The sequence below is a fragment of the Aquarana catesbeiana genome, linkage group LG01, assembly GCF_042186555.1.
Source record: "Aquarana catesbeiana isolate 2022-GZ linkage group LG01, ASM4218655v1, whole genome shotgun sequence".
NCBI classification, from domain to species: Eukaryota; Metazoa; Chordata; class Amphibia; order Anura; family Ranidae; genus Aquarana; species Aquarana catesbeiana.
In genome coordinates this window covers 207,873,533-207,945,621 of record NC_133324.1, presented here as the reverse complement: position 1 = coordinate 207,945,621, position 72,089 = coordinate 207,873,533, and positions in this window count along the sequence as shown.

Here is a 72,089-nt window from a genome sequence, read left to right as displayed (position 1 = left end):
AGCTCAGTATCAGAATCAGAGCCTTCTAAACGCTGGGCAACCTCCTGGAGCATGTACCCAACACTGTGGTCAAACAGTTCGAGGGACTCCTCAGGAGGACCTGGTGGGGCTAGGGAAGGAGTCACTGATGCCATTGAGCCGAGGGAGGAGGCCACGTTGGCAGCTGCTTTGCCAGACAAAGTACCCTGAGCATGGGTGAGGGAGGATGAGGAGGATGAGGACGGCTTGGTCATCCACTCGACCAAGTCTTCCGCATGTTGCGGCTCAACATGGCCAGCTGCCAAAAAAAGGCCAAGCGTGTCCCACGGCCACGGCCTGATAAGGATGCACCATTGCCTCTAGACACAGAGCCTGCTTGCCCTCTTTTATTGGCTTGTGACTGTCTGCCTCTCCTTGTTTGCCTTCCAGACATACTAATGGCCTGTAGCTGCACTAAGCTGGGATATATATATATATATATATATATATATATATATATATATATATATATACTGATACTGCAGCTAGCAAAATCAACTGCCTGCCTACAGTATGAGAACACCACCAACCTTTTACAGGTAGCTTTAGCTGAACACTGTGCAGAGGTCGCACTACACTAACGTGTAAATAATTTAGCTGCCTGCGGTAGTGATAGGATCAGGAAAACACCACCAACCTTCTACAGGTAGCTTTAGCCGAACAGTGCAGAGGTCGCACTACACTAACGTGTAAATAATTTAGCTGCCTGCGGTAGTGATAGGATCAGGAAAACACCACCAACCTTCTACAGGTAGCTTTAGCTGAACACTGTGCAGAGGTCGCACTACACTAACATGTAAATACTTTAGCTGCCTGCGGTAGTGATAGGATCAGGAAAACATCACCAACCTTCTACAGGTAGCTTTAGCTGAACACTGTGCAGAGGTCGCACTACACTAACGTGTAAATACTTTAGCTGCCTGCGGTAGTGATAGGATCAGGAAAACACCACCAACCTTCTACAGGTAGCTTTAGCTGAACACTGTGCAAAGGTCGCACTACACTAACTTGTAGCTTTAGATGAACACTGTTCAGAAGACGCACTACACTAACTTGTAGCTTTAGCTGAACACTGTGCAGAGGTCGCACTACACTAACTTGTAGTTTTAGCTGAACACTGTTCAGAGCACGCACTACACTAACTTGTAGCTTTAGCTGAACACTGTGCAGAGGTCACACTAAAATAACTTGTAGCTTTAGCTGAACACTGTGCAGAGGTCGCACTACACTAACTTGTAGTTTTAGCTGAACACTGTGAGGAGGACGCACTACACTAACTTGTACCTTTGGCTGAACACTGTGAGGAGGATGCACTACACTAACTTGCAGCTTTAGCTGAACACTGTGCAGAGGTCACACTAAACTAACCTGTGGCTTTAGCTGAACACTGTGAGGAGGACGCACTACACTAACTTGTAGCTTTAGCTGAACACTGTGCAGAGGTCACACTAAACTAACTTGTAGCTTTAGCTGAACACTGTGAGGAGGACGCACTACACTAACTGTAAATAGTCTAGCTGCCTGACTGTGGTACTAATAGGATCAAAAGAACACCAGCAATTTTCTTCAGGTAGCTGTAAATACTGTAACAAGACAAGCCTGCCTGTCAGTAGGAAGATAACAGGAACGGATCTAGCTAAACTGAATACAGTGTATATATATATATATATATATATATATATATATATATATATATATATATATACACAACACCTGGGATGCATATATATACACAATACACTGTAAGTGCAGATAACTGACTGACTGTCCTGCCTAATCTATCTAACTCAAATGAAATGACACTGTCTCTTTCTCTATCTCTCAGCACGCCGATATACACTACACAGGGCCGCCGTGCAGGCAGCCTTATATAGTGTGGGGTGTGTTCTAAACCCTCTGAGCTATAATTGGCCAAAGCCACCCTGGCTTTGGCCAATTACAGCTCTCTCTACTGATGGTGCTGTGATTGGCCAAGCATGCGGGTCATAGTGCATGCTTGGCCAATCATCAGCCAGCAATGCACTGCGATGCCGCAGTGAATTATGGGTCGTGATGCGCCACACGAATTTGGCGCGAACCGCCCATATCGTTCGCAATTCGACGAACGGTCGAACAGACGATGTTCGACTCAAACACGAAGCTCATCCCTAATCACCACACTGCATATATTGGATATTTACCATGGAACTTTATTAGCTACATTTTACTACAAAACTTCTATATATGGTTTAAATAAATTGTAAAATTTTAACTGACATCTAGTGTTTGGTTTATCATACATGCACCTAAAAAATACAATTCCTATTCTAGTTATTGTTCAAGATTTATTTTATGGAGTACATTATTTTGAGAGAATGTTTTGTGACAGTCTTCATCTTTCAGATTTTTCCTCAAACTGTATGTATGATGGCATTAGCTTAGTATGTTTCCCTGATGCAAAGTACACATGATTATAATGTTCCTGGCACATACCCACAAGATACAGGACATAAAAGAGCCAGTTTCATTTTAAACCCCTTAATCTACCACTATGTTGTTGGTGAAGCAGACACTTATAATATGGAAAAAATATTTTTTTTTCTAATACTCTATCATCTCATACATGGTTAAAATTCTGTGTAACAGCATGAGTAAAATGTGAACGAAAAATGTTATGATGGGACACCATATGTCTTAATTCACAATGCGGTACAAAAGGATGTGCTTGTTGTCATTCCAAACATTTTTGTTTAAGTCCAAAATTCCATCTCGTCAATAAGTGCTGAGGAGTTAGAAATTCAAACTGTGTTTATAGTTCTGGGTGGTCTTAGGAAACAGATGTATCTGAAATGGATCTGAAAGAAAGGGAAACATAACACACTCCAAATCTGGGCAAGAAGGGTACTTCACAAATGTTGTAATTCAAAACAGTGCAAAATTAATGTTATGAAACTGTATAAGTGCTCTATGCAGTCAGCCATGACTCAGATTGAGTAATATTCATAAAAGAGCAGAACCCTAGGTAGATATAAAATACAAATAATGCTGTTCTGAAATCGTTATTATTTTGTTTAATCTGTTTAAGTACCCAATATGATGTGATATACAGTCCCTGTACAGCAGAGTTTAAAATTGGAGATGAAGAAGCAAGTCAGTTTATGTGCTAAAAAAGATATGCAGATAGGTGATAAAAGCAGAGTGACAGAGAGATGACCCCCCATCCCTTTGCTAATTTACATTCATTATCATATCACAGGCCGGGGATGAGTCCATTACAGCCTGGTCTCAGAGGAAGTGGGTTGTATGACGCTGGTCATTATTCAACCCTGAAGACTGAGGATTTCCAATGGTGGAAAGGAAGTACTTTGTGTGATAGCTCTGGAGTGAAGTTGAGTATTTTATTATTTTTTTTTTTTACTTTGAAATTGCTAATATTTTTGAATGACGTTCTGCTTTATCTATATGTAATAATAAATATTTGTTTAAAATAGTGCCCGTGATTTTGTAAACTGGGCAGGGGGAAACCTCTACGAAATGCTTGGATTGTAGGATCACATACAGTATATGTGCAGATGAACCTGAGCATACCAAACTACATCCCTGGACAAAATTACAATGTTATACCCTGTTTAATGCATGCTGTGTGGTTCTAGTTTCCAATGTATGTTAAAGGGTAACTCCACTTTCGTGGGGAACAAAATAGAAAATAAAGAAAAAATAATATAGCATATACAATTGTGTTACAAGTCATATTGTAATTGAATGTTATTAAAAATGACCTTTCCTTTTCAGCCACTGTAATCTTCTATAAATGCAAAGCAATATGACTAAATGTAGTTGTTCTGTACACAGAGTACTGACCACCCCCAGAAAAATAATTTACTGCTTGTGTGGTTGGCTCGCTGATTTTCCAAGAAGTCTGCCTAAGATGCAAGTCAGATTTCAGGCATCCCCTGCAACAAAAATGTCATTTTTGGAGAGATATTTCCAATAGGAACACGTCTAAAGGGATGCAGGCCCAGTAGCTTTCCTCAATAGTGACCTGCAGCTGCCACAGATGACTGATAATTATGAAACCACTCCCATTAGACTCACTCAGCCAAGAGACACAGACAAACACACATGGATTTCTTCAGAATAACAAAAGGTAGGAATCTGCAACAAAGGTTGTTATAATCCTTGCAATGTACATAGATCACCCGGGGGGAAAGTTTTTTTCTCAACAAAAGTGGAGTTACACTTTAAACATCTGAATAATACTACTTTAGTTCTCTGTGTCTGGTGTCCATGTCAACATTTAACATAAGCCGACCAATATATGTGTAAGTATAAGTTTTTTAAGAGCATGTATGGAGTTGCAGATCGTTTTCCTCTACAAATTATTATATACCTTTATACCATTATGACAGGTTTGGTCTTCTGGGTCAGTAGTCCACAGACACTATGGCAGAAATTTATTTGGCACTAGGGCAAACTATGACACTGTAGAATGTGCTTTCCATGAACTGCAAAAGTCTTTCAAGTTGGGTGATGGGTGAGGTGCTGGTGTAATATGTTATATTTTTAGACCATCCCAGAGCATTTCAGTGCAGTCAAGTGTTCAGGGTGTAAAGCTGCTGCATTTCAATGGCAGGGGCATTGCTAGGATTGTGAAATATCTGGGGCACCCTTGGACATCCTGAAGAGGACAATAATGGGGCACGTGTAGCTTGCTATGTAGCTTGCTATGGAGGATGAAATTGCAGTAGGAGGGCTTACAGGGGATTGCTAAGTAAAACATGAACCTACTCTGCTCTGGGTCAAGAGTGTTTAATGCACAGATTGCAGGGGTCAGGAGTGTTTAATACACAAAGTGCAGGGTCAGGAGTAAGTAACACATAGAGTGCAGGGTCAGGGGTAAGTAGCACATAGAGTGCAGGGGACAGGAGTAAGTAACATATGTAATGATGGGGCCAGTAATAAGTAAAGCACAGCACAGAGGTGAGAAGTAAATAGTGCACAGAGTGCAAAGATCAAAAGTAGTGCACAAAATGTAGTGACAAGTTTTGTTTTTGTTTTTTAAAAGCCTGTGGCATGTGAAACACACCCAAAAACTCCACCCGGTGCCAAAAAAAGTGCACACACATAAAGAGGTGATACAAAAAGTGCAACAGGTGTTACACTGATTCTCCCTAGGAAGGACCTTAATCTGATTCCCTGGGGCGTTAGGCTCCAGACAGGGACTGAGGTATTTCACTGAGTCCATCTGGCCGAAACCAGAAGGACCCCCTTTCTCTGGAAGGTCTGACTCACAGACCCACTCAAGTACTCGGTGGGACTCCCCCGAAGGACACCCCATGAGAGAGGGTGAACCAAGCCAGAAGGCCATGTCCACCCCCTCCCAAGACTTTCAGGGTAGGCCCGAGGACCCACACCCTACTCATCACACTTTGACAAACGTGCAACATCAAACAAAAATATACAAAAAAGTGTCAAACACGGGGATAAAATAAATAGGAAAGTGGGGAGAAAGAAATGGGAGAAGTGAAAGAGTGGCCATTGTGCAGTACATGACCGTAGAAGTGACAAGTAAGTAACACACAGAGTTAAAGAGTAATGCAGAAAATGCAGAGGTAATGAACAATTAACATACAGAGTGCAGCGATAAGGAGTAACATACAGGGAGAGCAAAGGTGATGAGTAAGTAACTCAAAGAGTGCAGGAAGGAAAAAAAAATAAAACACAGCACGTAGTGTTGATGAGTGGAGTGCAAAGGGTAAGAGTAGGTAGCACACAAATGTTTGGAGGAGTGCTTTTTAAGCAAAAGTTTCCCTTATCTCCAATACTACCCCCCACCCCCCCGAAAAAACAACTCCAGGCACAAATTCCCTCCTTCAGACCTTGGCATTGCACTGCATTTGATGGCGAGTGTCCTAGGTCCTGGTGCTGCATCTTCCCACTGATTTTTTTATCCTGTATGTAATTTATGCATCTGCTGGCTTCTGTCCCCACCCATGAGCCCAGCCACCCACTACCCATGAGACCTGTAGCACAAAGCTGAGGAAAGTGCTCTAAAACTCTTCTTTGGCTCTGTGCTACAGATCTGACTGGTGGCAGGCTGGCCTGAAAGGCTGTAAATTATGTATATTGCTGTACAATGAGGTTTAGAAAGTACGGGCCTTGAAAGGTGGATATGGAATGAGCATAAAAGGAGGAGGCTACTGTGATAACATTTTAATATACTGCTGAATGGATGAACATGCCACTGAATGGCAGATTTCTCATCAACAACAGGTGGTCACCTGCTGGCCTATCCCCCCACCAGCCCTATGCTGATCAGACCAGTAGCACATAGCCAGGGAGGAGTTTCGGAGTACTTCCCTCAGCTCTTTGCTACAGGTCTGACAGGTGGTGATGGTGGACAAAAAAACAGTAGGTGCATAAGTGACATACTGATTAAAAGAAACATGAATGATTGTGGTTCTGGTACCCCAAGCACTCACCAGCAGATGCAGAGCACATGTGCTTCATATGCCCAGTGCTATTGCCTTCCTATCCAATTGTATTAAACAAATTTGTCATGACAAAAGCATGTATGATGACACTACAGATCTCCCCTTTTGAAAATGTTAAAGTGATTGTAAAGGCAGAAGGTTTTTTTAATCTAAATGCATTCTATGCATTAAAATAAAAAAACCTTCGGTGTGCAGCAGCCCCCCTAATACTTACCTGAGCCCCATCTCGATCCAGCGATGTTGCATGAAAGACTCAGCTGTCTGGGACTCTCCCTCCTCAGTGGCTAAGACAGCAGTGAAGCACCATTGGCTCCCACTGCTGTCAAAGTCTGTGAGCCAATGAGGAGAGAGAGGGGATGGGGCCAATGTGCGGTTCTGTCCCTGAATGAACACATGGAGCAGTGGCTCGGCTCGGATGCCTCCATAGCAAGCTGCTTGCTGTGGAGGCACTCAACAGGATAGAGGGGCAAGGAGCGCAGAAGTGGGACCTGAGAATAGGAGGATCTGGACTGCTCTGTGCAAAACTACTGCATTGAGCCAGTGAGTATAACATGTTTCTTATTTTTAACAAAAAAAAAACAAGGCTTTAGTATCACTTTAAATTCCTGATAGTTGATTCTGCGGTTTTAAAGCTTGGAGACAAGCATGCAGCTAAGGACTTTCAGCTTTACTTTGGCTATCTTGATCTGCATACTTGTTCTAGTTCAGTGACTTAAAAAGTTTTAAGCTAAGGGGTCAGAATTTCAAGCAGGCAAGTAGCAAAAGGAAGTCAGCAATGGCATCCCACATCATGTCTGTCCAGACCTGTTCCAGACCAGTTTTGAGGATCATTATTTGTGAAATAAATGTACGTAAATAGGTGTACCCAGAATTTCTTAATGTACCATCAGGCTTTGTGTTAGAAAATCATTGTGTTTTTTTTCTCTTGTAAAAGGAAACCTGTAGTGAGAAAAATATAGGCAGCCATTGTAGACCTCTATTGGAAAACAACATTTCCTTAGCTGTTTTTAGGAAGTTTTGGTTTCTAATTTTTTTTCTAAACACCAACTCTAAATGAGCATTAAAGTCTTTGTAAAGGTACATTTTTAAAAGAAAAAAAAAAACAAATATGTCTATACTTACCTGCTCCGTGCAATGGAATTGCATAGAGCGGCTGTGATCCTCCTATTTTCGGGTCACCCACCGGCGCTCCTGGCCCCTCCCCTCTGTCCAGTGCTCTTGGGGGCACTCGTGCGTGCTCGTACAAGCCCCGCTGCTGTGTCCATTGGCACACACAGTGGGACTCAGCCCCGCCCCCCGCTCCCTTGTCACTGGCTTTCATTGACAGCACTGAGAACCAATGGCTGCCATTGCCCCAGCAAAGCCAGTGAGATCCGGAAGTGAGGGGAGAGAAGAGGTGCAGACGTGCACAGTGCTGGAACGAATGAGGGCTCAGGTGTGCAAAAGGGGGGCTGGGGGGGAATGCTGACACCTAAACATTTTTTATCTTAATACAAGGAATGCTTAGGTTTTGCAACCGCTTTAAGTCACTAAAGACTGAGAGAAGTCACTTTGGAAGATAAGTTGGTCTTTGCATGTGAATTTTCCCCAGAGCTTGGTGAATGAGATAAAGTTCTGCTAACTTCCATCATCCAATCCTGTTCAAGCGAAAATACTTTTTTTTTATTTTCGTTGCACATGATTGGGTATTCTTTGCAAGATGACTTTTTAACACATTCACTAAGCTCTATGGCTAATTCCCTTGCAAAGTGCAATTTCCCTTGCAAAGTGAGCAGCCTATTTGCCTTCAGTAAATCTACCGTAGTGACCCAGAATATGCTAAAGCCAGTAAATAGCACTTTCGGAAGGAAAGATCAGCAAGGGAAGTTTTCAATTTCTGTTCTGATTGGTTCCTTTTTGATTCTACAACAGTAGAGAAACATGTTGTAAAAGTTGATGTCTGTGAGTAATGTCTTCATGGTAGGGACACTGATTGTGAACCTTTTGTTTGGTAGCAATGGGTGGGTGTGTTCAGCAAATATCCACTTTATTGTTGACCAGGCCTTCACACTGACCCTCATAGGCTTGTATAGTGCAGTTCTGGATGTTGGAGTAACATTCAGGGAAGGTTTCATACAAGTCAAAGTGGGCTCAGGCACAGCCAGCACTAAAGGACGTTTCTGCACAGTATGCAGAACGTTGCTCTGTTGCGAAAGTAAATAAGGCGCTAGGGTGGGGATACTTGTGTAGGTTAATTGCGGCTGGACTTTGTGAATGGCACAATAGAGAGCGGAGGCAGAGGCACAACACTAGACCTGGTTTTGATGACCATTCCTTTACAGAAGAGAGCTGGAAGTATAAATCCCCGCTGTACATATATAAGAATAAGTCAGCCGGCTTTAATCCCTTTGGGATTAATACAGTATTCGGAATCTGAATTTAGAGAGCTCCTGAAGTAGTAAAAAAGTGTTTATGTGTAAATAAAAACATTTTAAAAAGAAAAAAAGCTTAGCCTGGGGTTTGCTTTAATTCTTTCTTATCTTTACATAGAGACCAACCTTTATATTACATTTACTGCCATGAGGAAATGCAATATGTTATGAATAAAGCCAAACATTACCATTTAGTCTTCCTTTTGGCGCCAACACCTTTCTGTTATTTTTAGAACATTGTTAAATGCATCACCAGAAAAATAAACTAGAATATGGGTGGAGGCATACATATTTATGATAAAGACTCAGCTTACTTTAAAAAGCATAATTTGTCATTTTCACTTTATAATCTAAATATTCTAAATAATGAGGATTTTATATCTTAGAGTTATTATATTATCCTTGTTCTGGTAAATGAATGGTGCAAATAAATCACCCTGGCCCCTATAACATAATTTCTAGATTGTAGGTCAGCGACTCCTTAGTGCAAAGAAAGCATTTCCTTCCAGTTCACAACAGTTTGACATGTTTCCCATGGGTCTACTACAGAGAAGAAATACCTCTTGGCTTTAATGAGCAGCATAATCGTACACTTCCTTCTACAGCCTTGTAAATAGATCTTCATTAATAGAGGCTTCACATTTAATTTTTTATTTGGAAGTTGTATAGTTTGTGACTTATTACTGGCAAAAAAAAATCCTGCTGAGTTTAATTTTTTTCCTCTTAGCTAATAGGCTGAATGTCTAACATTTTCCATGGGGTGAGGGGGTTAAGTAAATGATTATTTGTAATGATGTTCAGGCAATTAATGGTCTTATTAACTGACTTCACATAAAAGACCTGAAACAAAGAATAGCTCTGAAAAAAAGCAACATTGTAACAATATTTAAATAGCTGTAACATACGTGCAGCACTACTAACTCCAATTTAAATCTGCTGGGTTATTTTATCTAAAACCACAGCAATCAATCAAATATCCTCTTTCAATAGCCTGCCTAATAAAAGCTGCTAAGAGATGCATTTCTAACTGGCTGCCGCAGAATCATTATTTTTTGCACCACATTATAAGTAAAAGCCTATTTATGGTGATAATTAAAGTTAAAAACATTCATATATTTAGACACCATACGTTTTCATTTATTAAGGATTTGTGAATGCATACTGAATGTAAATACCTGAGTTCATAAATACATTTTCATATTTTGAGTTTGACTTTTAAACCAAGCAACATCGGATGAACAACAGAACTCCTAATTTCTTTCTATAATTATTCTGGGATGGAAACTTGAGTCTTGAAGGTCACAGATTATAGTTGTTTTGAGACCTTTTGCATTCACAACAGAAATGGGGAAATGCATAGCTTTTATTGCAGCGGTGTGTTATTTTTCACAGAATACCAATTATAAAATTTGACCCAGGAAGTGATTTTTACAATTTTGACATCCGCTGCTAAACAGATGAGGTCATATGGGACAGATTTGGATTTTAGCATTGAAGTACAGTTCCAAGGCTGTAGATAATAATACAAATGAGTCCCTGGTGTGCAGTTTAACTAAAATTCTATTATACTTTAAAATTAAGACTCAAAGTATATAAGAAATTTTGAGGTGCTATTAAATCAAACAAGCTAATATAAAGAAGTCATTAATACAAATTAAAGCCTTGATTTTAGCACAATACAAACATTGCTAACAAAAGATATAGATAATGCATTAATTAATACACCCCTATACTGTATATGTGCCCTATATTTCCCAATGTTTAATTAAATTTACAAATTTCAAGATTTCCAAACAGGGATTCCTCAAATATTCTGAGGATCAGTTATATGCCACTGAAGGCCACAGTCACTTTCTGAACACCCAAAAATCTGCTTCCTCTGGAGATATGTTGATGATATCTATAACATTACAATGAAATGAAAATTAATAATTCCTCAATATACAGTACATATAGATTATACAAAGACATATACATTCCCAAAATGTACATAAACCAAATGTATTGGCAGAAAGAGTGCTGTATTTATCAACTCTAAAAATATAGGGTAATTTGCAGCACCCAGAGAGAAGTGTGAGATGGCAATATTTTTAAATAGTTATAATATCTCATATAAGGCTGTGCATATTAGTGTTCAAGAATATGCAATATAAGAGATGTAGTATCCCCTCTATCTGCAGCTGCCTTGTTTTCCTTCTCCTTAGGCTTGGTATTAGGGGTTTTCCTCCACTGGGCTGGGTGATCCAAGTTTTTGAGCTGGTCTATCACATTGCACATTCAGGGTAGAAATTGTCAGCTTTCATTGCTCTTGAGAAGCAAATCGCTACTGCACATCTTCCAGGATGCACTGCAAGGTCATTACATATAACATCAGGTGGGACTGTGTGCTACTTAACACAACAGGAGATAAATGAAGCGCAGGAGTGACTGCCCCACCGCTGACTTGTGGAGTGCCCTCTACCCCACCTATCTGTGAATCCAAACACACTCCTCATTCATAGAATGAAATCAGCTATGCACTCTCCATATATATATTGTAATAGTGAGAGTCCCTGTTACCGTGAAAAGGGATGGAAAATGGACACAGAGTCTGCATGTCAGCAGAATGCAGTGCTACAGAGCATAGCTTTGAAAGGGAGAAAACTCTGTTGGCAGCTTTCTCCAGGTTTTGCTATGTTCCAATGGGGCTCTGTAGTTTGGAGATCCTGCAGAGACTTGGGTGGGATGGGATCTCTAATCCTGTGTCCAGGCCTTATGGAGAGCCAGCAGGTTGTGTGCCCAGGTGCACACGGTCCATATAACGAGGGGCTAGAGAGAGCAGAGAGAGGATGAAGGTGGAGTCTGTGCAGCTTGTTGCTACTGCTGTGTGAAGACAGACCTGTGTCTGGAGAGTGGTCTGCCCTGTGGGAGTCTGCAGCCTATGTAAAGGGGATTCTTTGCCCAGGGACTGGGAAAGGCTGGCCAGCCTTGTGAGTCGGGGAGACTGAGGAAGCCAGTGAGTCCAGGGGGCTGTAAAGGATTGCCAAATCTGTTGAGAGCAAGCAGAGGAACTGCTGACAAGAGAGCCAGGTGGCTCGGTATGTTTCCTTATTTTTGGAGTGCTTAATGAAGTTAAACCCCTGCGTGGGAATACTGAATGGACCTTTTTGCTTTTGTTTTTCTGTTTAATAAACGTGGCCTACCAGGCCCTTAACTATAACGCCTGTCTGATGTGGGCTCACTGCACTAAAAACGCATTTATCACTTGAGCTAAACACCCCAATATCACAAGTGGTGTTCGAATGCGGGCAGACAGATGGTGAAATCCGGATCTCTGCGCCAGTAGTGAGTCATTTCAGGAGCTGCTGCTAGCTATGTGTGGCAGCCAGGCGAACTGCATTGCACAGGAATTCAATTGACGGACTGTGTTGCATATAGGTGGTGCACCTGTGGAAGCGAGCTCAGAGTGGCCTGAGAAGATGTCGCCACCTAGGAGGGCCAGTCCAGAAGGCCTAGTGATGTGCGATGCAGTAAATGAATGGTTCAAATGGCCTCTGACTATGTGCAACCCATGCTACCTACAGAGGAGGTTGTGGACTTCCTGAAAAGATTTGAAAAAGTCGCTGTAAGGAGAAAATGGCCTAGGGACCAGTGGCCAAAATTGCTGCAACCCTTGTTACGGATAGAGTTCCGGTCGGTTTACCATTTGATGGATTGGGAACAGGATGACTACTGCAAGTTTAAAGAGGAAATTCTTCTTAGAGGAGTGTTCCAATGTATCATGGGCCACCAGCAATGCTCCAGGATGGGAGAGGTGTCACCGGAAGACCAAGATTTTGTAACTACAGAGAAACGCAAAGTTTCGTGTCATGGCCGCTTAAGGAAAGTGGTCAGCCCAGAAAGGAGGGTGCAACAGTCTACATCCTGCATGAGGTATAGCCAACCAGTTTTGGAGTGCAAGTCTGCTGTTACCCCTAGCAACAGGAATCTTGTGTTGCCTACAGGGGGCATCAGTGGGTCTAGAAAGGCTGCAGTGTTGCTCTGTGACCAAATGGGGGTGTCAGCCTGTGGAGACACCACAGATGAAAGACATCACACTCAAGTGAAGGCTATGACACCAGCTGCAGGAACGGGTAAGACTGTTTCAGTTTATGATGCTGAACCCAGTGAAGTGGGAGTATGCTCAGCGGGGAGATCCGCAGTACCAAAGGACATAGACTGGCTGCAGTGTGCTACCCAGAGCAGTGGGGAGGCGCAGCGTAAAGCCCAACTAGCTGCAGGGCTAGAGACTGGAAAGGACATGGCGACTCTGCAAGTGCCTGCTATAATCCAGCAGATGGCTGAGAAAATTGAGCTAGGGGTGACCAAAACAGTGCTGGTGCCATGTTCCCTAGTTACAGGTGCTGCAGGATTGCCCAGGGAAACTTCCAAGGAGCTCGCAGTGACTGAGCAGAGAGTTTCCCAGGTCAGCTATGGAGCTGCCCAAATAGGTAAGAGTGCCCCTTTACCGAGACCGGGCGCTGTGAAGAGTCGCTCAGAGGTTATGGTGGCTCATAGACAACCCCCAAAAATGGCAGTTGTATCTACATGCAATGAAAATGCTAATGATTGTGCTGACAAAAGTGTTACTATGGGTAAAAGTGATGTGGATTGTAATGACATTGAAACATGTATTTCTTGTAATGTCATATCTGAGAGTGAGGTTGGTAATGTGTTCACTACCAATGATGAGAGTAGATCTCACGTGACAGGCAGAGGCATAGGATTGTCCATGGAGGTCTCAGGGGGTCTCCGTGTGATGAAGCCAGAGTCTGTCCAGGATGGTTCTGGTCCTACTCTGGTGGAACAAGGTTGGACTGAGTCACACAGTGAGTGTGTGTGGGCACAACCTGACAACCCTAAGTGTAGCCCAGTTGGCAAGGGGTTAATTCAGCCTGTAAAAGCTGAGAGTTCAAAGCTAGATGTGTTTGTAGCGCCACCAGAGCAAGGTGGTCAAAATAAGGCATTGCACATTGCCTTGGTTGAGGATGCAATCTCTCAAGTTGATGTGAGTAAAAAAATATTGTCACAATGTGAGGTAGATAGAAGTGACAAGTGTGCTGTTTTGGCTAGTGAATCCCAGGTTCCTGTGGGGCCTTCTAGAGCAGCTGATGCAGCGCTGTGGAGCACTGGTGATGGAACCACAAGGGACTGGGATGATTGGTGCAAGGAAGCACTTGCAGCGCTAGGCCAAGTGACAAAGAATTATGAAACAATGATGTGTAACAAAGGTGTGGACAGAACACCTGCTATGCCCATTGGAGGGGTCACAGAATGGCCGATGCTCATGGGTACGCTAGCCCCCTGTAAAGACTGAGGCCCTCCAGTCTGAAGGAACGGTTCTGGGCGCAGGCATGGCAGATGGGTTGTCCACAGCCCAACAACTAAGTAATAGCAAGTGTCAAGGTGACAATGTGACTATTGTTGACCTGCAGAGGCTCACTGTTGAGTTGGAGGGGAAGAGGAGACATGTGGCTGACAGTGCTCCAGGGGAGCAACAGGCAGTGATGGTGAGTACCTCCAAAGAGGTGGAGGTCTCTTCCAAGGTCTCAACCTCTCAGACTACAGTGGATGAGCCCCTCCATGTCTCGGAGGAGGGAAAGGTCCCTAAAGAGGTCACAAATTTAGACTTGGAATGTATTGAAATGACAGAAACTTTACTTGAAATGCTGGAGTTGGCAAAAACACATTCACTGTACACTTGGGTGTCTCCATCGTGGTCGGACCAGGTGGTGCTGCGTAGTACCAATGGGTGGAGCCAGGTGATACAGGCGGTGCTGGAAAACCTTGCCCAAGAGTGGAATTGGTGGAACCAATGTTTATTAACCATTTGGCACAGGATCTCTCGATTCCCGGTGAGAGTACTTCCAGTTGTTGATTGGTATGGAGGTCGCTCAGGGGAACTGTTGGAGATATCAGAGGTCTCTCCGCCTGGTGCAGTGACTGAGAACATCTTTGCTGGTGCGGTCCGAGGTGCAGCTGAGCAGTGGTCAGTAAAGGGCGCAGACACTGTCTCACCTGCTAGACCTCATGAAAAGGAAGGGCCCAGAATAGACGCGGCAGTAGTCGAGATGCTTTCTGTCACTGGCCAAGAGGTACAGGTTAAGGTACCCGGAGACACTGTGGGAGAAAGTGCTGAAGGTTGCTGTAGCAATGTAATGTGTACACCAGTTGGCATTATCGCAAGAAGGAATGATTTGTGCTTGGGTCTGTGTTTGTTAGGACAGCCGCCCATGGAGCGTTGGACAGCAGGTGAGGTGGAGCTTGGTGATAGTTCCATGGAGCATAGTCACTCGCCTGTGTGTGGTCCCTCCTCAGGACAGGTCCTAACAAACTCTGAAAAAAGCACTGGTGGTATCGGAAGTTGGAATCTCAAAATTGGTGATCTGATGATTGGTGCTGTTAATAATGACGTGGTTGCCGTAGACAACCAGAGAAAGGTATTAGAACCTATAGTGAAGGTTAAAGCTGATGTCAGTGAGTTGAAAGAAAGGATCAGGGAAAGCAGAGTTTCCCCTAGAAAGATGAATAAGCCCAGGCACCCAAAAAGAAGAGGGAGAAGGCTGAGTGTAGGGAAATGTAGGACCCTGTTAAGATCCAGGGTGGGACGTACCTGGAAGCGCACCCGAAAAAAAGGTTGGGCCTACGTGGCTGACAGCCAGCACAGAAGTGTCCCAACCATGACTGGTGCTGGTGTTCCTCCCTCTGGATCGAAACAAAGGGGGGGATATGTAATAGTGAGAGTCCCTGTTACCGGGAAAAGGGATGGAAAATGGACACAGAGTCTGCATGTCGGCAGACTGCAGTGCTACAGAGCATAGCTTTGAAAGGGAGAAAACTCTGTTGGCAGCTTTCTCCAGGTTTTGCTATGTTCCAATGGGGCTCTGTAGTTTGGAGATCCCGCTGAGACTTGGGTGGGATGGGATCTCTATTCCTGTGTCCAGGCCTTATGGAGAGCCAGCAGGTTGTGTGCCCAGGTGCACACGGCCCATATAACGAGGGGCTAGAGAGAGCAGAGAGAGGAGGAAGGTGGAGTGTGTGCAGCTTGTTGCTACTGCTGTGTGAAGACAGACCTGTGTCTGGAGAGTGGTCTGCCCTGTGGGAGTCTGCAGCCTATGTAAAGGGGATTCTTTGCCCAGGGACTGGGAAAGGCTGGCCAGCCTTGAGAGTCGGGGAGACTGAGGAAGCCAGTGAGTCCAGGGGGCTGTAAAGAATTGCCAAATCTGTTGAGAGCAAGCAGAGGAACTGCTGACAAGAGAGCCAGGTGGCTCGGTATGTTTCCTTATTTTTGGAGTGCTTAATGAAGTTAAACCCCTGCGTGGGAATCCTGAATGGACCTTTTTGCTTTTGTTTTTCTGTTTAATAAATGTGGACTACCAGGCCCTTAACTATAACGCCTGTCTGATGTGGGCTCACTGCACTAAAAACGCATTTATCACTTGAGCTAAACACCCCAATATCACAATATATAAATTAGAAGATTTGTGGTGTCATTGATTGGGAAGGGGTGTATTTTGGAGATGTTGCATAGGTTGAGGAGGCAAGCTTTGGACGGTGTTTGGATGTGGGCCCGAAAGGATATTGACAGATAAGTTAGGGGAGGAAATAATATGAGCTCTGTTTTGGATATATTTGAGTTTGAGGAAGTGGTGTGACATCCAGATTGATATATCTGTTAGTAAATTAGTGATGCATGTGGAGACTGATGGAGTGAGCTGAGGGGTAGAGAGATAGATGTGGGTGTCATCAGCATAGAAATGGTGTTGGACCCAGTTGACCCAGGGAGGAGGTGTAGATCAAAAATAGGAGAGGTCCAAAAACAAAACCGTGGGGGACCCCGATGGATAAAAGTAAGAGGAGAGGAGGAAGTAAAATTGTAAGTGATGCTGAAAGTGTGGTGGTATAGGTAGGATGAGAACCAGCAAAGAGTACAGTCACAGAGACCAAAGGAGTGAAGCTTTTTGAGGAGGAGAAGGGTGGTCCACTGTGTCAAGGGCAGCAGAGAGGTCCAGGTGTAGGAGTACAGAATAGTGTCCATTGGTTTTAGCCGTTAGTAGCAGTTTCTGTGGAGTGTTGAGGGTAAAATCCAGACTAAAGGGGATCAAGAAGGTTGTTCTCAGTGAGATGGTCACTTAGTCGGTTGTAGACCAGACTCAGAAACCATGAACCAGACTGATACAGAAGTACAGTAAAATCACTCTTGTTTATTAATAAAAATAAAAAGGTAAATAGAGTAAGCATAGTCAAAGCATAGCCAAAGTCCAGTAAACGGATCAGGTAGTCAGCCAAGCCAGAGTTCAGTAACCAGATCAGGTAATCAGCCAAGCCAGAGTTCAGTAACCAGATTGGGTAATCAGCCAGGCCAGGGATGCAAGTAGAGGAACAGCAAGCAGGATAAGGGGCCAGAAGGGATGTCAGCAAAGCCAGTCTTTAAACAGGAATGCAGGAGATGGTTTCTTGTGATGTGACCAAGGCGAAGGCAGGAATGAAGTGAGCTGGAGATCTTTAAGTAGGCGGGACTGACGAGCAGATCCACAACAGCTGGTTAACTGTGGAGAGAGATGAGAGCTGACAATTACCCGACAGCTGAGCGGCCAGCTCAGAGAAGGAAGGGCTGAGCCAGCCTTGACACAGACATATTTAAGGAGTTTGGAGGAAAGGAGGAGCAAGGAGATGGGACATGACAGGTTATTATTTTTAACGAATGAAACCACCAAGCTCCTCATTCACTCCCTCGTTAGTTCTCACCTTGACTATTGCAACTTCCTTCTCATTGGCCCGCCTCTCCATAAACTATCCCCTCTTCAGTCTATCATGAATGCTGCTGCCAGACTTATACACCTTACCAACCACTCAGTGTCTACCAACCCTCTCCTCCAATCCCTACATTGGCTCCCAATAACCCAGCCAATTAAATTCAAAATACTAACCACAACATAGAAAGCCATTCACAAGTCTGCCCTGAGCTACATCACCAATCTTGTCTCCAAATATCACCCAAATCATCCTCTCCGCTCTTCTCAAGACCTCCTACTCTCAAGCTCTTTCGTCTCCTCCTCCCATGCTCGTCTCCAGGATTTCTCCAGAGCTTCTCCCATCCTCTGGAACTCGCTACCTCGATACCCTCTGGCTATCCCCTACAATTGCTACCTTCAGATGATCAATGAAAACTCATCTCTTCAGGAAAGCCTATCATGTCTCCAACTAATCTTTTACCACTTCCATCAGCTCATTCCCCACAGTTACAACCTTTTGTACCACCTGCCCCACCCTATTAGATTGTAAGCTCTTCTGAGCAGGGCCCTCATAATCCTCTTGTATTTTATTGTATTATAACTGTATTGTATCCCTTTTATATTGTAAAGCGCTGCGTAAACTGTTGGCGCTATATAAATCCTGTATTATAATAATAATAATAATAATTAAGATAGGCGGGGTCTAATGAGAGATTTTTAAGTATGGGGGTGACTGGTGCGTGTTTTAGAGAATTGGGGAAGATCCCAGAAGAGAGATGGAAGATGTGAGTTAGAGAGTGTAGGATAGAGCCAGAGGGTGACTGTAGCAATTGCAAGGAAACAGGGTCCAGGGGGGCAGGTGGTTAGGTGGGCATTAAAAAAAAGTTTAGTAACCTCATCTGTGGTAGTGGGAGAGGTATCTGTGCAACGGAGGTCTCATCATGAATTGTATCAATCTTATTTTTGAAGTGATTGGCGATCTCCTGAGCAGTGATTTAGTGGGCGGAGGCAGTGGAGAATGAATTTGAGAGTGGAAGGTAGAGAAGAGTTGACGGAGACTGGTGTGAAGTTGTTAATAAGAGTTATAAAATAAGTATGTGTGGCAGTGTGGAGGCAGGAGTTGTATTTTTGGAGAGCTGATTTACATTGATTGAAATTTTCTGAGACTAATGCCCTGTACACACGGTCGGATTTTCCGACGGAAAAAGTGCGATCGGATTGTGTTGTTGAAAATTCAGATCGTGTGTGGGCTCCATCTGACTTTTTCTGTCGGAATTTCCAAAGTTTGAGAGGCTATAAAATTTTCCGCCAACAAAATCCGATTGGTTAAATTCCGATCGTGTGTACACAAATCCGACGCACAAAGTGCCACGCATGCTCAGAATAAATTAAGAGACTAAAGCTATTGGCTACTGCCCCGTTTATAGTCCCAACGTACGTGTTTTATGTCACTGCATTCAGAACAATCGGATTTTCCAACAACTTTGTGTGACCGTGTGTATTCAACACAAGTTTGAGCCAACATCCGTCAGAAAAAAATCCATGGATTTTGTTGTCTGAATGTCCGATCAATATCCTATTGTGTGTACAGGGCATTAGTCTTACCCCATAGGCACTAAAGAGCATGACTACATCTTTTGAGACTTCTGGTGTCATCTGTTTGTCCAAGTTGTAAGGGTCGGGGCCTGATCCTGTGTGTAGTGAAGGGGGAGGGGTGAGTGTGTCTAGAGAAGATGACAGTGAACTGTTGTACACAGAGGTGGCTAGGTTGGGGCAGGAAAGGGGTGAGATTTTGTCATATAGGTGGTAAGTAGCAGAGCCTCTATAGTGCCACTATTTAAAGGTAGAATGACCAGAAGACTCCAGAAGGTCTGCATTGTTCCATAAGGGAAGAAAGGAAGATGCATGGCTATTTATAATGCCATTTAACATTTATTAATTAAAAATATAAATTCACCCTATATATTTCTGTATATTGTTGCATATGTTATTTCTTTAAAGAGATAGCTGTAATATACATGAGCAGCAGCTTATGGAGCTTTGCAGATAAAGTGTATATTTTATTTTCCCCACAACGTGATGGTGTCAATGGATCTGAAGGGATCATTAGACAAACAGTGATTGGGAAATACACTTCTATGATATCTTGGATTTTATCAGATAGCAGTACATTCAGTTTCACAGGATCACTGTCACCTTTGGGGTGTTCAGTTTTGAACAGGTCTGTGAAGGTGTTATTAATTTATATATAGTAACTCCTTTGTAACCATTAGGTAATATTTAAATGTTACGACTTTTATCTTGCATATTCTTGAACACTAAAGTGCACAGCCTTAAATGAGCTATTATAACACGATAGGATTACTGCTGTTAAACACTTTTCTCTGGTGCCCCAGATTACTCTATATTTTTTTATCCCCTTCTATATCCCTGTAACGACACCCCCGAGTATGAAAGGGGTTAAAGTCGTTTAGGACATTCCATACCCAAGCACAAAGGCAGCTACCGAACACTTCAATCAGCCGAACAAGGAACCCATACAAATCATTCTCCCCCAAGTACGAGACAAGGCTCTGTTTTGAGGTTCAAGCAGGAATCAATCTTTATTCAAACACGTTATACAGATCCCACTTCAAAACATTTCCCTCCCACCCTTGGAAAACAGGGCGGGTTAAACTGTCCAATGACAATGGACACACAGGTCAGGTGTGTATAACTTCTCATCAGTAAACAGTCTTATCAGCAGGGAGAGCTGTTGGAGGAATCCCCCCTTCCTCCATAGAGATACACATCCTGTGATATTCAAGGCAGACAGACACAATAGAACATTGGAATACAGCCCCACCTCAAACGATCACAGCAAATAGTACACAACAGCATGAGACAACACACAATATATACACACAACATTGTGAAGCAGTCACTATTTATAATATGGCACATACGGGGTTCCCAGAGTTTTGTGTTTTGGGGGGACATGGACTTGAATCCAAGGTAACATTACTTCAGGGTCCCCAGACATACACCTCGCAAAGAGTGTTGTTCCATTACAATCCAGGGACCATAGTCGGTGGGCAAGAGGCTTGCATTCAGTCCCCTCCAAAAGCCTCTGTCCCGGCTAGGTCTGTCACATTTCTCCCCTTTCGGCAGGAGACTAACACAGGAGGAGACCCCAGATGGGTTGACTCCAAAGTTAGTCAGTGGTTCCAGTCCTCTAATGCTGGTATCCACACAGTACCCCAAACTAATTGTTCCAAACAGAGTATTACTCACCCAGCCAACCTCTGCCTCTCTCAGAGAACATATCCACCGCTGGGGAGAGGCCTGGACTGGCCCTTCTTACTGGAGTCCTTTCAGCCGCTGGAGAGAAGACAGGGGGACTGGGCTCACGCCGTCATGCTGTTGGGGATCTGGGCCAACTGCCCAGCATCCCTGGGGTATACAGGTGGGGACTGAAGCCCCATCCCCCTTTACAGGAAATTCACCCTCTGTTAGTTGAGGGCAGAGGCCAGCAGCACTCTGCACTGTTGCCAGCCCTTCTGCTGGAAACCCCACACCATCTGCTCTGGCTAACTGTTGGGGAGGGAGGCCGACTGCCCCAGCTCCCAGGAACCCTGTAGTTGTTGCCAGTGCTGGGCAGAGGTTGGTAGCACTCTGCCAGGTTGCCAGCACTTCAGCTGGGTTGGTGTCATCATTCTGGGGTGCCGTCTGCTGTTGGAACTCCCTTAAAACTGGTATTGTCTCCCAGTTGCACGAACCCTTGTTGGGGAGGGGAAGTGGCTGCTTCTCCTCCCTGCATCTCTGAAATCCACTGGGAGAGGGGAACCATCACATTCTCACTTCCGGCCTCCGAAACTGCCACGGGTGTGGAGCAAGTGTCTGCAGTACTCTGTCCTGCTGCCAGTACTTGAGCAGGTGATGCATAATCTGTAACATTCTCTAAACAGTCCATTAAAGCCATACATTCTGTAATCTGTGGATGCAGAGATGAGCCGACTGCCCCAGCTCCCTGGAACTCCACAGTTGTTGCCATTGCTGGGCAGAGTTTGGTGGCACTCTGCCCTGTTGCCAGCACTTCTTCTGGGGACTCCACATCATCCGCTTCGGCTAACCATTGGGGCAGGAGGCTGTATTCCTCCCCTCCCAAACTGAGCAGCTGCCATTGGGGAGGTGAGCTGGCTGCTTCCTTTTCTGTTCCCTCATCTGGCTTCTGGGAAGCAATTGCCACCTTCTCACCATGAGCCTCCGGACCTGCCACAGGTGTGGGGCAGGGGTCTTGGACCCTCTGTACAGTGACCAGCGCCTTAGCTGGGGAAGTTCTTTGCAACTCCACAGATACAGCTGTTGGTGCTGGGCAGAGCACACTGAAGTTTGGCCCTGATACCAGCTCTTCTGCTGGAGGCTCATCAAGTTGTTCTTCCTCAGCAGAAAAGTCTATCAAATCCCCTGTCTATACAACTGGTGTCCGGGGATAGAGGTTCACCATCTCCTCTCCATGGAACCCAGAAGATGCTATCAGTGCTGGGCAGAGGTTAGCAGAACTCTGCCCTGTTGTCAGCACTTCAGCTTTGGGGATGGCAATCTCCAGATTTTCCACTGCCGATTCTTCAGTCAGGATTTCAAAGTTGTCAGCTGGTATTTCCTGATAGTCCCAGGCAAAGGGAGCCCCACCCTGTTTCTGAGCAGAGTCTAACAGCTGTCTGTAGGCGATTTCCAGCTCCCATTCCTGAACGGTCAGAAACTCCAAATCTTCCTGTTCCCAGTGCTCTTCCGAGACATTCAGTCTTCGCTCTCTGTGCTCCATTATTTCCTCCAAACGCCACTCCCGATCACTCCCAAAGTCAGGGTCCCTGGACAGCCTCTAATACAACAATCCCAGGCCATCATAGTCAAAGCCTTCCGTGGGGCTGTCATCCACTGACCACGGGCACTCTTGGGCTACATACCACCGGAGGGCTCTGTAGCTCTCGTCCAACAGCATATCTGCCTGGATCAGCCTGCTTAACTCAGCTGTCCACTCCTGCTTCGGTTGTTCTTCCAATAACAGCATTCATACTTCATACTGGGACCAGTACCTTACATGGATGGAGGGGAGAACTTTCCCCTGGTGTCGCTGCTCACGGGCTAGCGCTTCCTTCCAGAGTTCGCATCGGATAGAATCAGACCATCCCAGCAGGACCTGCTCTGATACTAGTCCTCTATGCTGTATCTGCATCTCTCACAACCTCCTTCTGAATTCCTCTTCCATGGCGGCTGGTATCTGTACCTCTCCTCTCCTTTCAGTTGGTGCTGCTGTGACTTCTGCTGCTGCAGCACCTCTTTGCTGTAGCCAATTTGCATCCACAACCGCTATAACTAGGTCTATGATCTCTGCTGTAGGGGTAGGACCATAATGTGCCAGTCTTATTTTAACAGCCCGATCAAAACTTGCCTCTTTGGGTGTCCTGTCTGTTATGCTGGTCCTTTTGGTTATGTTGGGTCTTTAGGCTCTATCCATTTAATCTAGTTCTGCGATAAAGTCCCTCTTCTTACAGTTGTTGGCCAGTCAGCCCTGGTTCTCCAGTAAGTCCTTGAGGGTAGAGAGCTTTAGCCGTTCATACTGTGCGTCCATTGTCCTGTGTCCTCATGTAGCTGTCCTTCTGGGCTGTGGGAATGATCCCGCTGCTTGCCACCAGTTATAACGACACCCTGAGTATGAAAGGGGTTAAAGTCGTTTAGGACATTCCATACCCAAACACAAAGGCAGCTATCGAACACTTCAATCAGCCGAACAAGGAACCCATACAAATAATTCTCAAGGCTCTGTCTTGAGGTTCAAGCAGGAATCAATCTTTATTCAAACACATGTTATACAGATCCCACTTCAAAACATTTCCCCCCCACCCTTGGAAAACAGGTTGGGTTAAACTGTCCAATGACAATGAACACACAGGTCAGGCGTGTATAACTTCTCATCAGCAAACAGTCTTATCAGCAGGGAGAGCTGTTGGAGGAATCCTCCCTCCCTCCATAGAGATACACATCCTGTGATATCCAAGGCAGACAGACACAATAGAACATTGGAATACAGCCCCACCCCAAACGATCACAGCAAATAGTACACAACAGCATGAGACAACACACAATATATACACACAACTTTGTGAAGCAGTCACTATTTAAAATATGGCACATACAGGGTTCCCAGAGTTTTGTGTTTTGGGGGGACATGGACTTGAATCCAAAGTAACACTTCAAGGTCCCTAGGCATACACCTTGCAAAGAGTATTGTTCCCTTACAATCCAGGGCCCTTAGTCTGTGGGCAAGAGGCTTGCATTCAGTCCCCTCCAAAAGCCTCTGTCCCGGCTAGGTCTGTCACAATCCCCCAGGGACATTTTTAGCAGGTGGCTACAAGACTCTTTCTCCCTATACATTTGGTTTATGTAAGTTTTGGAACTCACATAAATAGTATATAAGCTATATGTATATCGAATAATCATTTTAAAGTTAATTTCCATGATACAACTAAGAAAGAATAGAGAAATTCTGCATCTGAATGACAACACTTCGGGCATAAAGATAAGGATCTTAGGCCCATAAGGTGAGAGCGATGTGGAGATACGTAAGAATGGTGGAAGAGCCTAAGCATTATTTCATGGTACATTGTAGCTTTGATCGTGCCTCAAGGCAAACACAATGTTTTTAAAAGAGTGTCAGTAGATACATGGGGGGGAAATCTTAAGTCCATTTCTTAAGACCAGTTGTTGTGCCAGTGTAGTCCAGCTTTTTTACTAGGGTTAGGATGTTCTAAGACCATATCCAATGAGTTTTCCCAGTCTCTTTGAGAGAATTTTTTGATAATGGAGGTAATGTAGGATTTTGCCTTTAGAAGGTGAAACGGATTGTTGGATAAGTAGGGAAATTTCTCGAGTGCTACATTCGATGGAAATATATATTTAATATAAATTCTTATGCCCCGTACACACGGTCGGATTTTTCGATGGACAATGTCCGATCGGAGCGTGTTGTCGGAAATTCCGACCATGTGTGGGCGCCATCTGACATTTTCCATCGGATTTTCCGACACACAAAGTTGGAGAGCAGGAGATAAAATTTTCCGACAACAAAATCCGATCGCGTCAATTCCGACCGTGTGTGGCCTGTTCCGACGCACAAAGTGCCACGCATGCTCAGAAGAAATTCCGACACGGGACAGCTCGTTCTGGTAAACTTAGCGTTCGCAATGGATACAGCACTTTCGTCACGCTGCAATGTTAAAAATGGTTTAATACAGCGCACTCTCTTCTTCTTTATAATGTGACAAGAATTAAGTAGTTTTGCTGCTCATATTCACACACACTTCTCACAAACTTTTATTTGTGTTTTTTTAGTGGGATTCCCTGAATATATTGTTATTAGTTGTCACATCTGACAGTTTTATATTATTATTTATTTTTTTTTTTTTTATTTTAAGCCTTTTTTTTTCTTTAATGTTTGGATTTTTTCCAAGGCTGATCTTTGTTCAATGTTATTTTTATTTTTACTCCAGAATATTTTTGTGTGTGTTTTGTGTGTCAAGTTACCCCAACACCATTGATATCTTTTATTATTTAATCTCCAGGAGATTGTTTGGTGTTGGTGTCCCTTGTTCATTTCACATTGTATATTTGAAATGTACCTGAATCCTCACAAACCAACTGTCATTTTTAAAGTAAAACACATAGGAGAGTATAATTCAAAACCCAAATCCTTTATTAAGGGATCAGAACCAAACAAAGAGGAAGGCAACACTGGATCAACAGGAGAAATTAGCAAAGCCTGGGACCCCCACGGCAGACATCAATTCTTCAACATCAAAATTGGTGGCCTGAGGAGTCCATATGTAAGGGAGGGCAGTCTGGTCCAGAATTCGCAGAGATCCGGAAAGAAGCAGATGACATCTGTGTCCCCAGGCTGTGGTACCACAAGAGGCTGCATTTTTTGGCTGACCAGACTGGATCCAGGGCAATCACTGTCTGGTCTTCCTTCCACGCTTCCTTCCGGGCTGTGGCTGTGCAGTTGGAGATGTGGCAGGAGGAGGAGTAGGACCTGGAGGAGGAGGAGGACTGGGGGGACCTGGAGGAGGACTGGGGGGACCTGGAGGAGGACTGGGGGGACCTGGAGGAGGACTGGGAGGACCTGGAGGAGAGGGAGGACGAGGAGGAGGACCTGCAGGAGGAGGAGGAGGACCAACGCGAAGGTGTGTCTGAGGTGTAATTTGGCCCCTCATACCTTTCTCCAGAGCCTCCGATATGAGGGCCTCACACATGACTTTTTGGCCCTTCTCCATCCTCTGCATTTTATATGCAATGAAGGCAGCAATGTTCTCCTCCATGGTGTGTGGTGCTCCCAGGACCTCTGTAGCCCTCCAAAAGAATCCTATAGCAGCCTCCTCTAGGGTACTCCTCCTACTGCCACTTTCTGTTTTCAGGGGGGGTGGAGGGACTTGCAGATCAGCCAGCCGGCTCGGCCCGGCCACCTCCTGGCTGAGACTTCCCTGTGTATGAAAAAGGGACATGGTTTTAGTTTTTGCTTCATCAATCACAATCCTAAATTAGTACTCCCAACTAACATCTAGTTAACCTCATTGATTGTACAAGCAGAAATATTTAGAGGAATGCTATACCTGGCTCAATCTGGGCTCCTCCACATGTGGCCTGGAAAGCCCAGGTTGGGCGTCAGAAGCCTCAGCCACGGGGGAAGGAAGCGTGGAAGGAAGACTTGAGAGGGATGGCCTGGGTTCAGTCTGGCCTGCCAGAAACTGCAGCCTGTCGTAGTACAACATCCTGGGGACATAGATGTCATCTGCTCCGGATCTCTGCGAATCCAGGACTTTCTTGCGCTCCCTTAGATATGTGCTCCTCAGGCAACCAATTAATATCTTTAAATAGGTGATGTCTGCCGTGGGGATCACCTGCTTCACAATTTCACACAATTGCTCCAGTGCTGCCTTCCTCTTTGCTTGGTTCTTGAAATGGGGGTGGGTAATCTCCCACAGACAGGGCAGCTCCCTTAGCATCTCTACGAATACTGACATGAAGTCATTATCTTTTAATAAGATATCCATGTTCACTGCAAGACACAACACAAGACAAAGCCTAATGTCAGACAAAACTCTTCTAATCTTGTTACAATATAGGCCTCAATCTAGAAGCAGTATAGGCACAAGTTTGTCTCTTACCTTTGTTCTTACGATAGGCGCGTCCAATGCTCCTTCCTCCGCTCACAGATCGTACGTAATACGCACGCATGTTACGCTTTATACATACTGCGCATGCGTGTAACTCCGCCCGCCCCGACGTTCTTTCTAGTCTATTCCCCACCCCTTTTCGTTCAGCGCAGTGGGTGAAGAGCACATGGCGGAGTTACAGCAGGTGCATGCTAATTCTAGCAACGAGGAGGAGGAGGAGGAAAGCCCGGATCCAGGCACGTCCCGATCCAGAAGGAGACGTTTTAAGGCCACAAATATGTCCTTTGGGGAGATGTTGGAGATGGTCGACATCATGAGGAAGTCTGACTATGATGGAAAATATGGGCCTTACCCCAACCCCAACATCAGAAAGGCCAAAATCATTGCTAAAGTGATCAAAAGCCTTCACAGGAATTTCGGGGTACGAAGATCTAAAGATCAGCTCAGGAAGCGGTGGTCGGACCTGAAGTTGAGAGAGCAAGAGCAGTACCGAAAGATCCGGAGAGTGCTGCAAAAAAGTAAGTAGTTGTGCTGTGTTCCTATTCTTTCTGTCTTTATTCCGTTCGTTCTGCTCCATATGCTTTTATTAATTGTAACGTTTAAAAGGGCAACTTTAATGTTCATGGGCCCATTATTCGTTCGTATCAAACATTTTTCTTTTGGCCTCTAGAACACCATTGTTTAGGCCATATGCATTTTCACACATTTTTTGGGGCCTACTTGGATGCCAAATATTTGTTTGTGTAGATGGGTTTGTTACTAGAATGAAATGCCAACTAGATTGTGTGTAAGGAGAGGACACTGAGCAGCTGTTTTCACATCTGGACACTGGAGCACTAGTGTGGGACCCCAGAACACCATTTTTATTAGGGGGGGCACACAGGTGCTCCAGTGTATACTATAGGGGGGGCTACATCTGTGAAGCTTGTACTCAACAGGTAAAGTATTGCAGCTTGACAAAGGGCAATAAAAAATATACATCTTGGAACTCGGCTAAAATAGACAATTGTACCCCACTTCCAAGCAATGTTTCCTATTTATAGTTCTGCCATCAAATATCTGTGTGCTAATTATACCATTTTTGTTTTACATAGGGGAGAAAAGACTCGGAGGACACCCCTCAACCCAGGAGAACACAGACCCCCCACCTATGGAAGAAGGTGAAATACCACCAACACAAGAAGAAGAGCAGGAGGAAGAAGAAGATGTGGTGGAGATTGGCACCACAACAGGTGAGTGTCTGCGACCACAGGCTCAGGTAAACGAGATGGATGGTGGCAGATTTTTGAGACCTTTTTTTTTGTTCTTTATCTCTTTTTAGGTGATCGTGATGTGAGGGATAGAGAACGCTTTACTTCTGAAAGTGCCCAGATCCTGATCGGGGAGATCATGGGGTGTAATCTCGAATTGCACAACATACAGCAACAAATCAGTGATGTTATTAAAAAAAATAATAACATCATTGATGTTTTGGGGTGAATTTAAACCCCACAAAATCACTTGTTTTATTGTGGTCCAATCTTATAAAATTTTTTTCAATGTTTTGAAAAGCCAAATTTGGAGGATGCACACAGTGTGCCAACATGTGCTATCTGCCATCACGGGAGATCAATGGAGGCGTTTTGGGGGTGCAACCCCTTCCTCAATTATAAAGTCGCATTTGCTCCCCCAAAACACGTCCCTTGATCCCCCCGATGGCAGATAGCACATGTTGACATTCGTAAATTGGTGTGCATCTTCCAAATTTGGCTTTTCCAGGGGTGATTTCCCCCCATCTGAACGCTATATCAAACCCAGTTCCTAAATACTGATGTCTGATATAGCCTTCAGGTTTTACCTAATGTGAACTTTGTAAGTTCAAGTTTTTTGGCTTTCTTGTTGGTTTTACACAGGCCTGTTTTATCTGAAATGGATATTTCGATTTTTGATAATGCTACTGCAAAAATTGTTATACAACAAACATGTTGGTTTGTTTTAAAAACCTTTGGTAAATGCACATGTGATTGTGCAGGTATAAAAAAGTGGCTTACTCAAGAATGTGTGGATTATTGTCTCAACACTACAACACTTTTGGGGTGATGTAATTGCTGTTTTATGCAAAAATGGGGGTTATTTCCTAAGGGCAAATACACTTTGCACTACAAGTGCAGGTTCAGTGCAGTTGCAAGTGCACTTGTAGTGAAATGTGTTTTTGCATTTAGGAAGTACCAGCCAACACTGTTTTTTATAAGGTTACCCAATCATGACATTTTCTGCACTCAACACATTTCTATCAGGGTCAGCTAAAACAAACACAAGCAGTAAATGTCCACAAAGAATTTCTTTTGGTTGTTTTTTATTTGAAAAAGGTTTCACAGATTGTCTGGCATATTGATAGCCCCCCTACCCGCAAAGAACTCCAGGTAGCGTAACCGGACATCACGGGCACTCAGGGAGGGCAAGCCAGGACGGCCACTTTCAAGTGCCGTCAGTGTTGATGGATTTGGGATTCCGGCCTCAGGCCCAACTGAGCCAGCATAGTTGGCTGAATGTTTTCTTAAAAAATTATGGAGAACACGTACTATATGGTTCAGTTTATACTCCGCCATATGGATGGGTGTCAGAAATAATCGGAACCGGCTGGCCAGGATGCCAAATGTGTTCTCCACCACTCTTTGGGCTCTGGCCAGCTGGTAATTAAAAACCCTCTGTTCCGGGGTGAGGGTCCTCATCGGGAATGGCCGCATCAGGTGGTCCCCAGCGCAAATGCTTCATCAGCAACGAACACAAATGGGAGACCTTCAATATGTCCTCTGGAGGTGGCAAGTCCAAGCTGCCATTCTGGAGATGCCTGTAGAACTCCATCTGGGTGATGACTCCACCATCGGACATCCGGCCATTCTTCCCCACGTCCACATACAGGAACTCGTAATTAGCCGACACCACCGCCAACATCACTATACTATTAAACCCCTTGTAATTATAATAGTACGACCCCGAGTTGGGTGGTGGGACGATGTGGACGTGTTTCCCATCAATTGCCCCTCCGCAGTTAGGAAAGTCCCACCGCTGGGCAAAGTGGGAGGCCACAGTCTGCCATTCCTGTGGCGTTGAAGGAAACTGTTGAGGAAAAAACAATAAACATTACTATTTTTTCACAGAAACATGGCAAGCAGATTAGACACAAACATTATGGGCCAACCTCCAGATAGCATTTATTAAGGGGAATTTAACAACAACAAAGTATAAGGTACACCTATCATATTCCCCCTCCCCCCCTCTCATGGGCCATTTCTAACATTATAGGGGGGGGAACTCTTGGACAGGTAACCCTCTTCACTTCATTGAGAGATGAATGCCTAAATAATGGGTATTACTTGGAACAGCCCCTCCTTAGTTACACTATTGGCAGACCACTGGACAGGTAAGAAGTGTCATAATACAAAGATATAAATACACACTGTACACATTTGAGCACATTTGAACATTCTGCTATTACCTATCAAGATAATAATAGGATACAAAAACTTTAAACAGTACCATTGGAAAGTATACAGGCAGGCCCTTGCACTACATGCTTTGGGGAATTCATCCATAAATCTGACCAGTAAAGAGATGGGTATAGTGTGTATGGGTTTGGCAAAGTCAGCAGATAGATGATTGAGGATAGAGAATTGTGATCAGCTGACTTAGCAGTTGGGGGAGGGAGGGTTACTAAAAATTATTTGGGGACACCACAAAAAAAAGCCTCTGGCACTCTGCCTGAATTTAAAACAAAAATAACATTTCCAAACATTTTAGGGGGTGTTTGGGGTAAAGCACTACTATGGAGCTGATAAAATACATTGTTAAGTGACTACATGAGGTGAATATAGGGCAGGAGACACCATGCTGGGGAGGTTAGTGAAGGGCAAATATGTATGAAGGACATAAAATAATAATTACATAAAAATCCAGCATGCATGAGAACAAAGGGGACATTCACAGCATATTACAATCATGGTAATTAGGGAATGAGGAAAGAAATACAATATATTAGCAAACATTCAATACAATAAAATGTGATATAAAAGAATAAAAATCTTACCTTCATATACTCCTTCTGCAGGACCTGTATGATGGCAGAACAGGTCTCTGGGATGATGATACCCAGAGCCTGGAGGGAGATGCCTGTCGAGAACTTTAAGTCCTGCATGCTTCTCCCTGTGGCCAAATACCGCAAGGTAGCGACCAACCTCTGCTCCGGAGTGATGGCTTGCCTCATGCAGGTATCCTGCCTGCTGATATAGGGGGTCAGCGAAGCCAACAGACGGTGAAACACGGGGTCCGTCATCCTGAGAAAGTTCCTGAAATCATCAGGATTATTCTCACGGATCTCACGGAGCAAAGGCATATGAGAGAACTGGTCACGCTGAAGCAACCAATTCTTGGTCCATGAACTCCTCCCCACCCTGTTCATGGACTGGACTTGTGTCAAGGTCAGGACCTCAACACCAAGCCCCCGCACAGCACGAACTCTACGAGGAGTACGCATACGAAACATGGCTAGAAAACGGTCGGCTGCTCAGAACGAAGTAACAGAATGCACTGAAGAACAGCAAGGCCTGTGAAGAGCGACCTGAAAAACAGCAACGAGCAGGCAAGATCACACAGAAAACTCTGATACGAACTGACTGCACGCACTGAAGAGCAGATACAAACCCACAAGCACAAACTGAACGGCAGAAAACGATCTGAAAGCCACGAGTCTGAAAAAGGAGGAATCGTCTCTCACCAAACTTTTACTAACACGAGATTAGCAAAAGGAGCCCAAAGGGTGCCGCGCTTGGTTCTGAACCGGCCTTTTCTAGTCTCGTCGTACGTGGTGTACGTGACCGCGTGGCTGTCGATCGGAAATTCCGACAACTTTGTGCGAACGTGTGTAGGCAAAACAAGTTTGAGCCACTAGGATTTTGTTGTCGGAATGTCCGCACAAAGTCTGACCGTGTGTACGGGGCATTACACTTGCAAAAAGTCAGGAATTTTGTAGGATTAGAGTCAGGTGTATGATTAAGACCCCTTTCACACTGAGGCGCTTTACAGGCGCTACAGCGCTAATAATAGCGCCTGCATAGCACCTGTAAAGCGCCTCTCCTGTCTCTCCAGTGTGAAAGCTGGAGGGCTTTCACACTGGAGCGGTGCGCTGGCAGGACGCTAAAAAAAATCCTGCAAGCAGCATCTTTGAAGCGGTGAAGGAACAGTGTATACACCGCTCCTTCACTGCTCCTGTCCATTGAACTGAATGGGCATAGCTGCAGAACCGCCAGCAAAGCGCCGCTGCATCGGCGCTTTGCGGATCATTTTAACCCTTTTTCGGCCGCTAGAGGGGGTTGAAACTGTCCTGCTAGCGGCCGAAAACCCCTGCAAAAATGACGGTAAAGCGCCGCTAAAAATAATGACGCTTTACCACCGATGGCCCCAATGCTCAAGTGTGAAAGGGGTCTTAGTAATAAACCAAGCAGGTGCTAATGCTCATCAATTTCATATGTAGGTTGAAACACAGTCATTAACAGAAACAGAAACAGCTGTTTAGAAAGCTTAAAACTGGGTGAGGAACAACCAACCTCTGCTACCAAGGTAACATTGTGGAAGACAGTTTCATGTCACAGGTCATACACCATGGCAAGACTGAGCAAAGTAACAAGACACAAGGTAGTTATACTACATCAGCAAGGTTTCTCGGAGGCAATGATTTCAAAGCAGACTGGGGTTTCATGATGTGCTGTTCAAGCTCTTTTGAAGAAGCACAAAGAAACAGGCAACACTGGGGACCATAGACTCAGTGGTCTGCTAAAGAAACTTGAGTGCAGCAGATGAAAGACGCATCATGCTTACTTCCTTTTGATATGAGAAGTTGTCCAGCGCACAGAACTGGCAGAACCCAATGGGACCCAGATACACCCATTTACTCTTCTGAGAAGCCTGGCCAGAAGTGGTGTTCATTGAAGAATTTCAGCCAAAAAGCCATACCGCCGACAAGGAAGCAAGGTTTAGCGACTCAACTATGCAGGAAAACATAAGAACTGGTGTTCAGTAAAATAGCTGCAGGTGCTCTGGACTGAGTTAAAATTTGAAATATTTGGCTGTACCAGGAGGCAGTTTGTTTGCCGAAGGGCTGGAGAGCAGTACAATAATGAGTGTCTGCAGGCAACATTGAATCATCATAGAGGTTCCTTGCAAGTTTTTGGTTGTACTCGTGCAAATGGAGTTGGAGATTTGGTCAAGATCAATGGTGTCCTCAATGTTGAAAAATACAGGAACAGCATCAGGCATTCAGACACTAAATGACTTCATAGCATCTAAATCATTCCTTTCATTCCCATCGCTTAGAGAAAAATATGATCTACCAAACTCTGAGATATTTAGATATCTCCAAATTAAAAATTTCTATACACCATTCCTAAAGGAGGATACACCATTATCCCAATTATCCATTTTTGAATCAATCTGTACAAAAGATCCATTTGCTAAAGGTACAATTTCATCACTTTATAATCAATTTTATGGAGTAGTAAATCTTAATAGACCTTCTTACGTTCAGAGGTGGGAGGAGGACCTGAGACGAACTTTAGAAGACACGGACTGGTCTAACATATGGCTCACATCTAAGTCATCTTCACCCAACATCTTAGCACTGGAGACAAATTATAAAGTCCTAACTCGCTGGTACCTTGTACCCGCTAGAGTGGCAAAATATTCACCTAATACCTCAGCTCTTTGTTTTCGAGGATGCCCAGAAATAGGCACACATTTACACATATGGTGGACGTGCCCAGTAATCCAAATCTTCTGGAAGGAAGTCTTCGTGATTGCATCTAAAATATTTAAAAAAATAATACAACCAGATCCATATATAACTTTACTTAATCTAAAACCGGAATGGTTAACCCTCTCTCAATTCAAACTTATGATCCAACTAATAACGGCTGCAAAACAAACAGTGGCCAAGGCATGGAAATCTCCTACATTGGTACTAGCAGAAACAATTCACAGAATGAATAATACAATGTCCCATGCTAAGATGGTAGCCATCAATCAAAATCAAATTCCAAAATTTGAAAAACTTTGGCATCCTTGGATAAAACAACAGTTCCTGTCAAATTTCAATGACTCTGTCCTGTTGCCATGGTAACAGATTAAATGACTTACAGAGATACCCATTCTAAGGCTTCAAAGAGAACTAAAAAGAATAATAAACTGATGAGCGGGACAACCTTGTGGACCATACCTCTACCTTTCTACCCTTTTTCTTCTTTCTCTTTCCTTTTCTCCACCTTACGATTAAAGCTCATTATCAGAATGTATTTGACCTATATACACTCTACCTGTAAACAATATGTATAGTAGGTATAAATCATTTAAATACCTACAAAAGTAACTAAGGAAATGTTATATATCTTTAATTTAGGTTTACGTGAACCCAATGTTTAATATTTGAAATTTCATGATATTTACCTATATAAACCCTACTGTAAAACAATGAGCTTACTTTATAGATCCTTGTAAACTTACTTTATGTATCTTTATAATATTGTATACTCAATAAACTTCTTTTGACAAGGAAAAATACAGGAAATTACTTATCCATCATGCCATACCTTCAGGGAGGCGGGTTATTGGCCACAAGTTTATTCTGCAGCAGGACATTGACCCCAAACCTACAGCCAATGTCATTAAGAACTATCTTCAGCATAAAGATAAACAAGGAGTTCTGAAAGTGATGGTTTGGCCCCCAAAGAACTCTCAACTCAACATCATGAAGTCTAGGGATGAGCTTAGTGTTCGAGTCGAACCCATGTTCGACTCGAACATCGTCTGTTCGCCCGTTTGCCGAATTGCGAATGATATGGGCCGTTTGCGCCAAATTCGTGTGGCGCGTCACGGCCCATAATTCACTGCGGCATCGTAGTGCATTGCTGGCTGATGATTGACCCGCATGCTTGGTCAATCACAGCGCCATCTGAACAGAGAGCCGTAATTGGCCAAAGCCAAGGAAGCTTTGGCCAATTATGGCTCAGGGGATTTAGTACACGCCCCACACTGTATAAGGCCGCCTGCACGGCGGCCCTGTGTAGTGTGTGTTCCGGCGTTCATAGATAGATAGAGAGAGAGAGAGACAGACAGTGTCATTTGATTTGAGTTAGATAGATTAGGCAGAACAGTCAGTCAGTTAGCTGCACTTACAGTGTATTGTGTATATATGCATCCCAGGTGTTGCATATATATATATATATATATATATATATATATATATATATATACACACTGTATTCAGTTTAGCTAGATCCGTTCCTGTTATCTTCTTACTCACAGGCAGGCTTGTCTTGTTACAGTATTTACAGCTACCTGAAGAAAATTGCTGGTGTTCTTTTGATCCTATTAGTACCAAAGTCAGGCAGCTAGACTATTTACAGTTAGTGCAGTACCTCCTGCTCACAGTGTTCAGCTAAAACTACAAGTTAGTGGGGTGCGTCCTGCTCACAGTGTTCAGCTAAACGTACAAGTTAGTAGGGTGCGTCCTGCTCACAGTGTTCAGCTAAACCTACAAGTTAGTGCGGTGCGTCCTGCTCACAGTGTTCAGCTAAAACTACAAGTTAGTGCTGTGCGTCCTGCTCACAGTGTTCAGCTAAAACTACAAGTTAGTGTGGTGCGTCCTGCTCACAGTGTTCAGCTAAACCTACAAGTTAGTGGGGTGCGTCCTGCTCACAGTGTTCAGCTAAACCTACAAGTTAGTGCGGTGTGTCCTGCTCACAGAGTTCAGCAAAAACTACAAATTAGTGCTGTGCATCCTGCTCACAGTGTTCAGCTAAACCAACAAGTTAGTGTAGTGAGACCTCTGCACAGTGTTCATCCAAAGCTACAAGTTAGTGCAGTGCGTCCTGCTCACAGTGTTCAGCTAGATCCGTTCCTGTTATCTTCTTACTGACAGGCAGGCTTGTCTTGTTACAGTATTTACAGCTACCTGAAAAAAAATTGCTGGTGTTCTTTTGATCCTATTAGTACCACAGTCAGGCAGCTAGACTATTTACAGTTAGTGCAGTGCATCCTGCTCAGTGTTCAGCTAAAACTACAAGTTAGTGGGGTGCGTCCTGCTCACAGTGTTCAGCTAAACCTACAAGTTAGTGGGGTGCATCCTGCTCACAGTGTTCAGCTAAACCTACAAGTTAGTACGGTGCGTCCTGCTCACAGTGTTCAGCTAAAACTACAAGTTAGTGCGGTGCGTCCACCTCACAGTGTTCAGCTAAACCTACAAGTTAGTGCGGTGCGTCCACCTCACAGTGTTCAGCTAAACCTAGAAGTTAGTGCGGTGCGTCCTGCTCACAGTGTTCAGCTAAAACTACAAGTTAGTGCTGTGCGTCCTGCTCACAGTGTTCAGCTAAACCTACAAGTTAGTGTAGTGAGACCTCTGCACAGTGTTCATCTAAAGCTACAAGTTAGTGCAGTGCGTCCTGCTCACAGTGTTCAGCTAGATCCGTTCCTGTTATCTTCTTACTGACAGGCAGGCTTGTCTTGTTACAGTATTTACAGCTACCTGAAGAAAATTTCTGGTGTTCTTTTGATCCTATTAGTACCACAGTCAGGCAGCTAGACTATTTACAGTTAGTGCAGTGCGTCCTGCTCACAGTGTTCAGCTAAAACTACAAGTTGGTGGGGTGCGTCCTGCTCACAGTGTTCAGCTAAACCTACAAGTTAGTGGAGTGCGTCCTGCTCACAGTGTTCAGCTAAACCTACAAGTTAGTGCGGTGCGTCCTGCTCACAGTGTTCAGCTAAACCTACAAGTTAGCGGAGTGCGTCCTGCTCACAGTGTTCAGCTAAACCTACAAGTTAGTGCGGTGCGTCCTGCTCACAGTGTTCAGCTAAAACTACAAGTTAGTGCTGTGCGTCCTGCTCACAGTGTTCAGCTAAAACTACAAGTTAGTGTGGTGCATCCACCTCACAGTGTTCAGCTAAAACTACAAGTTAGTGCGGTACGCTCACCTCACAGTGTTCAGCTAAACCTACAAGTTAGTGCGGTGCATCCTGCTCACAGTGTTCAGCTAAAACTACAAGTTAGTGTGGTGCGTCCTCCTCACAGTGTCCAGCTAAACCTACAAGTTATTTTTTTGCGAGCTCTGCACAGTGTTCAGCTAAAGCTACCTGTAGAAGGTTGGTGGTGTTCTCATACTACAGGCAGGCAGTTGATTTTGCTAGCTGCAGTATCAGTACATATATATATATATATATATATATATATATATATATATATATATATCCCAGCTTAGTACAGCTACAGGACATTAGTATGTCTTGAAGGCCAAGAAGAAGAGGCAGACAGTCACAAGCCAATAAGAGAGGGCAAGCAGGCTCTGTGTCTAGTGCTGGTCGTGGAGATGGTGCATCCTCATCAGCACGTGGCCGTGGGACATGCTTGGCCTTTTTTTCGGCAGCTGGCCGCGTTGAGCCGCAACATGCGGAAGACTTGTTCGAGTGGATGACCAAGCCGTCCTCATCCTCCTCATCCTCTCTCACCCATGCCCAGGGTACTTTGTCTGGCAAAGCAGCGGCCTCTTCCCTTGGCTCAATGTCATCAGTGACTCCTTCCCTAGCCCCACCATGTCCTCCTGAGGAGTCCCTCGAACTGTTTGACCACAGTGTTGGGTACATGCTCCAGGAGGATGCCCAGCGTTTGGAAGGCTCTGATGATGATACTGAGCTCGATGAAGGCAGTAACGTGAGCACGGACAGAGGGGGTGCCCAAGAAGGACAGCAATCTGGCAGTCATGCTCCCCCTGCTGCAGCATACTGCCAGGTTTGCTCCAGTGATGAGGAGGGAGGGGATGATGAGGTCACTGACTCAGCGTGGGTGCCTGATAGGAGAGAGGAGGAGGAGGAGGCGGCACATCACCAACGAGGCAGGATGCCCTCCAGGGGCCAGCCTAAGGGCAGCACCTTGACTGCATCACACCCCAAAGCTCCACATGTGCAGGGCGCTGCAGTCTCTGCGCATTATTCAAAAAGTTCTTTGGTGTGGGCCTTTTTTGAGACGAGTGCATCAGATCGCACCGCTGCTATTTGCAACATATGTCTCAAGTGTATCTCGCGTGGCCAAAACATCTCCCGCTTGGGTACCACATGCTTGACCAGACATATGTTGACCTGCCATGCAGTTCGTTGGCAAGCGTATCTAAAAGACCCACACCAAAGAACAAAGAGGACCTCTCCTTGCTCCTCATCAGCTGAGATCTCCAACCCCACTATACTTTCAGTCCTCTCTGAGACCTGCACCGAGAGGAATGAAGGTGTAGAATTAGGTGTGTCACAGCCAAGTACTTGTCGGCAATCTGCTTTTGGTACACCGACGTCAGATTGTACCAGGCAAATTTCCCTGCCCCAGCTGCTGCACCGCCAAAAGAAGTTTGCTCCCAGCCATCCACATGCCCAGCGGTTGAATGCTAACTTGGCAAAATTGCTAGCACTTCAACTGCTGCCTTTTCAGTTGGTAGACTCTGCCCCCTTCCATGAGTTTGTGGAATGTGTGGTTCCTCAGTGGCAGGTACCCAAAAGCCACGTTTTCTCACGGAAGGCGATTCCGGCTCTCTACCAGCATGTGGAAGGCAATGTCCATGCCTCGCTGGACAGGGCAGTCAGTGGTAAGGTGCATATTACCGCTGACTCATGGTCCAGCAGGCATGGACAGGGACGTTACCTAAGTTTCACGGCACATTGGGTGACTCTGCTGGCAGCTGGGAAGGATGCAGGACAAGGTGCAGTAGTGTTGGAGGTTGTTCCGCCACCACGCCTCCAAAATGCTGATTGTGACACACCTCTCTCCTCCACCCCCTCCTCTTCTTCTTCCTCCATGGCCTCTTCCTCGGAACCAGCGGTGCTCCGTAGTCGTTCAAGGGGCTACGCAAGTACGCAGGCCAAAAGATGCCATGCGGTGCTTGAGCTGGTGTGCTTGGGGGACAGGAGCCACACTGGGGCAGAGGTTCTGTCAGCTCTGCAGGGGCAGGTTCAGAGGTGGTTGACGCCACGCCAACTTAAGGCATGAATGGTGGTTTGCGACAATGGCACCAACCTCCTCTCTGCCCTCCGACAGGGACAAATGACCCATGTGCCCTGTTTGGCTTACGTCCTTAACTTGGTGGTGCAGCGGTTCTTGGGCAGGTACCCGGGCTTACAGGATGTCCTGAGGCAGGCCAGGAAAGTCTGTGTGCATTTCCGCCGGTCATATAATGCCAGTGCTCGGCTGACGGACCTCCAAAAGGAGTTTAACCTGCCCAAGAACCGCCTAATCTGTGACATGCCCACCAGGTGGAACTCAACGTTGGCCATGCTGCAGCGGCTGCACACACAGCAGAGGGCCATCAATGAGTACCTGTGCGACTATGGCACTAGGACAGGGTCAGGGGAGCTTGTTTTTTTTTCCCCACGCCAGTGGGCCATGATCAGGGATGCATGCACTGTCCTGTCACCATTTGAGGAGGCCACGAGGATGGTGAGCAGTGACAGTGCATGCATCAGTGACACTGTCCCCCTTGTTCACCTGTTGGAGCACACGCTGCGTGGAATAATGGACAGGGAACTTGAGGCAGAACAGAGGCAGGAAGAGGAGGACTTGCTTAGCTCTCAAGGCCCCCTTTATCCATACAGTGTTCCTGCGTACCCGCCGATCACACAGGAAGAGGACGAGGAGGAGGAGGAAGATTGTGTCAGTATGGAGGTGGAGCCTGGCACTCAGCATCAGCAGCAGTCTTTAAGGGATCAGTCCCAAGAAACACATGGACTTGTACGTGGCTGCGGACCATGTCGTCCTTAGTGACCCAGAGGACTCCGGACCGAATGCCTCAGCAAACCTACACTGCATGGCCTCCCTGATCCTGCAAAGCCTGCGTAAGGATCCTGGTATTCGTGGTATCAAGGAGAAGGACCAATACTGGCTGGCAACCCTCCTTGATCCACGTTACAAGGGTAAGGTTGCGGACCTTATCTTGCCATAGCAGAGGGAGCAGAGGATGAAATATCTTTGGGAGGCCATGCAGAAAGGGCTGTGCAACGCGTTCCCAGAGACTGGGAGGTTACAAGCTCCTGTTTCTGGAGAACGTGTTGCTGAGGCTTCGGTCAGTCAAAGAAGAAGCGGTGGAGAAGGTGGCCATCTGACCGATGCGTTCAGACAATTTTTTGGTCCGCAGCCCCAAGGTATGATCGGTTCCAGCAACCATCGCCAGCGTCTGTTTTACATGGTGCAGGAATACCTAGGGGCAAGATCTGACTTGGACACCTTTCCCACCGAAAATCCTCTGGGTCTTGAGTATGGATCACTGGCCAGAGCTTGCACAGTATGCAATTGAGCTACTGGCCTGTCCTGCATCCAGCGTTCTTTCGGAACGCACATTCAGTGCTGCTGGAGGCTTTGTAACCGATCACAGAGTGCATCTGTCCACCGACTCGGTCGATCGACTGACCTTCATAAAAATGAATCAGTCTTGGATCACCACCAGCTACCAAGCACCTGATGCTGATGTAACCGAATAATTTTTTTTTAAATCTCAGATCCCTTCAAAGACTGCCTATGCTGATGCTGAGTGACTATCCTTGAGTAATTATCCTCTTCCTCCTCAATCATCACGCTGATAGCTTTTAAGAACATTTTTGGTTCTGGGCGCCACCACCAGTGCCTAAGGCCCAATTTTTCAGCCCTGTTTAACAGGGGCGTGTAATTACAATTTTTGATGCAATACTTTGCAGCAGGGCTCGTTTCTGCATTACAACTAGAGTATCTGTGAGGGGTTGCAGTGTTGTGGTACCAGCACCAGTGCCTAAGGCCCAATTTTTCAGCCCCTGTTTAACAGGGGCGTGTAATTACAATTTTTGATGCAATACTTTGCAGCAGGGCTCATTTCTGCTTTCCAACCAGAGTATCTGTGAGAGGTTGCAGTGTTGTGGCACCAGCACCAGTGCCTAAGGCCTAATTTTTCAGCCCCTGTTTAACAGGGGTGTGTTATTACAATTTTTGATGCAATACTTTGCAGCAGGGCTCATTTCTGCGTTCCAACTAGAGTATCTGTGAGGGGTTGCAGTGTTGTGGCACCAGCACCAGTGCCTAAGGCCCAATTTTTCAGCCCCTGTTTAACAGGGGTGTGTTATTACAATTTTTGATGCAATACTTTGCAGCAGGGCTCATTTCTGCGTTTCAACTAGAGTATCTGTGAGGGGTTGCAGTGTTGTGGCACCAGCACCAGTGCCTAAGGCCTAATTTTTCAGCCCCTGTTCAACAGGGGCATGTAATTACAATTCTTGATCTAATATTTCACAGCAGGGCCCATTTCTGCACCCACCAAGAGTGAGTGAGGACTTACAGTGCTGTGGCACCAGCACCACCACCACCACCACCAAAGGCCCAATTTTTCTGCCCTTGTTCAACAGGAGCATGTAATTACAATTCTTGATCTAATATTTCACAGCAGGGCCCGTTTCTGCACCCACCAAGAGCGAGTGAGGACTTACAGTGTTGTGGCACTAGCACCACCACCACCAAAGGCCCAATTTTTCTGCCCTTGTTCAACAGGGGCATGTAATTACAATTCTTGATCTAATATTTTACAGCAGGGCCCTGTGAGGGCTTACAGTGTTGTGGCCACAACAACACCTAAGGCCCAAATTTCTGCTGAGTATATAGGGCAGGCCCCTACTTTCAAACATCTAACTTACAAACGACTCCTACTTGCAAACGGAAGGAGACAACAGAAAGTGAGATGAAATCTACCCCTAGAAAGGGAAATTCTCTCCTGTAAGATTTAATATGGGAAAAACATTTCTCCTTTCCACTGATGCTTTCCAATCCTTGTTCCACAAAAAACCCCAAATTTTCAAAAAACATTTGTCATTGGGACAAAAAGTGAGGTGAAATCTTCTGAAGAGGAGGAAAGACAGCAAAACAAATGTCACAGGGGTGATAACCCTTCCCTATGTTTTCCAAAAAGCTTAAAAAAGATTTTTTGGCTGGAGCTAAACACGTTAAAAATTTACCCAATCAAAATTACAAACAGATTCTACTTAACAACAAACCTACAGTCCCTGTCTTGTTTGCACCGCCTGTATACTGCTGTTCAGAGTATATAGGGCCTGGTGGCCCCACACCTTTCCTTATTTTAATTTGGGTGCGGGGTTCCCCTTAATATCCATACAAGACCCAAAGGGCCTGGTAATGGACTGGGGGGTACCCATGCCGTTTGTCTCACTGATTTTCATCCATATTGCCAGGACCCGACATTACATTAAACCCGCAAGCAGTTTTAAATGAGATTTTTTCCTTTAAAAATGACATTTTGTGCAGGGACTGTTCTAAACACAGGAAACACGCGCCACTTTACAGGCATACTATAGACACACCCAGGTACGATATTTAAAGGAATATTTCACTTTTTTTTTTTTTACTTTAAGCATCATTAAAATCACTGCTCCCGAAAAAACGGCCATTTTTAAAAGTTTTTTTTGCATTGATACATGTCCCCTGGGGTAGGACCCGGGTCCCCAAACCCTTTTTAGGACAATACCATGCAAATTAGCCTTTAAAATTTGCACTTTTGATTTCGAACGTTCGAGTCCTATAGACGTCAATGGGGTTCTAACTTTCGTGCAAATTTTCGGTCCGTTCGCAGGTTCTGGTGCGAACCGAACCGGGGGGTGTTCGGCTCATCCCTAATCAAGTCCATCTGTGATTACGTGAAGAGACAGAATGATCTGAAGCAGCCTACATCCACAGAAGATATGTGGTTAGTTCTCCAAGATGTTTGGAACAACCTACTTCCAGCAGTGTGCAAGTGTACCTAGAAGAATTGAAGAATTGATGTTGCTTTGAAGGCAACGGGTGGTCACACAAAATAGTGGTTTAATTCTATATTGTGGCCATGGGGTGCATAGGACTTTAATTCATATAACCAATACATTTCCATTCTTGATATTTCCCTGGTGCGATTGCAACTCCACCATTGGGGCTGCAATTTCGCTATACCTATAAATCTTAACTCCCTAGGGTATCTATTGTGTTTCCAGTGAAAATGTATGGACAGACTATATACATATTTATATATTTTGTACACTTTGGGTAGATGCTCATTAGATTTATGTTGTCCTATTCGGCATTGTGTATATATTTTTGATTCTGAGTGGCACATTTGAGAACAAATACGGGTGCTGTACTGTATTTGGTTCAATATTCACTGAAAAATGGCACCCGTGCCTGTTCATTCAGACTACAATAAAATGGTGACCTTTTAGTACACTTATGAACCGTAATTAAATAGCAATCTGAATTACTGTCAGTTGCTTTATGTTAATCATGAGCCCGGCATGCAGCAATATATTTAATTACTGTTACTGTTTTTATTTTGTTCTATAGGGATGTAAGTAGCCTTGTCAGTCTTGTTGTTTCTGACTTCCTGGATCACTAGGAAAATAGCGCCGGACCAGAAGTCACAAGCTCTGGTCACCAAGAAAATGGCGCCAAACAGGAAGTAATGCAATAGACATTCGGACTATGGACCACATACAAATGGTCGAAGATAAACAATATAGAAACCCCTGAAGATGCATATTAGTGCGAATCGCGACTTGAAGGGTAGGGACCTATAGCATTAATATTAGGCCACCACAACATTGTACCAGGTGGGGGTGGGGGCATATGATGTGAGTTAAGCGGTTATTAATTTTATTTGTTTTAGTTGTTTCTGTGCGATTAGATTTTATCCTGATCTTTTAACTATATGTCCAAGTACTGCAATAAATAATACACGATCAAGTACCTTTTTTGTTTATTGCTCACGGTACTTTAGGTTATATGAATGGAGCACTACTCAGAGTTTTCAGTTTGATGCCTGCTACCGGTGTCCACTTCACCTATAACACTGTTTAAAATCCATTTGGTGAGAAAGGAGAGAGACTATGAAGAAATATGCAGTTTGATGCCTGCTATGTGTTCCCTTCACCCATAATGCTGTTTAAAAATCCAGTTGTGACCGGATGTGAGGCTGCTTATATATGGCCTCCCCTTCCCCTTTTGTCTCCTGCCCTATGGGTTTTAATGTCTTCCACATGTCCACAGTAAATATTTGTTCGTGGAATGGTTGCAGACTGGTTTCAAAATTGAAAAGAGCCTCCGTCTTTGAAGTACTAAAACAGCATAAACCACATGTACTGTGCCTTCAGGAAATCCATCTACTGGGCTCCAAGATTTTGGCTTTAAAGAAACATTGGGTGGCTCATAACTACCACTCCACATATTCCAATTATGCTAGTGGGGTTGCAATCCTAATCCATAAAGGTTTACTGTTCTCTTGTCATCAGGTTATCTTGGACCCTAAGGGTCAATATATCATTTTACATGTGGCTATATATGGGATTTCCCTCCTGTTAGTCACAGTTTACCTCCCCCTCCGCTCATGGCTGCAGTGTTTACTGAACTAAGCTTACACATTGCCAAGCGGTCCTATGTTCATTGTTGGGGATTTTAATTCTGTGATGCAGCCTGCATTGGACAGGTTGAAGACTTTACAATCTGAATCTAAATTATTTTATGTGTGGTGTGACACCTATGGATTGGTGGATCTTTGGCGATGGAAGTTTCCTAAGGAGAAGGTTTTCTCCTGCCAGTCTAAATCCTATGCTGCCCTTTCTAGATTGGACTATGAACTGGCCAGGGGGATCTGATTCCCTGTGTTCAGTCCATAACGTATCTGTCCCAGACGATGTCTGACCATTCCATAGTACAGGTGGGTTTGACTTTGGGCCATAGACCCTCATTTCGTGTTTGGAGACTCAGCCCTCTCTGGATCTCCACACCGGAAATACATGAGTCCATTCTGATTGACATGGCCAATTACTGGTCCTCTAATTGTGACTCTATCACTGAAGGCCCTGTCTGGGATGCCTTTAAGACGGTGGTCAGGAACTCCTATATCTCACGCATTAAGCATTACAGATCTGTTGGGCGGGCACTGCGAAAAGCGCTGGATGATGAACGCTCCCGTCATATGATTAATCCATCTTCTGAGACCCGCTGTCATGGTTATGCAATAGAGTTTGTCTGTCAGCTTACCTGTCTCCATGTGTTCATCTCTAGAGACCAGCTGACCCTCCCCTGACTGCTTTTATAAACTCTCCTCTAGTATGGCTCCACCCCAGCTCCTATAAGGGAACCCTATATTAACCTGTGCACAGCAAGCCAGCAGTGCTGATCAACCATTGTGTGTTAGCTTTCGGTTGTACTTGCTGTGTTTCCTACGTCTGATTCCAGTTACCGACTTTGGCCCGTTCTCGACTTTCCCTGTCTGCTTGTGACCCTGACCTTTGGCGTGTTATGTTTATCTTTGTCTGCTAGTCGCCCTGACATTTGGCTTATTCCTTACTTTCCTTGTTGTTCCAGCCTGCTGCCTCCTTCCTCTTCTCCTGTAGTCTACTGTGAGCGTGAGCTGTGAGACCCTGGGGGCCGCGACCTGAAGCCAGACTGCAGCTCAGTCCATCCTCACCACTAGGGGCTCTGGTGAACACCTGCTGGCTCTTAGACTCCGCGCCCTGGGGAATCTATGCTCTTGGTCCCAGTGGGATCTGTGTTAGTGATCCAGTAGACCTGCTTCCTGAACCTCCCAGGGTTCAATCCACAGCAGTCAGTCCTAGGGTCCACTACCTAGCGGTGCACTTTTGACTCCTACAGAGTGCATCTGTCACCTAGCCTCAAGGTGACCTGACACCCACGGTATGCTGACAGATGCTCATAGGGCGTTGCAGCTTCATATGGTGGATTTAACTAGGAAGCAACAACTGTACCTCTCTGCTTGTATATACGAGCATGGGGGGAAAACAGTAGGCTTCTTGCATTCTTCGCCCACACGGACTTTCAGGACGGTTTGATCTCTGAACTTCAACTTCCTGATGGGTCAATTACCTCTGATGCATTAACTAATAACCAAACATTTGCAGGATATGTAAGGTTGTATGAGGACACAGGCGTGTGTTGGTCCTTTTTGTGGGAAACTATGGCACAAATGGGTTTTGGTCCACACTTTTTCCAGTGGGTTTGTTTGCTATATGCTGATTCACGGGCCAGAGTCCGCACCAATAGGGATATCTCCATGTTGTTCTCCTTGAATAGGGGTACCAGGCAGGGGTGCCCTCTCCCTTCACTTCTGTTCGCGCTTGCTATTGAGCCTTTGGCCCTGGCAGTGCTACAGACATCAAAGATAGGGGACATCTGCTGGAGTGCAGTGGAGGAGAAGATCTCTCTTTACGTGGATGATGCCCTTATATACTTGGATGGTAGCGAGAGTTCCTTTACCAGGCTGATGCAGGTGGTGGAGGAGTTTGGAGGGGTTTCAGGTCTACAGGTGGGTTGTGAAAAATCTCAGGCATTTCCTTTAGGCCCTTCCATGCCCGCTGAATATCTACAGCGATCACGTCTACAGTTAACATCATCCTTTAAATACCTGGGCATTCAAATACACGGTGATCTCTCTAGATATGAAGAACTTAATATTACTCTCATAGTCAAGCAGATGGTGGACAGGCTTCATATCTGGACGTCATTGCCCCTTTATTTAATTGGACACATAAATATCTTTAAGTTGATCTTCCTACCAAAATTTCTATATTGTTTTCGAGCTGCCCCAGTTTTTCTCCCAAAGAAACTCTTTTTACATATGGAATCTATTCTCTCTTCTTTTCTCTGGAATGGCAATCAACCCCATATAGCCAAGTCCTCATTTCAGGCGGCTAAAGCTATGGGACGGCTGGCATGCCCAAATCTAAGGAATTACTTTATTGCTTCCCAACTCACCTACGTTCATGCTTGGTTGCACTTTGACCCTCAGACTCCCTCCACTGCACTTTAGTCGGCTTTCTTTGGACTCTCCACCTCTTTCAAGGATGAGCTACATAGGTCAAAAAGATCAGGGGGTCTCACGATTTTCACCTGTTGATGTTGGTTTTATGGCTTGGAGGGAGGGGGGGTACTGACACAGTCCTCTTTGGGTATGTTGCCACAGACCCCTTTGTGGAGGAATCCTAATCTCCCTGAGCTCTTTAATCACCCAGAGTCGCCCTGGTGGGGTCGGTTTGGTGTTACTCACCTCTCTCATATAGTTGAGGATAATAATTTAGTGACCTTTGACACACTTAGATGTAAACATGGCATTGAAATTAAGTTTTTTAAATAGCTTTTTTAAATATATCTTATTGCGGCATGCCATGCAGGTGCAGTTTGGGTTATTGACCATTGAGCTCACGGAATCTTCCATTGAAGATCTCCTGTCATATCCAGAAATCTCCAAACTGGTGATTACTTTTTATGGTCGCCTCCAGTTGATGGGGGCTGATATTTTCCAGAACTCTCATTGCAAATGACTATTGCTGATGCCTGAGCTTTCTGAGGAGGACTGGGAAGAGGCTACTGAGATAGGCTTTCAGGATATAATCAGCACTGCTGATCAGTTGATTCATTTAAGTTCAAGTTCAAGTTTGTACATCATTTACATTACACCCCAGCCAAGCTGGTTCAGATGGGATTGGGTTTGGATATTGGCTGTTCTAGATGTGACTTGATTGCTGCAAATTTTTTACATATGTTTTGGAACTGTCCTTGGCTCTCGTCCTTCTGAAAGGATATATTTGCCTTTTTCGAACACAAGCTTCACCTGCCAATACCTTACACTCCGGAAGTTGAACTTTTAGGTGTTCTCAATGATTATGTTCCTCGTACACATGCTAGGACCCTGTTAAGTATTCTGTTATTTACACTCATAAAACTATTTTATTGCATTGGAAGGATGCTGGCCCCCTTTCGGCTCATGCTTTCTTTCGTATTGTTCATGGTGTTCTACCCAAATTTAAGTTAATATATAAAAGTAGGGCATTCCCTAAGAAATTTACCAAAATATGGCAGCCATGGTTGGATGTTTCTGAGGCCTTCTGGGGGGATGTTCCATAATCGTAACTTACTCAATATTTTTTTTCTCACTAATGTAATTTAGTTATACTGGTCAGATGGATGGCAGCAAATTGGCCAGGTATTGTTCCGGGCGGAACTCTCTGCCAAATAGGGGGGCTATGGGAATGTGGCACTGCTATGGGGTTCTATGTGGTGCTGGTATGAATGTGTATGTGTGAATTTTGGTTGGGGTTTTCTTTGTTTTCCGGAACGGTGTATCCGGTTATTGAGTATCAGTCAATACCTGAGTTTGTATTCCCTTACGTGCCAGTATTGCGCCTTACGTGCCAGTATTGTGTTTTTTTTTTATTTTCAGTTGTATCTTATATTGTGAAAACGAAATAAATACCTTTAAAAAAAAAATCAAGTTGGCAGTGAGGGCGCATTGCATGAGGGTGAAGGCTGGTGACCGGTGACTGCACACTCATCTGCGTGTATTGTCACTATACTCACCTGGGTGCGATTATCGCTTATATTAAGCAGTATTACACTATATTAGTTTCTTTTTTGGATTTATGATTGGCGTCCCAAATATCGAGGATTACTAAGAAGAAACATCTGTCCCCTGAGGGTGATGCTGTTTATGCATGTTTGCTGCACTTGATTGAGCAGCCAATATTTCTGGTAAGCCTCTGATCTTAATCACTGGAAGAATATTCTTACTCTTCATGTGTGTCAATTGGAACCACAGGAGGATATTTTCTGTTTAATAAAGGACACAGAGGGACTGTTTATACTTTTATCTGTGGACTATTTATTTGTATTTTTTTTTTTTTTGCACATATACAGCGCTGCATATATTTTATGCTTATTTTGGAGTTTTTGGTATATCACCTTTTTTGGTAGCAGCTGCATAACAGTGTACATAGCGCTCACTATTTACATTTTATTTTTAAGTGTATATGTGTCGTTGCCAATGTTTTTAATGTTTTAATGTTAAATCAACTTTTAATTGGTATTATTAAAAGACTTGTTTTATAAATTCTTTTTATTGGCTTGTTAATTCTCATAGCACCTGTCCCAATATACGATATACTTGTTTGGGTCCTTCATGCAGTTTTTGGATGTGGTGCTTGGATTTTTAATACTTTTTTTTTTTTTTTTTTAACAAAAAGTTTATTTAATTTTACAGACAGACAGAGAATAAATCAGGGTCTAAGTAAATTCTGGCATAATCATTTGACAGTGATACAAGCTATTGTACAAAGAGTAATTGCAGTATGTGCAACAGTCGTTTAAGTTATAAGTGGCAATTACAATAGTAACCCAAATAGCAATTTAGGACCTAGGGGTGAGGGTGGGGGGACATGGGGGGGCGGGCGGGCGGGTCTCGCTCGGACGATCCTTTCAGTTAATTCCTATGAGTAGATTGAGGTTAGTGATCGCTAGGGTAGGTGGTGTTAAAGGGGGTGTGAGGGAGATATAGCTTCCAGGTACTATTCTAGAGTCAGATGTCTTGCTTTTACCCAATTGGCCCATATCTTATCGAATTTATGTGGGCAATTTCTTCCTAGGTATGTTAGTTTGTAGAGAGGTAGGGCAGCATTTACCAGGGACAACCAGAGTTGTTTAGTAGGGGGTTGAGCCTGGTTCCATTGTAAAAGAATAGCTTTCTTAGCATAGAAGGACGCATAAAAGACAAATAATTTTTTCCTTTGGGGAACTTCAAGGAAATCACATATACCTAAGAGGAGCGGAATAGGGCTAAATGGGACCGCGATCTTCCCTATAGAATTGATATCATTCAGGACTACCCTCCAGAATTCCACCACCTTGGTGCAGGACCAAACCACATGGATGAAATCTGCATCATGTGAGCCGCATTTAGGGCATATTGCCGATCTACCCGGGTAAATTTTCGCCACGCGTGCTGGGGAGTAATAGGCACGATGTAAAAATTTTAACTGTGTGTATCTGTCTCTGGCCGAAATCATTAGGGGTAGATATTGGTGAATACCCTCTTCCCAGTCCTCGTCAGTCAGGTCTGGAATATCGTTCTGCCATGTTGTGTACAATCGAGAGGCCTTGGAGGTATCTAAAACGGCCAGCTTATTATAAATTGTAGAAAATGTTCCACCACCGTCCAAGGACCGCAGCATATTCTCTAGGTCAGACATTTGTAGTTCTATCAAAAGAGGGAATTGGAAGCGGTATGCATGGCGTAATTGAAGGTACCTAAAGAACATCTGATTCGGTAGGTCTTTGTTTCTCTTTTAGGGCATCAAAAGAAATCAGCTGTCCCCCGGACACGATGTCTCCCAGTCTTGTAATCCCATATCTAGCCCATATACTCGGGTCTGGTATAGAAGTAAAGTGGGGTAGACGGGGGTTACCCCATAGCGGAGTTGAGGGGGACTACGTGTTTGGTTTCCCAATCTTCAAGCTGACCGTGTCCCATACCTTAATTGTTGTCTTCATGAGCGGAGTCACCCGGGGGCTAGATTTAGGGCCTTTGTGGATTAAGTTGTTCAATTCTACAGAGGAGCCCAACAGCGCTGCCTCCAGTCTAGCCGCAGGGTTAGCAGGTGTCTCGGTCAACCACCATCTAACGGTAACCAGGACCGCTGCCTAGTAATATTTTATGAAGCATGGTAAAGCCAGGCCACCCAGTGTAACCAGTAGTTGCAGTGTTGTTTTTGCGATCCTAGGCATTGCTCCCTTTCATACGAAGGAAGTGACTATGCTGTCCAGCCTATTAAATAAAGAGACGGGTATGGGAATCTGCCTAAAAAGGTAGGTGAATTTAGGCAGCACTGTCATCTTGACAAGGTTAACTCGTCCCACTGGCGTGAGTGGAAGAGACTTCCAGGCTGCACATCTTTGGGACAATTGGGAGACTACTGGGTTCAAATTTAGGGAAATAAATTGGTTTAGGTCTCGGTGTATCTCCACTCCCAGGTATCTGAGCTGGGAAACCCTCCGGAGTTGCTCATCTGAGGGGGGGAATTTGTGCCGGCTTGAAGCGGGAACAGTATGGACTTTCCCCAATTTATACACACCCCTGAGTATCGCCCAAATTTATCAATAACCGAGAACGCAGCCCGCAGGGAAGTCCCGTCATCTGTGAGATACAGGAGGGTGTCATCGGCATAAAGGGACACCTTTTCATGGAGGGGACCTACTGGAATTCCTTGTATCTCAGGGTTAGAATGGAGGAGGATTGCCATGGGTTCTATCGCCAATGCAAAGATTCCCGGGGAGAGGGGACATCCCTGTCTCGTTCCCCTATTCAGAGAAAAGGGTGGGGAAAGGACATTACCAGCACGGACCCTGGCCGTCGGAGACCTGTACACAGCCCCAACCCAGGAAATGAAGACTGGGCCAAAGCCAAACCTGCGGAGGACCTCCCACAGATATTGCCACTCGACTGAGTCCAAAGCTTTCTCTGCATCCAGGGAGGCCACCACCGCAGGGCGGCCGTCTCCAGACCCAGAGGCCAAGACCGAATACAGTCTATGGAGATTAATATCCATTCCCTTGCCTGGCATAAAGTCCGATTGGTCTTCATGCACTAAGGTGGGTATCACCTCGTCAAGCGTCTGGCGAGGATTTTGGTCAATACTTTAGCATTCGAGTTGAGGAGGGATATCGGCCTGTATGACGAGCATAATTGAGGGTCTTTTCCCGATTTAGGAATCACTATTATAATAGCTTGGGCCATGGAAGGAGAAAGAGCCCCCGCCTGTAATGTTTTTGTAATCGTATTATGCAACCTAGGTGCCACTACCTCCATATTTTGTTTATAGAATTCTGGTGGGAATCCATCTAATCCCGGGGTTTTACCTGATTGCAATGAACCCAGCGCTGTTTGAACCTCCTCAAGGATAATCGGGGCCTCCAAACTTTCTCTCACTGCGAGGGTAAGAACCGGGAATGACACTCCATCCAGGAACTCACAGAGCTCCCCGACGGAGTAATCCGCCCTAGAGGAATACAGTTTGGAATAGTAATCAACGAAACAGGCATTGATTTCCACTGGGGCAGCTACCAAGGTCCCATCCTCCCTCATAAGCCGGGCTATAGTGGAGACTGGGGACTGCTCCTTAGAAATCCAGGCCAACAGTCTGCCCGTTTTATCCCCCTGCTCAAAGATTCTTTGGGTTTGAACTAGCTGCCGCTTATTTACCTTTGCCACTCTGAGCAACATCACTTCTCTATATGCTACCTTCATATCTTGACCTGTGATGGGGTTAGCGGTCTGAGCATAACAGGACTCGAGGGCCTGGGCCTATGCCTCCGCCTGCTCCAATGTAATCAGATTGTTCTTGCGCTCAGTAGCTATAGAGGAGATATAGTATCCTCTAATGTAGGCCTTGAAGGCCTCCCATTCGTTCCCCGGCGAGGTAGTTCCTGCATTCAGTAACCAGAATTGTTTGATTAGATTGGCTATTTCAAACTCTATGGTGGGATGGGTTATCCAGAATCTGGATAGGCACCAAATTCTATCTGCTGAAGGTGTTGTGGTTTGTATGCAACAAAGCAGGGGGGAGTGGTCGGATATACCTTGGGGAAGCATCCTAATATCCTGAATTTTAGGGAGCACACCTACACTAGCGCATAGAAGGTCTATACGGGACAGCGTGTTATGAGATAAGGAGTGGCAGGTATACATGCGCTCCGAGGGATGCTTCCACCGCCATACATCCACCAGTCCAAATAATTGCGCCCATCTAGAAAGCGCAGAATCGGTTTGAGAGTCTGGCGAAAGCCTATCCATAGAGTGGTTAAGTGGGATGTTAAAATCTCCGATTAGGAGAATATTATCTGTGGGGAATTGTGCAAACAAAGAGGCAATAGATTGGAGGAGAGAGAGGGTAGCAGGAGGTGGCAAGTATATACCAACGATCACCATTTCAATCATATCAATGAGCACATGTATCAACACGTACCGTCCCTCCGGGGTCCAATTTTACCCCAAGGAGCTCAAAGCTGAGCGATTTATGTATCAGAATACTAACCCCTCGGGAGTAGCCCGAGTGGGTGGCATGGTAATGATGGCCCACCCCGGGTCGTTTAAGACTCATAATTCTACTACCCACTAGGTGGGTTTCTTGAAATATACAAATTTGGGGGTTGTATTTTTTCAGATATTCGAAGACTAAAGAGTGTTTGATCTTATTATTAAGACCTCTGACATTCCAAGATAGGATTTTCAATGGGGCCATATTATAATGGGGGGGGGATAATTAACGGGAAAGTCCTTGTGGCCAGGACCCGAAGAGACCAACACACCCACCGAGTCCAGATCAGCAGAGGTCCGGCTATCACATAATACAAAGGCTAGTAAAGTAAAGTACATCCTCTCTTGCACATCTACAATCACTGTTCCCTGTCTGATCGATATTAAATAAACAAAACCAGTAACAAAAGAAAAAAAAGAGCAACACAATGAACAAAAAACCCATCCCGACCCACCCCACACCCTGATAAGCATATCTCAGGGTGTCTGTGTACCCGAACCTAACCCAACAAAACAGTTATATATCTATGCCGTAGGAGAGTCTCCAGTGGGGGCAGTGCGTAATAGACAGCACACCTAGGACACAATTCCTGAAGGCGGGAGCAGGACACTCCGCTTACTATTGTTTCTGAAGGCAACTTGCGGTAGTAAATCACATATACAAGAACATATCTATTTGAATTGATTAGCACCCTACACAGTAATCTAAGGGCTTAAACTTAGTTACGATATAAACTTAAGTAACCGACTAGAGACGCTAAGGTCCCCCATAGGGAAAAAAAAAGAACAAGGTTAAATCACAAAACCAATAGGGGGGATATGGTCCCCCTCATTCCCCATTTTCCTCCACCTCCCCAGGCCTCCGGTGAGCACCAATGAGCGATAACAAGTCCCGGCTTAGGAATAATCCTTGGATAGGGAATATAGCACAGTTACTTGTGAGTCCCGCAGCTGCAGAGGCAGGAGTTCTGGAGTCCTCCTCGCTCCCCCACGGCCATCCAGTATGGGTAGGGGGGCAGTTCAAAGTATCTTCCAGGGGGGCTAAAAAGGGGGGGATGCCCAGTCCCATCGTATGGGGAGAGTCAACGCATAGGGTGTCTAGCGAGGCAGTCTATAACAGTAGCCCATACACGACCTCTGCAGCTCATGGATTCCAGTCCAGCAAATGGGGGCATGTCTCAACAATTCACCGCATGGAACCTTAGTGAGGAACACACTATAACTTCCCAAGTGCCGGGACCCATGTCTACACCTGTTGGGTAACATAATCCCTTGTTCTCTGAGGGGCCTCCCCAATGCTAGGTTACAAAAAAAGAAAAGGGATTATAGTCACAGGGGATAAGTGAGTGGAGTAGACCATGGGCAGACAGGGACAGCATGTGACCGGGAGAGAGAAGGGGAAATGAAGTCAGTGTAAGGAATGTGATCAGTGGACCCTGGGGAGGGATTCCAACCAGCGGGTTGCCTCTTTAGTGGATGTAAAAAAACTTAGTTGACTCACCATCAACCACTTTAAGTCGGGCCGGGAATAACATATTGTACTTCATTCCCCTAGTACGGAGCTGGGCCTTGACATGGTCAAAGGTACGTCTTTGCAGCTGTGTTTCAATGGAATAATCCGGAAACAGCATAATTTTCACGTTCTCATGGCGCAGCTCCTCCAGCTTCCGTGCCTCACGGAGCACCAGGTCCCGATCTCTGAAATTAAGTAGCCAGAATATAAAAGTCCTTGGTGGAGCCCCAGGCGGGCCTCTGGCGGATGGCATCTGATGCGCTCTTTCCACCGCGAAGTAAGGGGAGAATGAAGCCTGTGGCAAGAGCGTGCATAGGAGTCTCTCCGTGTAGGCTGCTGGATCACGGCCTTCAGCTCCTTCAGGAAGGCCCACCAGGCGGAGGTTGTTCCTCCGGTTTCTATTCTCCTGGTCTTCCGCACGAGATTCCATGGCCTTCATTTTAAGTTGCAGAGTGCGGAGGTAGGTATCATGCTCACGGATTGTGTCTTCATTATCCCCGACCCTTCTCTCCGTCTCCGATAGCCTGTCACGGAACTTATCCATGTCTCTTCTGACTAGTCCCATCTCCATTTGAATTTGCTCAATTTTTGCCATGAGCGTGGTCTGGCAGCCCATGATGGCCTGCATGAGAGCATTAAACTGCTCGTTCCCTAGAGGGGACGTGTCCGGCTGTTCAGTTTGGGACGCCATGTTGGTCGTGCTGAGTGCACCTGTACCCCGGGGCAGCGGCGGGGATTTTGGAGCAGGATTCCGCTTGCGATTCGATCCGGAATTCCCCCTTCTCATGCCCGGGACCAGCCTGCACAGTTCGGTCCGGATAGGTTGCGATAGTCCTTTATTGTGCGGATAACTTAGGCCTTTCAGATGCGGAGCTCCCAACACACACGTCTTCTCAGGTCGCCATATGAACCATGCCCCCCCCCCCCCGGATTTTTAATACTTAGTATTTTATCTTTTCATTTAGTTAGCAAAACATATATTACAATATGATACTTTTGCCACAGAAAATATGAAGAATAATTTAGGCATATCAGGGCACATGCAGCAACACCATTGAGTACTGTCCATGATATTATTTTTATTTGAACTAACAATTACATTTTCAGGACAAGTTTTTAGGGTTCTACCCCCTTATCAGACCATACAGTACTAATACTCCTGATACTACTGATAGCCCTATAAATATAACTGTTAGTTCAAATAAAAAAAGTTTCAGGGACATTACACCCTCCTAACCCTCTTGTATTGAATTGTATTGTTGCTGTATTGTCTCCCTTTATATTATAAAGCGCTGTGCAAACTGTTGGCGCTATATAAATCCTGTATAATAATATAATAAGTACTTAGCTGAAATCAAAGGGGGATACACCAATTATTCTTTTTAAAAAGGCATATTGCATAAAAATAGGATGAAGAGAACAGTATGTACATAAAGCCAAATACTGTCTTGTTGGGTAATCAGAAAAAATAAAGTTGTTCATAATAACATAAAACACCACTAAGTTTAAAATTATATACATAAAAATTGTCAGCAAATGCCTAAGCACTTATGAAAATAAATGTTAATAATTGCAGGTGTTTCATTAAAGGTAATAATAAGGAATTTATATTTAAAATTTGCTATTTATGAGTCAGAAATGGTAAATCTAAATAACAGCAGGCAGCAATTTAGTACACGAATACCTGTTACAAATTGTGTGCTTTGTGCTGTAGGATATGCTCTCTGGGAATGATTTTTTGTGATGTCAACAGATAGCTATGTTTAAAATTCAAGATTATATTCTGCTCCATATTAATACATGCAAGCGTCTTGTTTCCCTGGCCATGTATTTTGCTTCAGGTAGTGTTCTGAATTGATTTTTTGATCAATTCAGATCACTGCATATGTGGCTATTGCAGAGGTACAGTATCTTTAAATATTTATATTATGCTCCTGGAGGTAATTACTATTCTATTGCTGTAGAGTTCTAATACGTTAAAATGTCAGTGTTGCTCAGTTTAATTCATCATGCATATATTCAAGGTGTCTATACACATATACTCTGAATGCATCTCTAAGGACTAAAAAAGTGCAATTCATATTTTATTAGCTGTAGGGGAGGATGGACACATTTATTGCACATTCCTAACTGTAAACATTAATTAGATCCTTGACACTCACTAATGATTTCATTTAAAAGGCTCTTCTTTGTTAGAAAAAAAAAAAAAAGTCAATCTGCCATAATTATTTCATCACTATGCCAACCAAGAAGGCTATCTATTCATCTGCATTTTGTTGTTTATAAAGCTGCAGAGCAAACTCAGCTTGAGATTGGAAAAAAAAATCAATCTATTTCTTGTTTCCAGATGTTAAAAAATAGCTTAAGTGTTGTGCTACGTAAATAATAACTACACATTAAAGAATATAATTCTGATTACAATGTGTATATGTAATAAAACTTCAAAGAGAAAAGATGTGAAGCAGAATTCTGTTAAATGCCTCTTCATTATTATTTATGTCACATTTGGAAGGCACCATTATCATATTGTGGTATCACATCTGTATGCATATTGCAGCAGGCTGCCTAATCACACAAGGGCTGGAGGCAGTAGCCTGACTACATTCAGGAATTTTACAATTACTGTACTTAGGTTTTCTTTGCACATGAAAATATAATTGCTGAAATATAATTTGCTAAAGTAGTGCGAATTGTAAAATGTAGAAGCCAACTGCAATATGTCACTGCCAGTTAAAGCTGATATGTACAAATTAGATTTATGGAAGACAGTAACTACAGTAGCTGATTTGGATTACAACCTGCTAGAGTTTATACTCACAACAATAAAACAAAATTACCATAACTTTAATACCTTTAATAATTACACAGTGCTCATAGCAAATCCATTTTATAGATTAATATTAGGACAAGTACCACAGTTTTAAATGCTTTTCTATACCTATTAAAGAATATTGTTTGTGCAATTAAAGTGGTTCTAAAGGCAGAAGGTTTTTATCTTAATGCATTCTATGCATTACAGATAAAAAAACATTCTGTGTGCAGCAGCCCTTATCAGCCCCCCTAACACTTAACTGAGCCCCATCTCGAACCAGCGATGTTACACAAGAGCCTCAGCTGTCCAGGGACTCTCCCCCCATTGTGCGTCATTGGCTCCTGCTGCTGTCAATCAAAGTCAGTTAGCCAATGAGGAGAGAGAGGAGGTGGGGCCGAGCTGCGGCTTAGTGTCTGAATGGACACACAGAGCATCGGCTCCGCTTGGGTGCCCATATAGCAAGCTGCTTGCTGTGGGGGCAGCCGGCAGGAGGGAGAGGCCAGGAGGGCCAGCAGGGGACCCCAGAAGAGAAGGATCTGGGTCACCTGTGCAAAATCACTGCACATAGCAGGTGAGTATAACATGTTTGTTATTTTTAAACAAACAAAAAAAATGAGACTTTAATATCACTTAAAATATTATAATACAAAATGTATTATAGAGAGTAATTTATTATACAAAAAAAAACAAGTAAATATGTATACCTGATGTACAGTGATGAAAACCTGTATTTACTTGAAATGCCCGATCAACAATAGTAAAGCCTTCTTAGAATGGAAGGCATATTCACATTTCATCACGAATCCCCCATAAAATAGGGGGATCATTCCATATTTCGTGATAGTGGGAGGAACATGCAAATCATGCTCTTATGCTCAAGTTTTCAATTGTATTTTCCATTTTATTCACTTTAGTTCACCTGTGTCCATGGCATCAGTTTATTCACAGCAGAGAAACAAAAGGGGGGGTTTTCCGGCGCTCCGCAACATGTGATGTCTAAGGTAAATAGTACAATGGTAGCTATAATAGCACATTAAAATAAGGCAGGTAAATTCTAGAATGAGGAGGCAGCCATCCTCAGAGGGTGTCCATTACCTCTGTTGATAATCAATGTTGAAAAAAGGAGGGGTGTGGAGGCGCCAACTGTGGTAGCTTGTTTATGCAAAAATAAAAGTTAGTGTAACAATTACACTTACTGGTTCGCAGGGTGGAGGTGTTTCTTTGAGATTTAAAAGTGTCCTGGGATGTGCTGTGATCTTGTTTCTGGCTCGGATTTCATTCCTTCAGGCGTCTGGGTGTGGAGTCTGTACACAGGCTGAACTACTGCATCCAGTGCATGGAAAGCTCCACGCTGACCACTCTGGAGTGCAGAAGAGGAAATGACGTCACTGATGCACGGCAAACGTCCAGGCTGGTGTTGGGGATAATGCAGGGATAGTACAGGCTACGCGCTCGGGGCTCACAGCTCATTCTACTGGCCTTTTTTTTTTTTTTTAGTAAACGTTTGCCGTGCATCAGTGACGTCATTTCCTCTTCTGCACTCCAGAGTGGTCAGCGTGGAGCTTTCCATGCACTGGATGCAGTAGTTCAGCCTGTGTACAGACTCCACACCCAGACGCCTGAAGGAATGAAATCAGAGCCGGAAACAAGATCACAGCACATCCCAGGACACTTTTAAATCTCAAAGAAACACCTCCACCCTGCGAACCAGTAAGTGTAATTGTTACACTAACTTTTATTTTTGCATAAACAAGCTACCACAGTTGGCGCCTCCACACCCCTCCTTTTTTCAGTTTATTCACAGTTCATTCAGAATTCATCGATATGTATATTTGACTTGCAGTTGACCTCCTTCTGACCTGCAATTGACATGCTTTGAGTTGGTTTTGCATTCCTATAGACTTTTATGAGAGTGCAAAATCCAACTGAAGCAAACAAAAGCCCGGGCCAGTGTTTGAAAGACAAAAAAACCTTAGTCAGACTCAATATTTGTCAAGACATACAATAAAAGTAGAAGGACATGTGCACATACATTTTTACTATGCCGTAAAAATCAGGAAACAATCATATTGATGAACATCAGCTCCAACTGTGATTTACTTTTTTTTTAATTAATTAAAATTAAAAGAACACCATGCTTATTGGCTAGTATCTCTGTGGCTGGAAGGTCATCAGTGTGGAGGCACTCACAATGATGATACAATTCTATATGTCCTTCAGCAGTGAGGGGGTACTTTAATGAGGGATGCCAAAAAAGAATCCTCCCCCAAAGCATCAACATCTCCAGTGTCTGAAGAGAAGATGTAGAAGAACACTGTGTGGTGTATGGGCATATAAGATACATTTCCTGTATCTGCCTGTAATGATTGTGAACCCTTTGGACCCACAGTAGTTAAAGAGGAAATAAACCCTGATGGGTTTTACTCCCTCTTTTGCTCCCCGCAAGGCCTGCAAATGAAAAGCATAATGGGCTAATATGCATCGCATACTAGCCCATTATATGACACTTACCTGCAAACGAAGCCCGTGCTGTCCCCTGAGCAGGCCGTGTCCATCTTCGCCCCTCTTCCTTCAGGGGCCACAGACTCCGGCTCTGTGACTGGCCGGAGTTGCGTAACGTCACCCCCGCACATGTGCGTGGGAGCCGTCAGTCACGGCACACACTGGGGGGAGAAACGGCACGGTGGTCCGTTTCTTCATAAGCGCATTTCTTCATAGCGCATGCACTACAAGTGAAGTATTCCCTAAATGGCACACATTTAGGAGATATTTCCACTACTTATAGGTAAGCCTTATTCTAGGCTTACCTATAGGTAAAAGTCACCAAAAAGGGTTTACAACCACTTTAACCTATCACAAGTTAATGTTACAAAATATACAGAATGCTCCCTCCAAAGCGTTAACATTTCCAACGTCTGAACGGGAGATGCAGTAACACACAAAGAACCGTATGGGCATATGGTTGTGGTGGGTTAAGGTATGAGATTATAGAGTCTTGAGAAGAACTTTTTGAAATGTATGCATTAATAGGGTTCCGGTGGACTAAGCCATTTTGGACTTTGATATGAGTGTCTAATTTGTTCATAAGGAATTCACAAGGAATTAGTTCAGAGAAGAGAGTTCCTGTTTAAATGTTAGGAATTTTTTGAGCTAGAAATCTTTTGTGTAAGGATTTAAGCGGAGAGATCTTATTGATTACCAAGATTTAAATCAGTGTTTAATTAACTTTTAAATCATATGTAAGGGCAAAATAGTTGAAAAATGCAGTCCTTTCAAGAGTCTTGTGATGATATGAAAAAAAAGTTGCTTTTCAGTACAGGAACAGATAAGGATAACAATAATAATAATAATAAAAAAGGTAAAATAATAAAATAATGTTGGGGCTTGCCCTAGAGGGGAAGATGAAGATATGGGGATAAATTTGAGTAAAGCCTTAACCACTTCCAGACCGCCGCACGCCGATATACATCCTAAGTTTGAAGAAGAATATCGTGCTGCCATAACCTCGCCTCGGTATCCTCTTTTTCGGCCAGCGGTCTGTTTTCCGATAATAGTGGTCTCTGTGGTGGATTTGCCACAAGATCACTTTTATCGGCGGCGGGAGAGGGCCCCCACCTTCTGCCGCGCTTCGGTGCCCTCCGCCGCTTACCAGAGCCGTCGGCAGTGGCGGAGGCGATCGGATGTTGTTCCATGCTGGGTTTGGAGACGAGTGAGGGAAAGATGGCCCCCACCTGTCTCCATACCTTTGCAGGGCGGAAGTGACGTCAAAACATCACTTCCGCCCATAGCTCTTAAAGGGACAATTTTTTTTATTGCATTTTAGTGTAAATATGAGATCTGAGGTCTTTTTGACCCCAGATCTCATATTTAAGAGGCCCTGTTATGCTTTTTTTCTTTTACAAGGGATGTTTACATTCCTTGTAATAGGAATAAAAGTGACACCATTTTTTTTGGTTAAAAGAACAGTGTAAAAAAAAAAAAAAAAGGTAAAATAAATTTTAAAAACTGCCATTTTATTCTCTAGGGTGTTAGGAAAAAATGTATATTGTTGGGGGGGTCTAAGTAATTTTCTAGCAAAAAAACAGTTTTTAACTTGTAAACAACAAATTTCAAAAAGAGGCTCGGTCCTTAAGTGGTTAACATACACATGAATCATTTGTGTAAAAATGTGCTAAATTATTCACCCTTGATTGTGCTTTCAGCAATTCTTCTATTTGTATTTCACTGAAAATACACAGCATCAGACACCAAAGAGACCAAAGAGGATTAGACATGGAATAAAAACAGAATTAAAATATCCCATGGGGTTTTCATCAACTTCACATTAACTACAATACAAAAAAATGTAATACAAGATAAAAAAGGTCAAACCTGCAACAAGCTTTATAGTTAAAACATGAATAAAATGTAAAGAAAATAGAACATGATTCTAATATTAAAGTGAAGGAAAACCCCAACTATAATGATTCTTAAAAACACCCCTCCTCACTCCTCCTACCTATCCTGTATAAAAAAAGATCTGGGTACTTATCTATTTTCACTCTTCTCCAGCTATGTGATCTTGCAGCTCTCTGTAAGGGAGCACTTGACAACGGCTATGAATTCTGGGAGGTGTGATTTCACCCATAGGCTCCCATGACCCAGCCATCGTCGGCGCTCTCCCCTGCAGCAGCTGCCCACTGACACGGGGAGCCAGAGATATGGGATCTCACACAAGAATTGGACTATGATTTCCTTTGTACATTAAGAAATGAAAGTGATTCACAAGTGATTCAAGTGACAAGTGATTCTTTTGCCAAGGTGCACACACAAAGGCCATAAACCAATACCATTATACAAATCATGGGTGTGCGCAGCCTATTGCATTAGGGCGTGCACCCCAAAGCTCAAAAACACATGCCTTTCTCTGCAGCCTCAGCTGCACTGGACAGTGAATGAATGCAAAGTGTTCTGTGCTGAGCGGCTTCCTATTCATTCACAATCTGAAGCATAGTAAACACGGTTTACTATGCTTCGGTTACTGTATGTATGGACACAATGAGTGAGTGTGTTCACTGTGTTCATTTAGAAAAGGAAGAGGCCGGCAAATTACATTTTGATTAGCCATTCCCCACACTCTCCATCCTGAAACATCCCTTGCAGCAGCTGGGGGAGGGAGGAAGCTAGCAGCACTACGGAGGGGGGGGCGCAACATGGGAGGACAGTAGGGGGAACCAACACTACACAGAGTGATTAGGGTGTGCCAAGGCACACCTGATACACCCCCCTGCGCATGCCTATGATACAAATATGATGTTCATTATTGAGCACGACCTGCCAAAATGACAATCTGGGGGTCAGATGCTGCACAATAAAGTATTTACTGAAACAAAATAAATACTTAGTATTTAGTAGAATTAGTAGAAGTTTTGTTTCAGTAAATACTTTATTGTGCAGCATCTGACCCCCAGATTGTCATTTTGGCAGGTCGTGCTCAATAATGAACATCATATATCTTTTTAGCTCCGCATTTTAATTTTAATTATGGATCCACAATTAGTCTGATTGTTGTGTCGGCTGCTTCACATATTTGGGTTGGCGCAGTATTATTTTTAGATATATTTTGAGATTTGATAGACACATATATTGCTGCCTTCCATACATATTGTATTTTCAACATAGAAACTATGGATGTGTTTGATTACCACACCAATCATTCGGTTAATACCGAGGGGGTCTTTACTCTGTTGAAAGCAGACACTGAAATAGGTGGTCTGTTTTTACGATTAAAGAACCTTATGGTGTCTGAACTTCATCTCGACTGGGACATAGCTTTTCTGGAACAGTACTCCAAGGAGCGTATGGTGCCCAGGGGACTGAGGTGGAATGTGCATCCACAACAAGGAGATTTGGAGTTAGAGCCGTGGTTTAGATACTTTAACGAAGCAGGAATTTCTCTCCTAAGTTTCCTGATGGAAAAAAACAAGCTAGAATGGTGGCCATAGATAAAGAGATTAAGGAAATTAGAGAAAAGCTAGTTTCCCATAAATCTATCTCGGAATATGCCTCACATTCTACAGCTCTGAAAAATCATTTAGAGAAAGAAGAAAAAGATCAAAAAATAAAAAAACAAAAAAAGTATACTAGAGATGTTACTGACTACAGAAATGGATGTGTTTTTTCCTGGCAAAATAAGGTTGATGGACCTGCTGTTTCAGACAGGGGTGCATGTGAAATGGACACAGCGGAACAACAGAACCATCAAATCCAACAACCTTCATATTCTGGGAGTCGAGGAGGAGTAACAGATTATAGGTCTGGGAGTAATCACCAGCCTGCCCCTCCTAACACTCCCAGGCCCCACCATAAAGGACCCCCCACTAATCCTAGAGGAAGAGGAAAGGGTGGGAGAGGGAGGGGTAGAGGACAGAGAGACCAGTCATCTCATTATGACCATTATAGGTCTACACCGAGGAGAGAAAGTTATCGAGATAGACATAATGAACAATATGAACATTACCACTCACAAAGAACGCCTATTAATACCTACAATAGATATTCACCTCTAAGGGAAGAAAGATCGAGAGACAATTACAACTCTCACCATACATATAGGGAGACAGATTCGAATTATTACAATAGATCACCTTTTAACTACAACCAACAACAACCGGGACCCTCCAATTTGGGGGGTTTTCCCAAGGAACCAGAGAGATACAAACGTACTATAGAATCAAACGCGGGACCAGAGGGGGGAGTCGTGCCCTAAAAAAGAAAACGAACTTAAAAGACAGTGGGATTTTTAACCTCAGTAAAGTTAATCTTTCTGAGACGGAACTTTTGGTTTTAGAAAAGGGCCTAAAGTTCGCTCCCCCAAAAAAACTGAATGAATTCAGCACTTTTATAGACATACAAAAATATGTGTGGAAACTTAATGTGCAGAGACACATTATTTTGAACCCGAGTAGACCTAAGGTTGAAGTGAGTTCTCATATAGTACATTCGGGACTTTCAAACCCCTCACTTTTTAACCCACCCGGCCCCACTGCCCCTTCCATTAAGGTTTTCCGTGATCTTGTATTACAAGATTTGGACAAATTGCCAATTAAAAAAACTTTCAGTAATCCCAATATAAAAATCGGACTCAAACAACTATGCGAGCGGAAGGATTTAATTATCCGACCTGCTGATAAAGGGGGAGGGATAGTCATTCTGGATAAAAATGATTATCATCTAGAAATGACTAGAATTCTGAGCGACATGGAAACATATTTAAGGATTTATAATAATCCTACAATTTCTTACAAGAAATCGCTCACTGATTTGGTAGATACGGGATTCCAATTAGGGATTCTGGGCAAAAAAGAAAAAAACGATTTAATTCCCGTTGCTCCCAGGATCCCGGTAATGTATTATTTACCAAAAGTGCATAAAAGCGTCACCCAACCACCAGGCCGCCCCATCAACAGCAGCATTGATTCTATCACCTCCCGTATAGGGAAATATATATATTTTTTTCTCCAACCCATTGTGCAATCTGCACCTTCATATTTGAGGGATACTAAAGACACCATTTCTAAGTTAAATGGTATAACCTACAGTAAAGATTTGCTCTTAGTTACGGCTGACGTCACGTCGCTATACACTTGTATACCCCATAACCTAGGACTGGCGGCAGTTGAACTCTTCCTATCTAGAGAGGAGTCCATCCCAAGAACCCAACAAAGATTCATTATGGATCTGTTGAGGTTCGCCACCAAACATAACTATTTTTGGTACAATGGGGACTTTTTCATCCAACGGAAGGGAGTGGCTATGGGCGCTAAGTTCGCCCCGAGCCTGGCTAACATTTTCATGGCCCGATGGGAGAAGGATGTCGTCTATGCCCTGGACCCCCTGGAGTTAGTCCTTTGGGCCAGGTACATAGACGATATCCTCCTCCTGTGGAGAGGCAGTGTAGAATCTTTACACTCTTTCCTTTCTACGCTAAATGATAACTGTAAGGAGATTCCATATTACATTACATTATTGATTAATTGATTAATTGTTGATTTCACTCTGTTCATGATTTCACATTGCTTATTTTGCTTTAATAATCAGAAACATATCTTAGTATATTTTTTTTAAGATCAGACTGCCTTATGATTTACTGAAATATCTCATATATGTCTTTTCCTCTTTTTCTGTGTTTATTTGAGGAAACATCTGCTTGTGGTTTTGTCTCTGTCTTTTTTAAAGAAGCTGCGGTTGTCCAGCAGACAAGTGACAGAGGATGAGGAATGTTTTGACCTATTAACTTGAACTACAGGGGTCACCATTTTTGATATCACAAGATGTAGGTATTATTAATGTTTAGAAAATCACAAGATTGGGATATGTTTGGAAATTACCGAATATGCTAATATGTATTATCATTTTGATTGGCCCCCAAATTGTGGGCAGAGTCTTGTAAAGACAGCATAAAAAAGCGAATCTAAAAATAAAGACTTGTAATCATTTTCAGCATACCTATGTGTGTATGTGTCTTTGGTTAACCGCCGGCGAGGACCTCCACTGAGCCACATCCCCAAGAGCCTAGGCCACAAGGAGAAGACGGGCGCCTAACAGTTTTTGGTACCAGGAAGTGGTGGGGTGTTTTGAACAGGTAAGACATTCTGCTCCTTTTTTACCTATTTTAGGTAACTGGTGTTGATGCTTGCCTTGTTCAAATAGCCTTGTATATCCACCCACTTACATAACTGTGCCTTCGCAACGGGCTAGGGCTGTAGCCCCTTGGAGGGTTAAAGGGCTCGCAGAGGTTTTTTTGGTTTTTTATAGTCTGACCTAGGTTGGTCTGACTGCTGTGTTGAGTAGATATATGTGTGTTTAAAACTCGGGAAGTATAGAATACGCCCGTAGTATAAGGAGTGGCTAAGTGGACGCCCAATTTTTGGGGAAAATATTGAAAAGTGCACTTATTATACTTATTATAACATGTTCATATAATGTAACTTTATCTTGCCACTGTATATATAAGATTTTGCTTGTTTTCTTGCTTGTTTTTTCTTTTAGGTAACACCGTAAGTATTTAGAGTGTATAGAGAATTAGAGAATTAGAGATAAGTGTATGATAATATATGTGTATGACAACTGAATGTAAAGTACTGTATTGATTTAGGGGATTTTTTTGTTAAGATATTGTATTACACATATATGTACTAAATGAACGACCTAAGACAGGAGCCTGACTGTAGTGAGATAGCGCCCGCCTGCCCACATTGCACCTTTGGTTTACTGTTCCTTAGTGTTGACAGGACATGGATCCTGCTTACCACTAAGCCAAATATAAAACAAAGTATGTAACTAAAGCCCTTACACCAAAACCTGTAAACTCACCCGCCCTATCACCCGAAGCACCCCCCCCCTTATGTGATGGTTAAACAGGAGGATGGAACATTGGGTCCATGTCTTCAGCTGTATCCATCTCTGGATCCAGCAGTATTAGCTACCATGATATATAGTGCAGCTGATCAGACACAGGTTACACGATGGGAAAATGAAAGTAGAAACAGGGAAGAGGAAGTCCGGGCAGAAGGTATACGTAGGAGGGAAGAAGAGAGGATTAGGAGGTTGGATCCGAAGGAAAGGGAATTAGAAGAGAAGTTAAAAGAGTTTAAGAAGAGAAAGGAGGAATTAGAGGAGAAAATGTCTAGGAGGGAGGAAGAGCTAGAACATTACAAAAGAGAGCTAGATAAGAGGGAAGGTGAGATGAGAGAGTATTCTGCGATAACTAAGGAAGAAAGGGATGGAATGTCCCTGGAAAAGGGAGAAGAGGAAGGAGTCAGGAAGTTAAGCCCCAAGGAAAAGGAATGGGAGGAGAAACAGAAAGAATTTAATAAAAGACAGCAGGAAGAGGAAGAAAGGATACAAAGGAAAAGGGAAGATTTAGAGGCATATGAGAGGAAACTAGAGAAAGAAGCAAGAAGGATTAAGGAGGCCAAGGAAAAGATAATTTCACAGCCATCCACCACACTCAGAAGCCAAACAAAACCGGCCATAAGCCAGAAACCCCCACAGGAGGAAAGGGAGCAGGGTGAATCCTCTACTGAGGAAAGAGAAATAGACATGGAACAGGAAAGTCTAGGTGCCGCCTTTAAAGCACCACTCATGCATATAGGGGAGACGGTAGTCCATATTCCCCTACCCCTAGGCACACTGTCAAAAATAAAGGAGTTATGCCCCAGCCCAAAGAAAAGCCCTAGGGAGGCTGGAGCTTTCCTTGCAAAATACAGTGCAGGGACAAGCCTGGATAAAGAAGATATAGCGGGGATCCTTAGTATAGTTGACCCTGACAGCCCAGAAGGGCATCCCGTAGATGCCTTATGGACAGCCCACATAGAAGAAGATAAAGATTGGGTATCTTTTTGGAAAGGTATGGGGAATCATTGGTCTACTATATACAAGGGTTCATCTGCACTTCAGGAACTTGTCCTAGCAAAACAGGGACCGAAGGAAAAGTTCTATGAATTTTGTACCCGGGTATATGGTCTGTGGAAAGCAGTAGATAACGCCAACCCCCAGTTGTTCACCACCACCATTATGGCTGGTGGAGATACGAAGGTGACACAGTTGCTTAAATTCACTAATCCAAAGTGGGCAGAACAACCCCCAGATGAATTTATGAAGGATGCTAGGTCACGAGAAACATCAGGGGTATTTGAACAGAAGGGTGGCATTTTTCCCTCCCTGACACCAACCCAGACTCTGCCAACTGGTGGGACTCCGCCCACCCACATAATGACAATGCAACCTTATCCACCAATGCAATCTTATTCCCCAAATCAGGGTTACCCACCAGACCAGGGGTGCTTTAACTGTGGGGAACTGGGGCACTGGAAGTCCCAATGTCCCTACAGAATTAGAACAAACGCCCAGAGAGGGAGAGGTAGGAATCTTAACACCACCCCCCGTCGCCTTCAGGATATCAGGTATCCTCACCCACCACAACCCCAACCACCCCCACCACAACCCCAATACCAGCCTCAGCCTAACAGACCACCCCCACGCATTCCGATGCAGTGGCCATCCGCTCGGCGGACACCACAATAGGGATGCCAAGAGTACGTCCCGTCCCTCAGCCTTGTGTGTTACAATCCATCATGGAAAAGTCTTCCGCAGGTACTATTGCGGGTAGACAATCACCTGATATGTCTATTGTTGGATTCAGGGGCTACATTCAGTAGTTTGAATGATGCCATATATGACACACCGCACTGCACCGAGGGAAACTCTATTGGTATAAATGGGACATCAATTACCCACCCCATCACTCCACCATTGCCCGTGGCTACTCCAGAAGGGCAGGAACTGTGTACCCAGAGTTTTGCTGTCCTTGTGGATTGCCCAGTATCTTTAATGGGGAGGGACCTACTCTCAAAACTAAATATCACCATTAAATTTGACAGAGGGGGCTCCCTCACTGCCAGCTCACCGTTCTGTGATTTACATGCTCCAAAGAGACACACTTTCAGGGGACTCTTTGCATCATTACCACCCACTCTAGAAACACATGCTATATGGGCAGACAACAAAGGGAGTGTGGGTTTTATCAACTGTACACCCTACACACCACAAATGCGTCCAGACGCTGAAGTACAATATCACAAGCAGTACCCCCTGCCACTTGAAAAAATTGAAGGCATCACACCATTAATCAATGATTACATAGCAAAAGGGATTCTGAAACACATTATAAGCCCCTGGAATACACCAATCTACCCTGTGAAAAAGGCAAATGGGGAGTGGAGGCTTGTACAGGACCTAAGGGCCGTGAACAAGCAGGTTATACCTCTGCCACCTTTGGTGGCAGATATTTCTTTCATCTTTTTGAAAATACCTGCTGATTCCCTTTGCTACACAGTAGTAGACCTGGCGAATGCATTTTTTAGCATCCCGATCGATGATGGGGTATTGCCCATGTTTTCATTCTCATGGGGGAGGGGAAAGCAGTTGACCTGGTCAAGATTACCTCAGGGGTATGTGGACAGTCCAGCAGCCTTCTCCATGGTCCTTAATGAGACAATTAAGTCATGGACTGCTGAGCGCGGGTCGGTACTGATACAGTATGTGGACGACTTGCTCCTGTGCAGTCGATCTGCTGAAGATTGTGCGGTCGATTCCACATCTCTGTTACATCACCTGGCCAGGTCTGGCCACCTAGCATCGCGGAAGAAGATACAATGGTGTCAAAGTCAGGTAGAATACCTGGGATGCATTCTGAAGGAGGGAACCAGGCTGGTATCCCCCAAACGTGCCGCAGCCCTGCAGGCTCTCAGTCCTCCAAGAGACAAAGCAACTTTGCTCTCATTCTTGGGCGCAATCGTATATTGCCGCCAATGGATCCCAGATTGTTCATATTATGATGGCATTCTGAGGGAGGCTACCTTGTCCACCGCCCCAAAGACAGTAGATTGGACAACAGAAAGGCTCTGTGCTTTTCAGGCCTTGTTAAAAAGTCTGACTCAGGCCCCCGCCCTGGGATTGATAGAATATGGCAAACCCTTTCAATTATACTGTGTGGTATCGGGAAATTCTTTTGCTGCGGTTTTGACACAGCAACATGGAACCGGGTACCGACCAGTCTCCTATCTCTCAAAAAAGTTGCCTACCCAAGTACAAGGGATGCCATCTTGTCTACAAAACCTTGCTGCTTGTGCTATGGCAGTTCAAGAGGCTAACAAATCAGTATTAGGCCATGAACTGACTCTCTACACTACTCATTCAGTAACTCACCTCCTGCAAAACATGAACACGCAGCATATGACAGCACAGAGGCTTAGTGGGTATGAGATCACACTTCTGAATACTGATAACCTCACCCTCAAACACGCACCACCAAGTAATCCCACTGTCCGTCTTTTGCACTCTTTGCTCAGGTTACCGCGAGACCCTGATCAGAAGCACAATTGTGTTGAACAGGTTGCAGCAATAACCAGCCCTCGCCCAGATCTCACTGACATTCCCCTACCAGGAGTACAGGACGTCTTCATAGACGGCAGTTGTACTCGCCCCTCTGATGCAACATTCCTGACAGGGTATGCCATTGTCCAACTACCTGATGTGGTGTTGGAAGCAAAAGCCTTACCACCCTCCTCAGCACAGGTAGCAGAACTGGAGGCGCTCACAAGAGCTTGCATACTTTTCTCTGATGAGGAGGTAAACATCTACACAGATAGTAGGTACGCTTTTGGTGTCACGCACGACTATGGCGTAATATGGGCGAATAGAGGATTTAAAACCGCTGACAACAAGCCAATCGCTAACTCTACACAAATTAAAGCACTCCTGCAAGCGATTCTTCTCCCAAAGAGGATAGCGGTCGTCAAAGTGAAAGCACATTCATCAGATAACAGCAGAGTTTCCAAAGGAAACGCTCTGGCAGACAGAGAAGCAAAAAAAGCCGCTGCCCTGTATGGTCAGACAGAGGGCCTGCCTTCAGCTCCTCTGTTACACAGACTTTAGCTAAGCTACTAGGCTTACAGTGGAAACTGCACATCCCTTACCACCCACAAAGTGCAGGAGTAGTGGAAAGAATGAATAGGAACATTAAGGACAAGTTAAAAAAAGCCACGGGGGGCACCATGAAAGGATGGTTGGATTACCTTCCTTCTGTCCTATTTCAGATCAGAACAACACCACATGCTAGAACAAAACTCTCACCCTTTGAGATTTTGATGGGAGTTCCTGCAAACATAGAGCTGCCCCTCTTAGATCAAAACACTGACATTAACATCTATTCTCAACAGGAAATGTACGTGAAAAATCTGGTAAGTATGCTACAGGATATGAACGAACAAGTTTCTGTCACCTTTTCTCCTCTTTCAACAGAACCTACTCATCCCTTCATCCCAGGAGACAAAGTACTGGTGAAACAACTGGCACACAAAAAGAAGGTTGGACCCATTTTCTCTGGACCTTGGAGAATAGAGAAGGTTTCCAGAACTGCTGTACTGACCGATCTGGGAAACACCTGGATCCACGCCAGCCGGTTAAAGAAGTGTCCACAGCAACCCCAGACCCCTGACCCTCCACCAGCATCCCAAGGCTTCTCTCTTCAGGAACAGCGACCGGATTTGGAGGACATTCAAGAAGGCATAAAACAAATCTCTCTGGACGACGAGACCAATCCCCCACCAACAAGAAGAAACGTGTAACAGAACTTTGTACACAGTACCTGACAAAATGATTTCCACCTTTGTGTCAGGAAAAACATTATGCTTCTGGACATGTCTGATTCTGATAGTATTCATACCTACTTGGTTAATAACAAATTGTGTGTACCATCCAGAAGATTTAGGGTCACTAGAAGGGATATTGGGAAAACATGGGACCCTTTCTCTACCGGGTTCAGTTTGGGAGGTCTCACTTCATGGTTAAAGAACACTGCAATGACAATTTTTACCATACTGCTTTTTATATTGTTCTTGTATGCATGCTTCATGTTACTTAAATGCCTCTACAAAAAGGGTAGCAAAGCACCTTCCGAAACCATGAAGCTGACTTCCATTACCAGAGATCCCACGGTATGGTACGAGAACCAGGGAAATGAGGCCGAGGAATACGACTCCTTAAGGCATGATGAAAAGGTAGCCGAGGAATATGACTCCTTGAGGCGTGACAAATAGGTAGAATGACCATTTCGATGATATCGAATGGTCAAAGGGAGGATTGTAAGGAGATTCCATATTACATTACATTATTGATTAATTGATTAATTGTTGATTTCACTCTGTTCATGATTTCACATTGCTTATTTTGCTTTAATAATCAGAAACATATCTTAGTATATTTTTTTTAAGATCAGACTGCCTTATGATTTACTGAAATATCTCATATATGTCTTTTCCTCTTTTTCTGTGTTTATTTGAGGAAACATCTGCTTGTGGTTTTGTCTCTGTCTTTTTTAAAGAAGCTGCGGTTGTCCAGCAGACAAGTGACAGAGGATG